Source organism: Saccoglossus kowalevskii, chromosome 7 (genome assembly GCF_978046115.1).
Source record: "Saccoglossus kowalevskii chromosome 7, keSacKowa6.1, whole genome shotgun sequence".
NCBI classification, from domain to species: Eukaryota; Metazoa; Hemichordata; class Enteropneusta; family Harrimaniidae; genus Saccoglossus; species Saccoglossus kowalevskii.
This window is the reverse complement of record NC_140647.1, coordinates 34889560-34950507: the sequence shown is the minus strand read 5'-3', so window position 1 is coordinate 34950507 and position 60948 is coordinate 34889560. Positions and strand designations below refer to the sequence as shown.

Here is a 60948-nt window from a genome sequence, read left to right as displayed (position 1 = left end):
TAGTGACGGAGCTGGGCCAATATTGCAATTTGTGTGGGATTTAGTGCCGGGGCTGGGCCAATATTGCAATTTGTGCGGGATTTAGTGCCGGGGCTGGGCCAATATTGCAATTTGTGTGGGATTTAGTGCCGGGGCTTGGCCAATATTGCAATTTGTGCGGGATTTAGTGCCGGGGCTGGACCAATATTGCAATTTGTGCGGGATTTAGTGCCGGGGCTGGGCCAATATTGCAATTTGTGCAGGATTTAGTGCCGGGCTGGGCCTATATTGCAATTTGTGCGGGATGTAGTGCTGGGGCTGGGCCAATATTACAATTTGTGCGGGATTTAGTGACGGAGCTGGGCCAATATTGCAATTTGTGCGGGATTTAGTGCTGGGGCTGGGCCAATATTGCAATTTGTGCGGGATTTAGTGACGGAGCTGGGCCAATATTGCAATTTGTGTGGGATTTAGTGCCGGGGCTGGGCCAATATTGCAATTTGTGCGGGATTTAGTGCCGGGGCTGGGCCAATATTGCAATTTGTGCGGGATTTAGTGCCAGGGCTGGGCCAATATTGCAATTTGTGCGGGATTTAGTGCCGGGGCTGGGCCAATATTGATAATGGATGGTACTCTTGCAAGCATATAGGCTTGCTCTGGTATACGCCACCTACTGACGTATAACTCAAAGTACTTTGCCCTTCCTTCTTCCCTTAGCCCGGATATGTCATACTCATCGGTACCACTTTTTTTCCTGTTCTGGTTAAGAAATACATTTGATACGTTATATTACTAAAAAATAAATTTTCACCCATTATGTAGCATTACATTTACCGAGAAATTTGTTTTAATCTATTCACCCGCTCAGAAGCTGTTCACAAACTTCACAAACATTATGTGTTGTGATACCTAATATCTCATTTTTTGAATAATAAACACTTAATTAATAAACACATATACTAATGTATGAATTAGTATGTTTTACCTTTTTCATCTCGTTGTATACTGGATCACAATATACCTGGTCACCTGCCAGTAACATCAGATGAAATGGTTTCGACATATGTTCTTCTATCATATGTATCCACATAATGTATGAATTGATATCGTTGCGTTCTTCTTCAAGGTTCTCAAATCCAGAACATGAAGCAAACGTGATTCTTGGGTAAGATTTGAATGATGGAATCAGGCAAGTAAAACGCCGGTTATCTGGTAACACATACTCACAGATGTAATCCTGAATTTAAAAGGAAAGACATTTGTTTACACGTTATTAAACTGCGTGCGGTTGGTAAATTGGGAGAGCCACTGTCGCCATCTTACATGTGTTCGTTGCTCTTAATGAATCCATACAGATACTTATATTATAAACTCAGTTTAATCAGCAGTAAACAAACTACATAAGTATATACCGTATCTAAGTGACGTGAAAACTCACAGTCATACCGCCACAGTTTGTAATATTCCGACTCTGCCAATGGAGATATCACCTTGGCACTCTCAGCTGATTCAAGGACTGTAATTAAAACAAATTACTCAAACAAATCAAACATTGGCTCAAATATGTATTTTTACTTTGAATATGCATTTTTTATTCTTAGTTACATTTGGGCTATATTGTTACATCGCCTTACCATTGCTAGGCAAATACACAAAATACTCATTTCCACCAATGACCAAACAGCATTTAAATGTGTGTCACGGTGTTCATAACCTGATTACCTGAGTGCAAACAATGCCAGTACATAGAATGGGCAGCCAGTATGGTTTCTTAAAACTAACGAATATATAGTTACAGTAATGTGTTTCGAGTAGTAGTAACATTGTTTCTCTATAAATTCGAATAACTGATGAGATATCCATAAATAGTAAATTGCTTAGCGAGAGAGGAAACACAAGTTATAGTTTAATTAAGATTAGGACTTTCCTCACCAGTTACTAAGCTGCAGTTATGGCAATGTATATGTTTTCAGGAAGCTGAGATATAGCAAAATACGATCATATATGATCCGTGTTAATATTTGAAACTCCTAAACATTGAGTTTTTTTGCGGGATTGGCCGTTTCTCGGTGTTCCTTTTTTCTATGTTTTTGGTCTTTTCACTGCTGCTTTATAAGATTTTTGAAAATGCGTCTCGAAATTTGTATGTGTCTCATAGTTCTAGAGATACAGTCCGTTGAATTTTATGGTCTAAATTTTATGAACGTCTCCGTGTTCTCGTGGCCGTAACTCAATGTCAACGGCTCACATAAACGTCCATGAGACATAATATTTTAGCCTATTTTGTGGCGAATAGATTGTGTAATTTATACATCCTTAGCGTAAAGAAAAGTGTTAAAAGATGACATCTTCAATAGTAATGATAGTCAAAAATAAGTTTCCGTAAAAACTCAATAAAACGTTTCTTCGAATTTGGCCACATACAAACAGCTAATTAATTACCAAATGTCTACCATTTTGATCATACTTTATAAATATACAACTATCTGATCTACGAGGACTGTTATATTGTGAAAAATGGTTGGTTGTTTTTTAAAAGTGACAAAACTTAACAGTTTCATCGAAAGTGGGTGCTAACTTGAACAAGGTGGCGTACCGCGCAATTAATTTATTCAAGTCCCTTTGTTATGTTAATCAGTGTCAACAGTACAATTTGTTCTCTAAACACAGGGCGGGCCTTCATGACAGCATATATTTACTCACGGGATATACATGCCTTCAAGTACAGATATGTTTGAATTACTCTCAGCCTATGAAGAGAGAACCGTTATCAGATTAGTTATAATCAATTAGCTCCAAGTCAGCACTGTTTTTTTCCTCCCGATGAAAAACGAATTGTAGCGTTGGCCATGCTCACAGAGAACAACGAGCGGGATGGTGTTGAAAAGTGGTTCCAGATAGAGGAGGCGGTAATCCCATGTACTAAATGTACACATTGTGCGACGACCGTTTGCAACTTAAATGCCACGAGCTTCGATCACCAACTTACGGTTTACATAGAAGGAATGTCCACTCTTTTTCGACGCCGGAAATATGTCAGTCGCGGAGTTTCATTTTGAATTCATACAATCATGTACTAGTAGTGAAGAGGAATCACCCAGCCATGGCGGATGTTCCTGTTTTCTGCCAAAACGACATTCCCTTTTTACAACAACGACACATCAATGAATATATCACTGCCAATTTTATTTACTGGCTGTAATTCTACCATAAACCAGCGTTGACTGAACTGTCGGTGACAATCACTCAGGACAATTTTTTGTGCAGAACTTTTGTTATAACTGTTGATAGGCTCGTCTTCAAACCACTCTGCGGCCAAATTATAATATGCGCCCAGGTCACTTTCATTTAGATTTTTTTTAACGGCGAAATTTTTCGGCGGCCAGGTTTTTTCATTTTTAGAACTCCTTCCCGTGATTATATTATGTTATTAAAACACAGAGAAAAGTTTAAAATACCATAGCGTAATGTTTGTTTGTGCCTGGTCGCGTAACGGACACTATTTATAGATTACACAAGATATAATAAGCTGGATGGTCAACAAATCAGAATGCAAATTAAATTCTTTGTCTTCAGTTTGCCACTCAACATGACATGTAAATGTATGTATTTTTTGGGGAAAAAAACTGAAATTACGCACCAAATGCATCGCGCACAGTAAATTTGGACCAAAGATAAAGAAAGTACACAATATAATGTTTCATAATCCGAAATATTTTGAACATTTTTTTTCTAATTTTTCCCCTCTCGCTACCTTAAAAAGTGTTATCTCACAAACACTAAAACGTAGATTTTCATATGACACAGCATGGTGAGGGCCGGTGCTTAGCAACGGGTCAGTGTGTTGATATTCCAAGAAAATAACGTAAAGTAACTGATATTGATGGGAATTATTGCCGCTAATGAGCACCGTTGGCGGCGGCGTAACTCAATTACTCGGATAATACAAATTATTAAATTTCCCTGAGTTCATTTTTGTTATGAACCCTTTACCTTCGTCTGGAGCCTCCACAGACATAACTTTGTACTGTAAAGGTTGCAACACTGTGGATTTGTCTTCAGTTACGACAAGACAGCATAGCTGATACTTATCTTCGTCACTAGTTCCACGATATCCCAATATAGGGCCCATGACAAAATGGTGGATCAAGGGCTGCAATTACAACGAAGGCAATAATAATGTGACATAAATTATAAGTGAAAAGTACAGAACCCTGGCTGTGTGAATGAAAAGCACAAATGTTTGGATACTTTGCAATAACCCTTATGTTTATTTTTAGACTGCTGATACAGTCACTGGTTCGTGTTGTCAGCAGAATTTGAGATAATACACCTTGTCTCTCCCTGTGGCATAATGGTATGTCTCAGACGTGGCATGGTGATTGTGAAATACCTTGGAATGTGTTGAGCCCAGAATTGTTGGCAATGAAAATAGATATGTATATCATTGACCCGAGTCTCCTAATTTAAATTGGTAGAGCCTGGATAAAGAGTGGTTTATTCCACTACCAAAATTGGCATCCTCTAGACACTGATTTGTCGGCTATTTCGAGATAATCAATCATTTTGTTGGATACATTTTATTGTTTGCATGGCCATAATTAAGTTGTAGTATTTAAGTTGAGACAGGTGTGAAAATCTTCAGTCAGGAAGGTGGCCCGACTTGATCTTGTAACATCTTGTGATGCTGATTCCTGACTCCAGTGAGCTGTACCCTATACAGGGGTACATATGCAGACGTGCTGTGCAATAATCCCTGCTGATCAACAGGAACCACTGACGCTCATTGCCCGAATGGTCCCCGTTGTGCCGGTGCTACTTGCAGCAGATAGCAGTGCAGTTGCCGACACACCCTGGACACAGAGCACGAGTTTAAATTGTAGTGCAGCTGCTTCAACAGTGTGCCTGATACGAAGGAACGCAACATTGTACATTGCTGTTCACCAGCGAGATGAGTGTTCTCTGCAACATCGATCAGGTTCTAAGTTTATTTGTTTACTGTGTATCCCCATCCCTTGCTGGTTTCAGTGACCAACACCCCGTCTGCTCAGTACTTTTGTATTAAAGTGAAGGAAACCTTATATATTGTGTTGATTTGATTTATTGTATTAGTTACCGGTATATTTCCTTCCATGCATTGCCTCAGTTGTGGTGATATACTTTTACCAAACGATCCCCACCCTGTAACCACGCTACCAGAGATGTATATTATTAGACCTTTATTGAAGATAAGCTCCTAGCTTCTGAATGCGGAGTAGCCCCACAAAGGCCCCACCCCGCATTTTACGTCACAATAATTATAACATTGATTTTTGAAACGTATTAGAAACAAATAGAATGATTAGAAAATGTTTATGGCTAGTGATTGGACCAAAGATTTATAAGATGATGCTATGCATGTCGTGTGATGTGCCATGAAACACTCGCGTGAGGTGAAGGAATCACGCGAATTGCGAGATGATTTATAAATAGAAAGTCTGTGAAAAAACTGGTTAGCGTTTGCCTATGGCTGTTTTGCTAGTGTATATGCTGTGTCGCAAAAGCGTGTATTGCATGCATGTTGCTTTTTTTATTATAGAGATAAAATCGTTAATTTATGTTAACACACATTTGAACGTGACGTTCGCGGGAAATTGTTTTTGAAAACTTTATAAAGAAAGCAAAAATAATTATTTATTCACGCATAGAAACTCACAATTTCTTCAGACTTGGGTTTATCGTCAGCATACAATACAAGTGTGTCCTCATGTCCGTATTTATTTGGGCCGTGAAAGTGTAGTTCACGCCCAATGTCATCTGCGAGTGTGATGTCACCAATCAACCAGCCGTCAACGAACCGTGAATAATCGTGTCCTGTGCAATAATAAACAAAACACCATTACTCTTATGGTAGTAATCAATGAAATATGTAGGTTGTGGTTTTGGTTGTAAGTAAGTAAGTGATAGACTTTATTGAAGTCGTATCCTAAAAATGGACATAGATCTAAGTGCAATAAAGCATGGTTGTCATTCCATGTTAGAAACATGATACACTAGAAGATACACTAGTATAAAAAAAACTAAACTAAACACAACTAAAACAACAAACTTTTCCGAAAGTGGGTTAGAAATGCAAATTAATGAGGTAAATGTTGGGATTACTTATTTCGATATCTGTGAAGCAGCTGTTTTCTTTAATTGCTTTCTCTTAGGTTGAAACATTCGTATGTGTATTTTGCTAGACATTTTAGCATGACAGTATTCTTTGTGCCTAGTATGTTGATAAAGCTTGTATCAGTGTTGCCCTCAGAACACTGTCTAATTGTGTTGAGAAGGATCACGTTTGTATATGATATGTTATGGTATTTGCCCATTTCAATTTGTAAAACATGTGCGCTTAATCTTAGTTTGTTCATTGATGATATGTGTAGTGGGTTATTTACTGTCAGCAGATAATTTTCAAGTCCAAAGTACGTAGTTTATTTTTGTGTTTATTGTCATTGTTTAGAGAATCTCCACTGTTTATTGTCATTGTTTAGTGAATCTCCACTGTTTATTGTCATTGTTTAGAGAATCTCCACTGTTTATTGTCATTGTTTAGAGAATCTCCACTGTTTATTGTCATTGTTTAGAGAATCTCCACTGTTTATTGTCATTGTTTAGAGAATCTCCACTGTTTATTGTCATTGTTTAGTGAATCTCCACTGTTTATTGTCATTGTTTAGAGAATCTCCACTGTTTATTGTCATTGTTTAGAGAATCTCCACTGTTTATTGTCATTGTTTAGAGAATCTCCACTGTTTATTGTCATTGTTTAGAGAATCTCCACTGTTTATTGTCATTGTTTAGAGAATCTCCACTGTTTATTGTCATTGTTTAGAGAATCTCCACTGTTTATTGTCATTGTTTAGAGAATCTCCACTGTTTATTGTCATTGTTTAGAGAATCTCCACTGTTTATTGTCATTGTTTAGAGAATCTCCACTGTTTATTGTCATTGTTTAGAGAATCTCCACTGTTTATTGTCATTGTTTAGAGAATCTCCACTGTTTATTGTCATTGTTTAGAGAATCTCCACTGTTTATTGTCATTGTTTAGAGAATCTCCACTGTTTATTTTGAAGGTTGTTTCAGTGCTGTAGTAATATTATTTATTAGGTATTAGGTATAAATATATTAATAATGATAATTGCGTGGACCTTCTACCATACATTTGGCTACGAGATGGATGTATTATTATGAACTGTGCAATTTGAGGACATGTTTTACTTCATATTTGTCATTGCAATGTATAGTAATACATATTTTAGTTAGTAAAACAATAATTAGAGATTTAGCATATATTTCTACCTATTTCAAGTTTACGGATATTTGATATCATGAATTCTTCGCCAACTTGGACTTCAAACGTCTGTGTACCATCGTCATCTCCCCACATAGACTTTCCGAAATTGTGTACAGGGTCCTTCTCCCACTTTCGGAACAATGGAGATTTGTGCCAACCTTCGCTGTGCTGCAAAGTATGTATATGTTAAGTTAGTTAACCGACAGTACAGCCCCCCCCCCCCCCACGAACAAATGTAGTAATACTATCAGAGGGAAATTCGTCTGGAAAACGCTCTGTATCAAATGCCCAGTGACGTCACTCGAATAGTTAAACGATCCTTTACATTGGTCATGCATATACTTTTGATATGCTATTGTTCTTTGCTACAGAATTGTTTGTACATGTGTGAGCGGCCGAGGGAGTCACGTAATATGCGTGGACTACCGGAATCTTTTATAAAAAAATTAAAATGTGATTTTGAATTCGTAGAGCACGTTAGGGGATGTCAACATTTATTCCAAGTATCGGAAACACAATGGGGGAGAGTGGTGTTGTGAGGGCGTAGCCAGACTCGGACCCAATTCCCAAATGTTCCATAGTGTTAGCTACTCACATACACAGGCAGCAGAAATTTAATTTAAAGCCAGACTTTTTTTTTATTCCTTGTTTCTCGAGTTTTTATAAGGCAATTTTTTTGAGGAGGGCGGAAAAAAAATAATTCTTTTTTTCCATTAGATTTGTGTGATTGTCAAAGAATTGTAAGTGATCGGAGAGAAGAAATGAAATAAAATTGTATTCCATGTATAACTTTGTTTCTCATCTGCTCGAGACTTTGGTACTTTGATCATGATACCCCCATGAAAATGCAACTTGGATTTGTTATGCGGTGGGCGGTAACAAAATGAAGATAAAAATAATATTTTTTAGCATTTGTTTGCGCTTACAAGTCGGCGGGCGCGTGAAATTACGCTGAAATAAAATTTTATTTTTATTTCATTTTCGGCTCCTGTTCATTAGGCGGGTTCGCGAAACAAGGGATAATAAAAGTCTGGCCTAAAATACAGATCACAGTCCCTCTATCTAGAGGGACTGTGTACAAATATACTACCAAAGCGGGAGGGTCGTTACCTGCGCACGCGCGGAATTTGAGTCCCAAGCGACGGTAACAACACACGCTAAAAACGCACAGGCTTGTGGGTAGACGCTTGTTTGTAAACAATGGCCATCTGACGCATGCGCAGGTGACGACTCCACCGCTTTAATATAGTTTTCCTACCAAGAAATCATTCTCTAATTTCCACCATTTGTTGACACTCGCCACTAAGAAGCCAGGACCGTACTCGTGCTTTTCTTTGGCACTAAAGCATGTGCAAATTGCCGATGACGCAGGAATTTTAGTCTTCAAAATCAACTAAAAAATTTCCGCTAGCCAACTTGTTTTTTTTATTGGGAAATTCGTCTTCAAGCAGAAACCCACGACCAAGTACACAACGCAACAATCAATCTTAACTATTTCCTCCTGTGATCAAACTATCAACTTTTATGTAAAGCTAGCTGTGATTAGCTGTAGCTTAAACGAGATATGAACGGGGTTTGTAACTTAAATTTCTAGTATGTGCGTTGGGTCAGGCCCCTGTAGGGTTTCGCGATTACCAGTTTTTTTAAAAATGCTATAAAACATATAATTAAATACATATAAAAATAAATGATTGAATACATTTTTTTAAAATAACTATGGAAAAAGATGAGCAACGCCCAGACTAGAATCTATTTTAATCAGATTTTAGGAATGAGTCACTAACTTCTAACATGCGATATAGCTGGAGTGAACATGCTGCTTGGTTCAACGAACTATTTTCTAAACCAGTATTAACAGTATATTTATTTTCATCATTTTTTGTTTTCCTTTGTTTTTTGTTATTTTTGTTTTGTTTCTTAGAATAGTATTTGATTATGTTATATTCAAAATGAATAATGTAATAAAGTTACAGTATTATAGTATAAACATTGTGCTCTGATGTAGGAGTAAACGCCCAGTGTCGCACATGTCTGTCATGGGGGGGGGGGGGGGTTCTCGTCTGGTCTCTATCTCGTCTGCTTGAGATACCGGACCGGGAAAGTCACTTAAGCTTTACAGTCAAATAGACGCACAAAACGAAATAGGTTTCAATAGTTATTCTTTAGCCACATCGAGAACGCCTCGAGGCAAACTGCCTCACTCTCCAAGACTCTCTCGCCTCGTGGAGTTCTCTCTCTCTCCCCGTGACCAAAGACTTAGACTGTTTATTACCTATCAAAACTTAACCAATTACAAAGCAGTTTAAATACATGGGGCGTAACCTTCACACATTCAAGTTCAATTTGCACATAGCCAATCACACTAAGCACTGAACACGTCATATCTTTTGATTAATCGTTCACTATATTACTAACTGCAAATACCAACTGTCAGAAATAGCGGTCCGGTTGGCGACGGTTACTAGTATATCGTTATTAGTTCCAAATCACTAAAGTCAAGTTCCGTCCAGGACCTCGCATGAGCCTAAATGATGACAGATATAACACAGCCATTCACTAGTAATCAGCTAAATAAGTCGGTCAACAGATACGCGAAAACTAATTCATGACATGTCACCAGAGTTCATTAACTGGGACAGACAGCTACAATGAATCACGTGATAGACGGTAATATTTTAAAACCAAATGGTTGGCAATTACATTACGTGTATTGACATCAAGTTACGTTAACACCCCAACTACTTTTTAGTGACTTATATTTCTGTGTTGCATAGTACGGTGCGCGTTTTGCCGTTGTCGTTATTTCGAATCTCTTCCATTGTCTCTTTATATGGCTGTAGTTTTCTATAACTACATGTTACTGTTACTTTTGTTTCTGAGACCGGCTGACTACAAATAAAATCAATACAAAACACTGACAGCGTAAGTAAGAATTTCAACGTCATTTGTAAATAATTGTCTCTCCTTCAAGTTTCAAGAATCTGTGTCGCATACTGTCCACCACACCGTGTGTTACGGAAAAATATTCAATTTTCGATACTCAGCGATGGAATATATTATTATTCGCTTGTCATCAAATAATACAAGCAAACGTTAGATGTCTACTAATAAATGAAAACCAACGTATACGTGTACAAGCCGTGTACTATCAGGGGTAAATCTTCTTTCTCTCGGGTTCTCCACACTTTCAGGGGGGAAACTCGTCTCGTCTCTCTATCTCGTCCCCCTGAGGTACGGGATCGGGAAAGTCACTTTAACTTTACAGTCAAATAAGACACACACAACGAAATACGTTTCAACTCTCGTCTTAGTCGATCTTTTGGAGCACTCTATAAGACACAGCGCCCTGGGGAAAAGTCTCCAAGACTCCCTTAGACTGAACCAAGACTCGCCCAAGACTGGACTGCTTCAAGGCTCGCCCCTGGACTCTCTCGGACTCTCAGACTGGACTCGACTGCCCAAGGCTGCGTCTGTCGTGGAGTATTCGCCAAGACCAACTCAAACTCTCTTTATTCATTTTCAAAACTCTAACCAATTACAAAGCAGTAAAAAGACTCTAAGGCGTAAACTTCAATCATAAAGCCAATCAAACTAAGTACTGAATACGTCATATCTTTTGATTAATCGTTCACTACATTAATAACTACGGATGTCAGAATAGCGACGGTATCTTGTAATTAGTTCCAAATCACTGAGCCAAGTTCCGTCCAAAACTTCAAATAGGCCTACACGATGACAGACATAACACAGCAATTCGCTAATAATCAGTTAATTAAGTCGGTCAACAGATACGCAAAAACAAATTCATGACAGTACTATTTGCTTGAATTTCGAAACACACTACACGTCGATCGTGACGCTGAGCTGGTTTCGAAACGTAGAACGAAAAAGCTCTGATATTCAAGCTATAAGCGAAAATTTGAAAAAATACTAGTAATCACTCTTAGAAATTTATCTGATATACATAGCAGACAGTTTCCAAACCGTTTCTATGTACGTACTGAAAATGATTCACAACGGCTGTACTTGAGCGAGCCGAGTACCTCGTCGGCTGTCCTTTATTGTCTAGGCGACACCAATTTCATAAGTATCACGAAATACGAATACAAATGTTTTTAAGTTTGTTTTTTATATATATCCATGCACTTTTACCTCCAGTTTAATGACTTCTGTTCCTCCAGTCCCGCTGATCAATTTGACGAATATATCGACATCTCGGCTCGAATATGCACAATGTCTGGTCCGGATGGTTAGTTTGATCTTTCCCATTTCAACGTGTTTCCGGTCGTCTCAGGTATTGCTTACCATGGACACAATTAACTCTGTCAAGTAGTTCTGGGACGTGGCCAAAATGTGCGTAGTGTAGGAAATACCGCTCTTAATACATACCTACAAACCAGTAAAATGTGTTTCGATTCTCAAATAGCCAGACAATTTAAATCCTGTCAAAACAGTGACAGCTATTTATATATCCAACCAAACAATTTCAAATCCGATAAAATATGGACAGATATTCAGCACAAAGAAAAGTGCATTGAAATCATCACGCCATTTACGACCGTTTGTGAAAGAAATTCGCCGTTCTCCAAATTTCGAAAACCGTTGCTTCTTCTTTTACATTTCTTTGCATGGCAAATACTCAAGTATTTGTTTCACCTTTTAATGTAAACTTTGTCACTGTTGTTCATGTATATGAGTTGTATGTTATTGATATCGAAAAGTACACAATATATTTATAGAATTTCAATGAAAAAGCCTACCCGGTTGATTTAGTAACACATCTATGCACTGTATGCTGAACTATCGTCACCTCAGTCAGTATATATGTTTTGACATATGTAGACATTTAAACTAGATAACAATAATTTAGGCTTGCAGAACCGCGGTTTGAAGACATGCCTATTCTTTCTGACAATTTAAAATTTTCGCCATTTTTGTATCTAACTATAAATAAAATAATAATAAAAAAACAGAATGGCCTAGCCAGGACTTACTATTTCTAAATCTGTCATGTATTTATGTACGATGGTATGGAACTGTACATCCCACAAGTTCTGGCTGTTCAATTACATCCTTTGGCCTTTAATTTTGAAAAAATAAGTAAATAATGCAATTTTTTAATTGGTTTTCTTTTTAAAGTTATTTTAACCAACTCGAGCAGTAACTCTTCTCCAAAAACGGTTATAAATTGGATCAGATCGTAATACAGTCACGGTCCGTATACTAGTATCTCTCGCAATATGCTGTACAACTGTATGCTTTAAATGGTGGTGGACGTCGCGCAGCATGTGATCGAATTTCATTTAAACAATGTATTTTACACGCGTTGTGTACGTCGCTACAAGTCCCATATCGAACAGGACGCGGAATTTTACAACTTAGGATCAAATCAGAGAATAACCGCCCAATACAAAAATATGCATGATGATACAAAGTTTAAATGAAATCACCCTGTATCAACAGAACAAACAATACGACAGTCCCATTCTTTTTGACCTTGGAACACATTTACCAAGCCGATGAGCATAATCAAGGCAATGTTTCCAGATTAATACAGAGAAAACAGGAAATCAACCAGGTTCTGGGCTGGCGGACGGATTTCAAAAACTGTTCCCTGATGTATAGATTTGATTGTGTTTTTTGTTTTCGACGCGAGGGGGCGCTATGCAATGGACACAACTCAAGGAAATGATACACTAATAGGAGAAACGCAATTATTTTCTGATTCATTCATTTTCAAATGTCAAAATGACTTCACAGAATCCATATCATAAGGAACACGCACGACTTAATTACAAACACTTTTCACACGGGAATTTTCCAAAACTTGACAAGTTATTTTCTTGGAACTAATTGAAAGTCTGAAGAAAAAATGTTGGTAACTAGTTTTTGAGTTATGAACTTCAGTTACATGTATCTTGACCAAATTTCAATTCAAAATGGCCACCAAAATGAGAGTTTATTGCTACATGCAAAATCATAAAGTATTAATTTCCATGGAAATCAGTTAAGGGTTCCAAACTTTATTTTTACAATATTTTTAATTTAATGTAATCGTTCACTCACCAAAATATCAAAAACTTGTATTGGTATAAAAAAATGTTTTATTTATTTGGATTTCAGTTCTAAAATGCCTGCTTTTGGAAGTGTTTTTGCAATTTTCACACAAATCTGACTAGAATTAATATAAAAACAAGCTTCATTTACCGTAGATATTTTAATTTCAAATGTTGAAAAATACAAGTCTCAAATAGAATAATTATTACTCTGAGTAAGAAATTTATCGGAGATTCACATGTAAAATTGAAACAAACAAAAAAATAATGTTAAAACCTTCTAATCAGACAAATACAACACAGACTTTGAGTTATCTATGATACCGGAAAGCACGGCTAACTCAGGGCATAAAATGGTGTACACAAGTTTCTCTGGCTAAAAAATTCACACAAAATATACAAGTGATAAAGTGGCCAAAGATTCGTTGGTGTATTCTTAACATAGCACAATAACAGTTTACAAAGTCAGTTTCTTGTTTGGTTGGATTTTTAGTTTGGGAGAGTTGATGCATACAACCAATACAATATAAACACTAATTATGATTGAAAAGAAGTATTTTCACTGTAAATTACACTCCACTTGTTGCCATTGACAACTTGGCAACATTTGTGCCATTAGCAAGCAATTGCACCCTCACAAGGCCAAACATAATGTATTTTGATTGCAGGCACGCCAACAAAATCAGAATTATTTTTTTCCTGGGTTTATGAGTCCCATTGATAAAGACGGCAAATGTACCTAATTGAGTCAAGATCCGAGCCCACCATCGACTTGTGACCAATTTTATCATTTGCGTTTTTTTGTTCTGCAGGATTTGGGACTTTTCACCATTTTTGTGACAATCCTGGGTAAATTGAATTGACAAACCTTGCAGAAGAAAAAAACACAAAGTACTAAAACAAGCACAAATTGTTGATTTAAAACTTTCTGAGGGTTTATTTGAAAACAGTGAACAAATTTTATATTTATCTGGCCTGTTGAACCCAAAAAGCAACAATGCTCAACTCTGCATTTGTAGCACCAAGTTCATTGTTCCAAATTGAGTAACATCAATCTCAGCTAAAAACTTTTAGACAGAATATGTTAAAATTCCTTGTTTAATTACAAGGTGAATTGATTGCTTGCATCTTGGAATCACTGAAACTTCAAAGCAGCATTGTCTGTTAACTTCTCCCTTCATTTTTGGAATAAAAACACCGCCAATTTTTCTCTCATGGAATCCTAAATGAAAGCAACAAATTATCGGTAAAAAGTAGCAGCAGGGACCTAATTTGATGAATGCTCCTGAGTTTTGAAAAGATTACAACTATTTAAAAAGCAAAACAAAGAAACACTATAGATAAAATAATATAATATTGTTATAATGTAAAAAAATTGTGTACACGTCAACATTACATGGTAAATACACATATTAAAACATACAAGACAACACTACTGTAATAATTATGGGGTCTTTTGAGAAACAACTAAACCCACTAACTCTTTTCTTTCACCTCTAGGATGTAGACAAGCAGATTGCCTTGTCAAACTCTGGAGGGGGAATGGTTTGATATTGATTATTCATTATGTAAGTTTTTTGTTAAAAATTTGACAATTCAAAGTCAGTGAGAACTTTTTATTCCTCAACACTCCGACCAACCACACCCTCCCACTCACTCATGTTGCACTCCAAGATCATTCATACAGATTCATTGGGACATTGCAACTTGAGTGAAACGAGACATAAATAGGTTTGAATTGTGGGAGCAATCTAAAGATACACCTCTGAGATGCATAAATCCATGCACATAGTAACACTATTATAAATTTTAAACCAATAAACTCTTAAAATCAATTCGTAAGTCAGTCTCTCAAAAATCTTTAGGAATGATTTCTGAGTGCAGCTTTATTTATAATGGCGCAGTCCTAAGAGTTTGTTCATGTGGTGTCACAATGGCAAAAATGGGAACATCAGATCAATTAATCAATCAATCAATTGATTAAGGTCATCGGATACCAGACTGTCATGACTGAGACTACAAAGTGAAAAGATGAGTAGAATCTAGTACAAAATAGGTTGAAACATTAGAATGTGATAAATAAACATTCACTTAATATTAAATTCAAAATGATAACTTAAGTCTATGTCAGTCAATGTATTGTAATACATCTAGTACATTGTTTTAACGCCCAATAAACTTTGGCAGCTAGTTTGAATATTTTCCTTTCTCTAAAGTTTTTACACATTTCATTATCTATTTAAACAATCACAAACATATTATACAGAAAAACGTACAAGCTACAGAAAAAAAATCCATATTTACGTAAACTTATTTATAAAATACAAATTTTATGCAGGTTTAAATACCCTAGCAAAAAATGTCTTAGCTTAATGAATGAATGTATATTATAACAATACAACCTTTGAAGATTATTAGGCACTTAAAAAACAAAACAAATCTTAGACTACTTTACCATATACAATGTGACCAGTTTTAAAAATTGAAGGCAAAATTCATAGAAAGAAAATTGGAATATTAATCAACAGCAAATAATTGTATTGTTGACTAAACCATCACATTCTTTCTCTTTGGGCAGCGGTTGTGCGAAAATGCAAATAGATGCAACAATTTTAACCTTAAATACCTTTTAATGGATATTACAGTTTTCGCAACAGCTAATCAAAGGCAGTCTAGTCATGAATGAGTTATATTTCAGTCAAACTGACACAGACATTTCTGTGAATGGCTGGTGGTATGTCATCAAACAAAATATTTTAATTAATTTTGCTTGCAATTTTTTTGAAAGGTTTTACCAAAATTTAAAGCGCTGCATTTGATTCAACATGAAGGTTACAATGTACAATACAATTATTTGCAGAGGCAGTCTGCAGTAATTATGAAAATAAATGTGACATAGGAAACATTTTTCCCAAAAATAAATTTATCTATATTAAGGCAGCAATATAGTATAAAGTACCATTATTTTTTTTTTTTTAATAATGTGTAGAATTAACGATTCACTGAAGTATATATACATATGTATTTAAAACATTACTGAGTGGCTGATCACAGTTATCATAAACTTTGGAAAATAAAGAAACGGTATGTTAAAGCACAATTCGTCATGCCTGTTGCATGGGACACTTACTGTGGTGTTTTAACAAACCATGCCCAAAATGTGGACACTGTTGCTAAACAAAACGCAAGATAAAATCTATTTGTTGTAACCACATATTTTCTACTGTGTAGTTTTTCAAAACGACAGCATCACTGGGTTGACTGTCGTGTTTTGCTGAATCATCCAAATGATGGAATGCCAGTGATTATTCACCCTGCCCAGCACACATTTAAATTTTACATGTGTTGTACATGCCATATGGCACCCATATCAACAGCGATGTAGAGCATTGACCATGTCCATTTATCCCAATTATTACCAGAATACTCTTGTCAAAACTCAAGAAATTGATAACAAATTTAAGGATAGTGTAAACAAATATTTCGGGCAAAAAAATTGAGATAAGATCACAATAGGAAACAGTACTTCATGTCATACACGACTTGTTCCAATGTTTGCAAAAAAACAACAACATTGTTTAGACGACTATTCTGCTTTTAATACAGTTAGAGTAAGTTAGGGAGTCCTAATAATATTTTCAAAAACAAAACAAAATTCTTAATTAAATATACAAAACAGTAATAATTGTGAATCGTGAAGTAAACAAACATTAAAGCTAGTAAACAATGGCTGAATACCAATATTCTCAATACAATGACCATATAAAGACAGACGTGCAGACATACTGGCATTATAGAACTATACTTCAAAAACAATTAGTAAGTTAATGATATGCAAATACAGTTTCTTTTAAAAGTTCAAATGCACCACAGAATCCTTTTAACTATTGCTGGTTAGTTTAATAATCATACCCCCACTGAAATCCTAGACTACTTAAATATATATACCAACAAAGAAGTATGACTTGGGGGAGGGGGGGGGGGAATAGTCTGTAAAACTACAAGGCTACAAACTTTGGGGAGGAAATCTGTAAAACTCCTAATTATAATCTAAATCTTATCAAGATATGTAATATGAAGGAAAATCACAAGACGAAACAAGATAAACATACCAAGTCTTGATTGCAATGAAAATAACACACCCTGAAACTGATTTAAACACATTTCATTTTGACCAAAAAGTTAATGTCTTCTTATATACTAAGTAAAAACCTGCAGCCTTTTTGTAATTTCTGTTTTGTCCCATTACTAATGATATTAAAATGCCCAACTTGACCAGTGTGGTGACCAAACCACATTACAATATCCCCAACAATAGAAGTCTATAGTTTTTTTTGGCACACAAATATTGCCAATCGACGATAACACCAGTGAGATAACGCAACCCGGTCAAAGTGACAGTATTCAAAACTCGTCTTACTATCCACCGTCTCACTCACAAAAACCAAATCCAACTTAGGTCAGACTGATGACAGGAGCACAACTGTAATGCGCAAGACCATCGAGGATGCAGGGATAAGTGAAGAAATTCACTGTAACTATTACTTAGACACTAATAAGGATTCGCTGGTTATTACTGTATTCTACTTGGTAATAATTAAACTGAGTGTCAACATTGTATTATATTAACAATTGATGTCATGATGGCCACCATTCCCACTATAGAAGGAGAATGCTGCAATTGTTACGTTAGATCCATTGTCATTGAAGACGTTTTCCTACTAGACATATATACGATACAGGTTAATTAAAAATGTTGACCAACTTTCACAACAAACTGCCCAAGGAAATAAACGCATAATTTTCCCCTTCTCACAAGGAAGCTGAAAAGCACCAATCTCATTAACAGAAGCGTGTTTTATTTTCCCTAAATACAAATCCATTTTTGAAAGAGGAGAGGGTTGTGTAGCTTCTTAATATGCAAAGAGTAATTACCAGCCTCTGCCACATTGTCCCTAATTATATTAAAACAAAAGTAAACAAATCTAACAAAGGCAACATAGTATGTCAATTTCCGTAAAAATCCACTACGCATTTCTGTAATTTAAATAAAAAGGAAACTCAACTACACATGGAGCTTTAATGCTGAAACATGTGGGAATCATTACAAGTATTATTTTTTTCCATCGAGGTGGCAGTTAAAATAATTTATTTCTGCATTTAAAAAAATATTTACAGTTGGAGGCTCCTGGAATACAGAAATTTGGAGGAAAGAAATGCAGACATGATTAGCTAATGTTCTTGTACCATTGCACACAGGGAGGTCCTGTTAACAGCTAATGCAAACGATACACCCAACATGGTGAGTTACGCATGTTAAACTTGTCTAACCACGGAAGAAATTGTATATTAAAAGGAAGAATCAGAGGCGGTCCTTGAGAACAATATATTTTCTTTGTCTATTTTTGTTTATACTCTGAGAATTTCAAGGCAATTATTGTAACAAATGGCGATCCAGTCTGGTTGCGTTGATGACCACTGTATTTGATTGATTTCTCCTTCAGCGGTGTACGCTAGAATTGGGTCTTCTATGGCACGTGGCATTTGTTGAATGTCCCATATCAATGCTTGGTGGTCATCAGCTGAAAGTTAAATGAAAAGTAGATAAATTTCCCACTGTATCCAAGATGACAGTATATGTTAACAGGTAAGCATGCAATGAGGAATTACAAATTAGTTGTATAGAAATTGACATATCTGTTAAATCGGTTCAAAAATTGTTCATTATTTACTGAACACCAATTAGAAACACTGAAAACTAAAAAATAATGATCATATCCGCTCGTCTTTTATGCAAATGATTCAGAATCATTGGAAGACGCTGTAGTCGTGCGAAAACTTTCAAGTTGTAATGCATCTGTAAAAATTCTCTAACATAATGTATGACTGCATTTAATAAATTTAAGAATTTTTTCAAAACTTAGCATGACTTGCAGCCTTCGAGACATACAAAATGAACTGCTACAAACATTTTATGTTATCCCTGCGAATTAATGAACGTAAATTCTCTCTTGAACTTAAAGTGGTTTTCATAATTTGATAATGAGAAGAGTTGGCCTCACCTGCTGTACAAATGTGACACGATGAATGCGGTGCCCATGCAATGCCGTTAACACATGCTCTGTGATTGTTAAGTCTTGCTACTGGTGTGCAAGGTACCCGCACATCAAGGATAATAACCTGTAAGTCAAAATAAATACATACATCTGATAAGTGTTCTAGACACCTTTCTAGTTTACACAGGCATGTATGTTGTAGTGCAGAGGATTCAAAGATAAAAGATACCTCCTTCCCCCAATATGGGAGGGGGGGGGGGGCAATGAAGAATGAAGAATAGTTTGAAGAGAAAATAATGCCCTTCATTCTCAGGGTTTGGTTTACACTGTTTCAGTACATCTTAATTTCGATGAATATGTAAAGATGTGAATAAATTGTAGTGTTATCGTTTGGTTTACACTGTTTCAGTACATCTTAATGTCGATGAATACGTAAAGATGTGAATAAATTGTAGTGTTATCGTTTGGTTTACACTGTTTCAGTACATCTTAATGTCGATGAATACGTAAAGATGTGAATAAATTGTAGTGTTATCGTTTGGTTTACACTGTTTCAGTACATCTTAATGTCGATGAATACGTAAAGATGTGAATAAATTGTAGTGTTATCGTTTGGTTTACACTGTTTCAGTACATCTTAATGTCGATGAATACGTAAAGATGTGAATAAATTGTAGTGTTATCGTTTGGTTTACACTGTTTCAGTACATCTTAATGTCGATGAATATGTAAAGATGTGAATAAATTGTAGTGTTATCGTTTGGTTTACACTGTTTCAGTACATCTTAATGTCGATGAATACGTAAAGATGTGAATAAATTGTAGTGTTATCGTTTGGTTTACACTGTTTCAGTACATCTTAATGTCGATGAATACGTAAAGATGTGAATAAATTGTAGTGTTATCGTTTGGTTTACACTGTTTCAGTACATCTTAATGTCGATGAATACGTAAAGATGTGAATAAATTGTAGTGTTATCGTTTGGTTTACACTGTTTCAGTACATCTTAATGTCGATGAATACGTAAAGATGTGAATAAATTGTAGTGTTATCGTTTGGTTTACACTGTTTCAGTACATCTTAATGTCGATGAATACGTAAAGATGTGAATAAATTGTAGTGTTATCGTTTGGTTTACACTGTTTCAGTACATCTTAATGTCGATGAATACGTAAAGATGTGAATAAATTGTAGTGTTATCGTTTGGTTTACACTGTTTCAGTACATCTTAATGTCGATGAATACGTAAAGATGTGAATAAATTGTAGTGTTATCGTTTGGTTTACACTGTTTCAGTACATCTTAATGTCGATGAATACGTAAAGATGTGAATAAATTGTAGTGTTATCGTTTGGTTTACACTGTTTCAGTACATCTTAATGTCGATGAATACGTAAAGATGTGAATAAATTGTAGTGTTATCGTTTGGTTTACACTGTTTCAGTACATCTTAATGTCGATGAATACGTAAAGATGTGAATAAATTGTAGTGTTATCGTTTGGTTTACACTGTTTCAGTACATCTTAATGTCGATGAATACGTAAAGATGTGAATAAATTGTAGTGTTATCGTTTGGTTTACACTGTTTCAGTACATCTTAATGTCGATGAATACGTAAAGATGTGAATAAATTGTAGTGTTATCGTTTGGTTTACACTGTTTCAGTACATCTTAATGTCGATGAATACGTAAAGATGTGAATAAATTGTAGTGTTATCGTTTGGTTTACACTGTTTCAGTACATCTTAATGTCGATGAATACGTAAAGATGTGAATAAATTGTAGTGTTATCGTTTGGTTTACACTGTTTCAGTACATCTTAATGTCGATGAATACGTAAAGATGTGAATAAATTGTAGTGTTATCGTTTGGTTTACACTGTTTCAGTACATCTTAATGTCGATGAATACGTAAAGATGTGAATAAATTGTAGGGTTATCGTTTGGTTTACACTGTTTCAGTACATCTTAATGTCGATGAATATGTAAAGATGTGAATAAATTGTAGTGTTATCGTTTGGTTTACACTGTTTCAGTACATCTTAATGTCGATGAATACGTAAAGATGTGAATAAATTGTAGGGTTATCGTTTGGTTTACACTGTTTCAGTACATCTTAATGTCGATGAATATGTAAAGATGTGAATAAATTGTAGTGTTATCGTTTGGTTTACACTGTTTCAGTACATCTTAATGTCGATGAATACGTAAAGATGTGAATAAATTGTAGTGTTATCGTTTGGTTTACACTGTTTCAGTACATCTTAATGTCGATGAATACGTAAAGATGTGAATAAATTGTAGTGTTATCGTTTGGTTTACACTGTTTCAGTACATCTTAATGTCGATGAATACGTAAAGATGTGAATAAATTGTAGTGTTATCGTTTGGTTTACACTGTTTCAGTACATCTTAATGTCGATGAATATGTAAAGATGTGAATAAATTGTAGTGTTATCGTTTGGTTTACACTGTTTCAGTACATCTTAATGTCGATGAATACGTAAAGATGTGAATAAATTGTAGTGTTATCGTTTGGTTTACACTGTTTCAGTACATCTTAATGTCGATGAATATGTAAAGATGTGAATAAATTGTAGGGTTATCGTTTGGTTTACACTGTTTCAGTACATCTTAATGTCGATGAATATGTAAAGATGTGAATAAATTGTAGTGTTATCGTTTGGTTTACACTGTTTCAGTACATCTTAATGTCGATGAATATGTAAAGATGTGAATAAATTGTAGGGTTATCGTTTGGTTTACACTGTTTCAGTACATCTTAATGTCGATGAATATGTAAAGATGTGAATAAATTGTAGTGTTATCGTTTGGTTTACACTGTTTCAGTACATCTTAATGTCGATGAATACGTAAAGATGTGAATAAATTGTAGGGTTATCGTTTGGTTTACACTGTTTCAGTACATCTTAATGTCGATGAATATGTAAAGATGTGAATAAATTGTAGTGTTATCGTTTGGTTTACACTGTTTCAGTACATCTTAATGTCGATGAATACGTAAAGATGTGAATAAATTGTAGTGTTATCGTTTGGTTTACACTGTTTCAGTACATCTTAATGTCGATGAATACGTAAAGATGTGAATAAATTGTAGTGTTATCGTTTGGTTTACACTGTTTCAGTACATCTTAATGTCGATGAATACGTAAAGATGTGAATAAATTGTAGTGTTATCGTTTGGTTTACACTGTTTCAGTACATCTTAATGTCGATGAATATGTAAAGATGTGAATAAATTGTAGTGTTATCGTTTGGTTTACACTGTTTCAGTACATCTTAATGTCGATGAATACGTAAAGATGTGAATAAATTGTAGTGTTATCGTTTGGTTTACACTGTTTCAGTACATCTTAATGTCGATGAATACGTAAAGATGTGAATAAATTGTAGTGTTATCGTTTGGTTTACACTGTTTCAGTACATCTTAATGTCGATGAATACGTAAAGATGTGAATAAATTGTAGTGATATCGTTTGGTTTACACTGTTTCAGTACATCTTAATGTCGATGAATACGTAAAGATGTGAATAAATTGTAGTGTTATCGTTTGGTTTACACTGTTTCAGTACATCTTAATGTCGATGAATACGTAAAGATGTGAATAAATTGTAGTGTTATCGTTTGGTTTACACTGTTTCAGTACATCTTAATGTCGATGAATACGTAAAGATGTGAATAAATTGTAGTGTTATCGTTTGGTTTACACTGTTTCAGTACATCTTAATGTCGATGAATACGTAAAGATGTGAATAAATTGTAGTGTTATCGTTTGGTTTACACTGTTTCAGTACATCTTAATGTCGATGAATACGTAAAGATGTGAATAAATTGTAGTGTTATCGTTTGGTTTACACTGTTTCAGTACATCTTAATGTCGATGAATATGTAAAGATGTGAATAAATTGTAGTGTTATCGTTTGGTTTACACTGTTTCAGTACATCTTAATGTCGATGAATACGTAAAGATGTGAATAAATTGTAGTGTTATCGTTTGGTTTACACTGTTTCAGTACATCTTAATGTCGATGAATACGTAAAGATGTGAATAAATTGTAGTGTTATCGTTTGGTTTACACTGTTTCAGTACATCTTAATGTCGATGAATACGTAAAGATGTGAATAAATTGTAGTGTTATCGTTTGGTTTACACTGTTTCAGTACATCTTAATGTCGATGAATATGTAAAGATGTGAATAAATTGTAGTGTTATCGTTTGGTTTACACTGTTTCAGTACATCTTAATGTCGATGAATATGTAAAGATGTGAATAAATTGTAGTGTTATCGTTTGGTTTACACTGTTTCAGTACATCTTAATGTCGATGAATATGTAAAGATGTGAATAAATTGTAGTGTTATCGTTTGGTTTACACTGTTTCAGTACATCTTAATGTCGATGAATACGTAAAGATGTGAATAAATTGTAGTGTTATCGTTTGGTTTACACTGTTTCAGTACATCTTAATGTCGATGAATACGTAAAGATGTGAATAAATTGTAGTGTTATCGTTTGGTTTACACTGTTTCAGTACATATTAATGTCGATGAATATGTAAAGATGTGAATAAATTGTAGTGTTATCGTTTGGTTTACACTGTTTCAGTACATCTTAATGTCGATGAATATGTAAAGATGTGAATAAATTGTAGTGTTATCGTTTGGTTTACACTGTTTCAGTACATCTTAATGTCGATGAATATGTAAAGATGTGAATAAATTGTAGTGTTATCGTTTGGTTTACACTGTTTCAGTACATCTTAATGTCGATGAATATGTAAAGATGTGAATAAATTGTAGTGTTATCGTTTGGTTTACACTGTTTCAGTACATCTTAATGTCGATGAATATGTAAAGATGTGAATAAATTGTAGTGTTATCGTTTGGTTTACACTGTTTCAGTACATCTTAATGTCGATGAATATGTAAAGATGTGAATAAATTGTAGTGTTATCGTTTGGTTTACACTGTTTCAGTACATCTTAATGTCGATGAATATGTAAAGATGTGAATAAATTGTAGTGTTATCGTTTGGTTTACACTGTTTCAGTACATCTTAATGTCGATGAATATGTAAAGATGTGAATAAATTGTAGTGTTATCGTTTGGTTTACACTGTTTCAGTACATCTTAATGTCGATGAATACGTAAAGATGTGAATAAATTGTAGTGTTATCGTTTGGTTTACACTGTTTCAGTACATCTTAATGTCGATGAATACGTAAAGATGTGAATAAATTGTAGTGTTATCGTTTGGTTTACACTGTTTCAGTACATCTTAATGTCGATGAATACGTAAAGATGTGAATAAATTGTAGGGTTATCGTTTGGTTTACACTGTTTCAGTACATCTTAATGTCGATGAATACGTAAAGATGTGAATAAATTGTAGTGTTATCGTTTGGTTTACACTGTTTCAGTACATCTTAATGTCGATGAATACGTAAAGATGTGAATAAATTGTAGTGTTATCGTTTGGTTTACACTGTTTCAGTACATCTTAATGTCGATGAATACGTAAAGATGTGAATAAATTGTAGTGTTATCGTTTGGTTTACACTGTTTCAGTACATCTTAATGTCGATGAATACGTAAAGATGTGAATAAATTGTAGGGTTATCGTTTGGTTTACACTGTTTCAGTACATCTTAATGTCGATGAATACGTAAAGATGTGAATAAATTGTAGTGTTATCGTTTGGTTTACACTGTTTCAGTACATCTTAATGTCGATGAATACGTAAAGATGTGAATAAATTGTAGTGTTATCGTTTGGTTTACACTGTTTCAGTACATCTTAATGTCGATGAATACGTAAAGATGTGAATAAATTGTAGTGTTATCGTTTGGTTTACACTGTTTCAGTACATCTTAATGTCGATGAATACGTAAAGATGTGAATAAATTGTAGTGTTATCGTTTGGTTTACACTGTTTCAGTACATCTTAATGTCGATGAATACGTAAAGATGTGAATAAATTGTAGTGTTATCGTTTGGTTTACACTGTTTCAGTACATCTTAATGTCGATGAATACGTAAAGATGTGAATAAATTGTAGTGTTATCGTTTGGTTTACACTGTTTCAGTACATCTTAATGTCGATGAATACGTAAAGATGTGAATAAATTGTAGTGTTATCGTTTGGTTTACACTGTTTCAGTACATCTTAATGTCGATGAATATGTAAAGATGTGAATAAATTGTAGTGTTATCGTTTGGTTTACACTGTTTCAGTACATCTTAATGTCGATGAATACGTAAAGATGTGAATAAATTGTAGTGTTATCGTTTGGTTTACACTGTTTCAGTACATCTTAATGTCGATGAATACGTAAAGATGTGAATAAATTGTAGTGTTATCGTTTGGTTTACACTGTTTCAGTACATCTTAATGTCGATGAATACGTAAAGATGTGAATAAATTGTAGTGTTATCGTTTGGTTTACACTGTTTCAGTACATCTTAATGTCGATGAATACGTAAAGATGTGAATAAATTGTAGTGTTATCGTTTGGTTTACACTGTTTCAGTACATCTTAATGTCGATGAATACGTAAAGATGTGAATAAATTGTAGGGTTATCGTTTGGTTTACACTGTTTCAGTACATCTTAATGTCGATGAATACGTAAAGATGTGAATAAATTGTAGTGTTATCGTTTGGTTTACACTGTTTCAGTACATCTTAATGTCGATGAATACGTAAAGATGTGAATAAATTGTAGTGTTATCGTTTGGTTTACACTGTTTCAGTACATCTTAATGTCGATGAATACGTAAAGATGTGAATAAATTGTAGTGTTATCGTTTGGTTTACACTGTTTCAGTACATCTTAATGTCGATGAATACGTAAAGATGTGAATAAATTGTAGTGTTATCGTTTGGTTTACACTGTTTCAGTACATCTTAATGTCGATGAATACGTAAAGATGTGAATAAATTGTAGTGTTATCGTTTGGTTTACACTGTTTCAGTACATCTTAATGTCGATGAATACGTAAAGATGTGAATAAATTGTAGTGTTATCGTTTGGTTTACACTGTTTCAGTACATCTTAATGTCGATGAATACGTAAAGATGTGAATAAATTGTAGTGTTATCGTTTGGTTTACACTGTTTCAGTACATCTTAATGTCGATGAATACGTAAAGATGTGAATAAATTGTAGTGTTATCGTTTGGTTTACACTGTTTCAGTACATCTTAATGTCGATGAATACGTAAAGATGTGAATAAATTGTAGTGTTATCGTTTGGTTTACACTGTTTCAGTACATCTTAATGTCGATGAATACGTAAAGATGTGAATAAATTGTAGTGTTATCGTTTGGTTTACACTGTTTCAGTACATCTTAATGTCGATGAATACGTAAAGATGTGAATAAATTGTAGGGTTATCGTTTGGTTTACACTGTTTCAGTACATCTTAATGTCGATGAATACGTAAAGATGTGAATAAATTGTAGTGTTATCGTTTGGTTTACACTGTTTCAGTACATCTTAATGTCGATGAATACGTAAAGATGTGAATAAATTGTAGGGTTATCGTTTGGTTTACACTGTTTCAGTACATCTTAATGTCGATGAATACGTAAAGATGTGAATAAATTGTAGGGTTATCGTTTGGTTTACACTGTTTCAGTACATCTTAATGTCGATGAATACGTAAAGATGTGAATAAATTGTAGTGTTATCGTTTGGTTTACACTGTTTCAGTACATCTTAATGTCGATGAATACGTAAAGATGTGAATAAATTGTAGGGTTATCGTTTGGTTTACACTGTTTCAGTACATCTTAATGTCGATGAATACGTAAAGATGTGAATAAATTGTAGTGTTATCGTTTGGTTTACACTGTTTCAGTACATCTTAATGTCGATGAATACGTAAAGATGTGAATAAATTGTAGTGTTATCGTTTGGTTTACACTGTTTCAGTACATCTTAATGTCGATGAATACGTAAAGATGTGAATAAATTGTAGTGTTATCGTTTGGTTTACACTGTTTCAGTACATCTTAATGTCGATGAATACGTAAAGATGTGAATAAATTGTAGTGTTATCGTTTGGTTTACACTGTTTCAGTACATCTTAATGTCGATGAATACGTAAAGATGTGAATAAATTGTAGTGTTATCGTTTGGTTTACACTGTTTCAGTACATCTTAATGTCGATGAATACGTAAAGATGTGAATAAATTGTAGTGTTATCGTTTGGTTTACACTGTTTCAGTACATCTTAATGTCGATGAATACGTAAAGATGTGAATAAATTGTAGTGTTATCGTTTGGTTTACACTGTTTCAGTACATCTTAATGTCGATGAATACGTAAAGATGTGAATAAATTGTAGTGTTATCGTTTGGTTTACACTGTTTCAGTACATCTTAATGTCGATGAATATGTAAAGATGTGAATAAATTGTAGTGTTATCGTTTGGTTCAAGGCTAATATATTGTAATTCCTGTTTTAAATTTTTAAACTTAGATTTCATCATCTGTGAGAACAGTTTGTGCTCAATTTATGAGAAGGCGTTTGGATACTGTACAAGGATGATAAAAGCAGACATAGCGGTATATTTAATATCACAAAATAAATGATGGTGTTTAGTATCATCACCGATGGCTGATTCACTTACCTCAAACCCATCCATGGCCATTGTCGCTAGGTAGTTAGGGTCTTGTTTATTCCATGCAAGTCTTAGCAGTGGATGATGTTGTGGATCTTCATAAATAATAGTGGAATGTTCTAAATGGCGTAAATCAAACATTCGAACAGAGCCATCTGCTCCGACCGATGCAAACATGTCACGCCCACCTCCTGCCCTACTAAACGCTATATCATAAACCTGTAGACAAAGACAGACATGTCAAAGGTCATACTAATATCTATTTTTATATAAACAAGTTAGGGACAGAACAGCAGATCTATATACATAGCTCTATCCATATAAGAAACTGAAGTGAGTGAAAATTAAGATGAATACAGTTGATCGCATGACACAAAATGTACTTTAGACACTGATTCCCTCACACACCCTGTGGCGAGTCATGTTTTGTATACACTGGTGTTATGTAATGGGCATACCAGTGCTGATAACCCCACATCCAAGGGTGCTCAACGCCACTATTTTTGAGTTCCCTATTTATGCAAACTAAGTGATATGCATCATATAATCTTAAATGCATATACCAAGTTTGAGCAAAATCTGTCCAGAACTCCAGACCGGCTCCAGAATGGCATAAGGGTTAAATGACCAAGATTTGGAAATGCACAAAAATTTCCAAATCTTAAATCAGATAGTGGACGCGAGTATGTATGCCAAGATGCATGATGTGTGTACGAGATCTGACTTGTCCAGGCACATCCGGGTACGTCCAGATACTAATGGCACTCAATGAAGGTCAATTCACAAGATTGTTTATGTTTTAATTGAAGCGCAAGATCATTATGAATATTCCTATTCAGGGCCGAAATTAGAATGACCAAATCATGAAGAATCACAACAAAATATTCCCTGGTCAGTTAAAAATCATATATCAAATATGAAGACCATATATTACCATATAGATCACATTGCACTATTCTCTCTACTAACCTCCTTATCATGTGCAATGAGTTGTGTTTTGACATGTCCCGATACAAGATTCACTCTTCCTAATACTTGTCCCGTTTCTAGACCCCATATTGTACATGTTGTGTCAATGCTTGAGGTTCCTAGTAAATTGGGATCCACCTCATTCCAGTCAAACGATGTCAGCGGCGCACAGAAATCTGAATTTTTGTTCTGCAGAAAAAAAAAAAAAGAAGAAGAAATTGAAAGTCAATAAACCTAACAATGGGTCACTATGTGACTATAAAAAGAACTGCTGCTGAATAAACCATCAATTTAACAATCAGTACATGGAACAGTGTGCACTGGGCTGGGATGCTGTGATACAGTGCCCTCATACGGTCATAGTTAATTTTCTTTCCTTTTTATCAATATAACCTCAATATATAGTCAGACAAATGGTAAACGTATCCTCTACAATGATGTATGTGTGAAGTTTAAACTTGATTGGTCCTTGCATGTCAGATATACAGATCCAAAACTGTACTCTTTAAAACAGCCTACCATTTTGAACTTGATCTGAATAAATAAAATAGTGTGCATCAAGGTTTTGTATTCAAAGAATGTACCAAGTTTAAACCAAATCTGTCAACATACGACTGATATTAATTCTGAATGGTGATTGGTGGCATTAAAATGGCTGCCATTCAGCCATCATGAATTGGAATATGAAACAAATGCATGTGCGCATATAATGTCTCGTGCATATGCAAAGTTTGAACTTGATTGGCACAAATACTTAGAAAGAATGGAATTTCTGTGAAGACAGCAACAGTGTTTACATCGCCATCTTAAAAAGTGACCTGACTCGTAAAAATTGTGCAATATCAAGAGACCATGTACATTGCACCTTCCTTCAAGAAAGAAAAATATTCACTAAGCGTTTAATTTATTGGTTTGTGAAAAAAATGGATAGGTCCTATAATTAAATTGAATTATTATGACCCAGACATTAGACTGTATGCATTATAGTTGGCTGGCGAAACACTGGGAATGTGCTTTTTTTAATCTTTATGTGTTATTTTAGTTAGAATCAGGCATCCATGTGGAATTGTACATTTTGTATCATAGTAATGATAGATGCATTCTTTGATTATAGCATTTTAATCTCACAATTGGTGTTTAAAAATAGCAAAAATAATTTGTAACTTTATGCATAATTTCTACAGAAATATATCTTGTTGGATTCCAAATTTGTATTTTAGAGAAAATGATGAAATAAAATTTTTGTCAAATGTGTCTGGACATTGTTTGTCAAAATTTACAAAAAAAAATACATTTGCATTTATATTTAGATAGCATTTGTTGTTAGGTACATGTACAGGCATCCATACAAAATTATATAAAGGTATTTTCGAGGGTAAGAGTGGATGCCATCTGTGGTTTTGCATTTTGATATAAAAATGATGAAATTGATCAAAATCCACAATATTTAAAAATATTTATTTATCAAGTTTGAGTTTCGAGATTTTACTTGCCAAAATATGTGATGTACCTATTCAGGATGATTTTTGACAAAACAATGTAACCAATCCAGTCATGAATACAGTAAGCATTCAATTAAGTATTTAACTTTTGAAAAACCTCTACTACATCCATATATATATATATATATTCCAGTAACCGCACTATTGTGTTGACCTGAGCACTGCAACCGACTGTTAGTTGGACATCATACAAAACACAAATTCTAATTATGGTTTGCACAATATGTAACAAAAACTTGCAATTATTGATACATTTGCTTAGACAAAATATAAACCTGATATAAACTTATTGTCTATCCAATTATAATTGGGATTATTGTGGTTTAGGAGTGGTTACTCTGGCGCTAATACAGTGAATTTCATCGCATCAGCAATCACGGCAGAGACGTATTTTATAGAGGGATTATTCATACACTGCATACCTTAATGTGTGCATAATTGGCAAAGGAATACCAGCTCACAATTTAGATGCAAGAATGAATGAAAAATAGTTAGATAAAGTGCAATCAATAAATGCAATGTACAAAAATGAAATCTACATTTAATTAAATTAGAGGCCGATACGAAACAATTAAATAATTTGCAATCCATGTTTGCTCTAAACAAGTAATCTTCCACCATGCTGAATAACTGGTCTGTCAATTTTCAATTGTCAAAAAAATAGATAATAGATAATATAGATAACGGGATCAGTACAAGTGCATGATTAATTGAACCACTGGTGGGAAGTTACAAACATTCCCAATATGATAGGATAGTTGGCATTGTTTAGTGAAGGAGATCTTCCAATTCAGTCTGTTTGAAAAAAAAATGTTTTTATTCAGCATAATATTATGAATGTCAACAGTTTACATACCATTTTGTTGGTTGAGGTGCAAGGCTTTATAGAAGTTGACAAAAACTATAAACTGACCTTGGCTGGGGTCAACAATTTAATACAATTTCCCATGATTGTATCTCAATACCGTACATGTATAATAATATGAAATAATCAAAGCCAATAATGTATGACGTACAATGTATATCCATTTCACTTATGTTGTAAACTACGTGTATATTCAGTCTAGTCATGTAACAACACAAATTGCTTACAGGCATATTAGACGAAGCAATTACGCTACATCTCACATTTGAGGAAGCAAGACCGTTACTGCGTCATACTGTGCACCACCGCGAAGCAAAACAAAGTTTTTAATCAAATCAGCGTACAATCTTCCATAACTGCAATAATAATGTCAACCAATTTGGACAAACTGGCATTTTTTTCAATAAATGGCACGGTTCAGTTTTTTTGTGCAAGTACCAAATCATATAAAGTGTGTCTAGACATTATCAAATTGCAATCAGTCAATTGCGAAAATGTCTACTATAACTGATGTACCGGTAAATCTGTAGTAATACAGTGTGTGTAAACTGACATCAAGATTGAATTTGTTTTTTTAGACTATAATACCGATAGCATGAAACAAGACGAGTAAACAAAACAGTCAACTATAGCAGACATTTTTAAAGATATTATAACTAAATGTAAAAACCATTTCTCGCTTTTTTTTTTATCTTGTCCGTTTCAATTGATTACCGATAACATAACGAAAGGTGTTTACAACTTTGGAAGGACAATTGGAATCTACCAGGTGTGCTGTTATTTGAATAACTGAACTGAATTGCCTACATAACACACGTGCTAGCAAGATTACATTCTGATTGGCTCATGTGGAAACCCAGGTGGTGTCCCTGAATCTGGGCCATTTATGCCTATATTGGACTGACTAAGGACAGTTGGGGTCCATCATTTCTACTGTGTACTGTGTGTAGCTACTGTGATATTGTGAGACAAGTGATACAGGCTTCAATCATCATTCTGTCGTCCATTTCTACATCCTGGAACTGTGAGTTATCACCAATGCACACTTCCCCAAGCAATCCCCCATTTTAGTGAATTTATCCATTGTATTTTTCTGAGCTTTGTTTCTTGTAATTATTCGAGAGGTATTAAAGCCAGGAGCTCAATATTTTGCTGTATGTGTATTTCATTTCCAGTACTATTGTCTTGTCTACCCCCATTCTAGCAGTGAAAGAACGCCCTGTCCAGTGCGAGTTCTCTGGATGGCTCTCTCAATTGCAATAAGCAGGCATTACACTGTGACATAGATAAATGATAAAAAATGCCTTTTATCAAAGACCACAGGTGTCTCAAACGCCCTTGCGTTTGTACATGTTTGCATTGACGTCAGACGTCTGTTTCACCAAACATGGTGACCTTTAATTTTGTCAAAAGCAAATGTCAGTAAAATTACTAAACATAAAAGTTAATAATAATCAAGTTACGCCCCTATAGATATTGTGAACCTCAAACATTCTAAATTTCACAATCTAGTAGATAATTTATTCAAAACTGAACAGAGGTCATGCGCTATATTTGGTCCTACATTCGTTTTTGGGGAACATGAATATGTATAGAGGGGTGGGAATAACCATGGCAACATCCTGTTTGAATCTTGAATTTTGCATATTCATAAACTTTTGATCTGCACTGGTCGATTGGAGCCTGAAATCAAATCATTTTCTTGCCTTAAAACACTCCTGAATGTTCAAATTGTTGCGTTTCAATGACACAATTCTTGTATTGACAATCAGGGCATCTAATAATTGTTTTTGAGTGAATTCTATGTGAAATGTGCAATGATTTTGACACATTGGATGTATACATGTGTCGTACTGAGCTGAACAAACGTAAGCTTGTCTCTAAATTCATACTGATGAAAAAAAATGTATACAAGTTAAAGAAGCTTCAAGCATATATGTTATTGCTAGTATAATTTATTATAAATTAATTATTATTGAATGTTATGCTAGGACTTAGTATTTAAACAGCATTAATAAATGCACTTTTGTTTATTTACTTATGGAAATTTCTATTTAAAGTTTCCTATTATTTTCTCACTCAAAAAAAAATGAAAATATACAGCAATTTTGGTTAATAGTAAATTTAGTACAAAAAATTAATAGTAAACTTATCCCACTAAACATTGTAAATAAAACAATACATTTTTGAAATGTTGTTACTAGCTGCAGTTTTGGGTCGAATGGATGGTACATAGTGGGCGGCAATGTTCAGCCGCATTGGGCTCTTGCAGAGTGTAGACCCAGTCATTTTTTGTTGCATTGTAGACACATGGCCATTTATGACCCCATTTGGTGGCAAAGGGTTAAATATACATGTACATTGCTCGTATTTATCGCCTTTTTCGATCACTGAATACTGTACAAACCGAATATTCCATTTCTACATACATTTTGAAAATGTTCAAGTTGCTTTAAATTGAGTGATGCAGTGTTATAGTGTTTCACAATATTTAGCTTGTTTTAACGCATTGAATTCACGCACGTCATTATAGCTATACACTCATAGTGGTCCTGTTCTAAAACAGTTTTACAGTTAGTCCTCATCAAAATTTCCTGGTTATATTTCTAAATCACAGAAAGGATCCATGAGCTAATGTTAAGAAACCATAACAAAATGTATCTGCACATGCTACACGTATGCAACTCAGATACTTCTGGAATGTGGTAAGTTCAGCTTAAAAAGATAAACAATGAGACGTGCATCTGGACAATAGAAATCCATCATTTCGTAACCATGTATTGAGGGATTGTGATGTAGAATAAGAAAGTTTACCTACATTATTTAGAAGACATTCCAATCTGGTTTCAGTGTCTCCGACTCTCCACACTCTCAAGTAATCTCCACTGGTTGACACAAGATCTGGAAACACCCCTTTCTATGGAACACAAAGAAAACAAAGTATATAGTCAAAGGACGGTGGTTGTCGTGCCAAACATACGTGAAATATGGGTCTTGTATAAGAGCAAGGATGGTGACTTTGACTGTTGCCCAGACCAACGAGTATAAACTGATATGTTACCAAGCTTTAACTACGTAATTTATTCGGTGATTGGAAGGCATCGAAGGGTCATTGATGGTAATTAGTTTACGTAGCACCCAGGCGCTATTATTTACAGCAAAAATGGTAAAAAGAAATTTGTCAAATAGAGAGGTTAGATTACAAATTATTGTCAACACATACAGCAAGGCTAGAAACATAGCATTTACCAGGATTCCAAGATCTTATGAAAACATTATGCCATCAGCAATCAGCATGAACTGAATTTTCAAATGATACGCTACTGAGAGTTTACACTTCTATATAGAAGGTTTAATGTGAAAATGGCTATGAAGGCTCACTAAAACTCAGATACATAAACTGTGGTTACACAAATGACATACCTGTAACTAAGATTTGGCTAAAACCAAAATAAATAAACAAAGAGTGTACAATATTTTTTTTACAAACATTTCTCTTGTCAAAATATGTTTGTGAAATTAACTAGATCTTTAAATTTCTTTTTTTTTTTAAATAAAGCAGAATTCACAATGAAAAATAAAAAACAAATGACATATAGAAGATTAGACCAACAAATTTCTAATAATTTTGTCGTGGTTGATTTCATATTGGAAATTAATATAGCTTGTGGGGATGAGAGCGGCATGCTTTGTACTTTGCAACATCCTGCTCAACAATATATAAGACATACATGTACAATGTTTGAAAATAAATTAATATATAGGCTTATTTAAGTAGAACAGAAGTCACTGTAAATGACCCTGGCATATAAACATTGTATAATTCTGAAACCATATAAAGTCATTGAGATCTCAGACGAAAATATATTTGTACCATATTTTATTGGAATCAACACAGTTTTGTCGGACAAACGATTATGGACAGCAGTCAAATTGTATTAGATCACAAAACCTGTTTGATGAACTTTTAACAAAAATGGTCATGACATGCCTTAGAAACAAATAGGAACATATTTACTAGACAGGTATTAGGAGGGGTTCATAATTTTATGCATGCACTGTAGGAGATTTTATATAAATACCCAAAAAAAAACCATTTTCACTTTTTCAAACAGAACAACTCATACATATATAGGTATAAGGCCTAGGTATACAAACAATAACATAATATAAACAGTTTTATTGTGGGAATTACACAAGTAAGTATGAACTGGTGAACTGGGATTACCAGTAATTTCCCTTGGGTTTTACAGCTGTCAAAATCATAACTGAAATGATTTGCAATTTAATTAGATTATTAAAGGCAAACTTGGATAAGAGTGGATTACCACAGAGGACATACTGATATGGAAGACTTTCCCAGTCAGGAAATATACATGATTTTGTAACATCAGGTGCAACTTCCTGGACACATGACAATGAATGTTCGTGAATAGAAAGAAATTTGAATCAAATCATGGAACAAACTAACGTGGATCCAGAAGCTCATTATTATTAATGGTACATTTAATTTTTTGGGGGGTAGCAGAAACAGACTACATTTTTTGGCACCACCCTCTTCACCTCTCCCACTTTCTATGTAGAACCCTCCTTGCAATGGTTTGCACTTCCCTGTTCTTCATCTAACACATGGAAATTAAAACACTAGTCATTGTAATCCATATGGTCAAACATGAAGTAAAAATCCATTATTTTACATTATAGTAGAAACGTGTGAGGGGGTAACTTTTAATTAGTGCCTTGAACCTAATGAACCAATATCACATATCATTTTAATTCTAGAAATTGAATCACATAAGGTATAAAAATGATAAATCATAGTGTTAGCAAACCTAGACAAAACAATAAAATGTTTTCTTTTATATATCTTTACAATAAGGCATTTAATCATAGTGACTTTTTACTGAGAAACAGCAAGGCATTACATAATTCATTACAACACAAGTCTCATTATATGTACAAAGTTTTTAATTATCTCTCTACCAAGTGAAGGCATTAGAGCAATAAGAAGATGTTGATCCGTTCCCTCGTCAGATTTGAGTAAATTGACGATGAGATTGCTACTTGCTCTCCAGGGAGTACTTTAGCAAGCTATCAAACAGCGAGTGTCTGACGCGGTTAAACCAAGAGTTGTTACAAACAGTGAATCGCTCGTATCTGTCTCCCAGCTGAGCCCCCCCTGCAGGTAATTTCGGAGTCTAGACATAACAGCAGCAGCATGTAAATTCACCTTGATCTGAATTTGGAATAGTAGAATGGGCTATTGTGGTCCATTTTTTTAAACCCACTAGCTGGCCACTGTGATTTCAGAACAAGATGGCAAATGTGTGCATTGCTAAGATTTGTAATTTTCTACCCAATTTTAGTATGTCACAATCATTGCTAAAAAGATCAGCCAAGCATCAGCCTTTTCGGGTTGTGAAACCAGTGACCTACGAGGTCAAAAGATAAATTGGCAATGGTCATAGATGGCCAGCGCCCTCAGACGATGTTTTAGAAAAACAATCATGGCTGCCACGCATAGACCAACATAAAGCTTGATCCATGTGATAGTTGTTAGAAAAGATAATCCCAGAATAATTTGACAATGATTTCTTCAACAAATTTATTTTTAGTCAGTTACATACGAGTTGCCTCATGAGTGAATAATCTCAGTATTTTCAGACTAATTTTCACATGGAAATTTCAGTTAGAACTCACTTTAAAATTCTCATTACCACTACACACTGATAACAATATTCAAAGCTGCAATTTTATCACGACTGTTTATACAAGGATTGTAACAAGTCATATTTGCATGCAACATTTATGATTGACAACGAGAACTAAAGTTGAAATCAACTTACACTGTCTGGAATCCACATGATCTTTGTAGTTGGGTATGGATGATCAAATGTGTTCCTGGCAACAAAATCTGACGTTTCTTCATCAAGAGAAACAATTTGCACCTAAAATAGAAATAGACAAAATAATGAACACATAGAAATTAGAATATGTATTTATTCACTACGTTCAATTACCCACCATAGACTCCAGTCAGTCAAAATGACTGCAAATGTATAAATCAGAGGGAGAAATTGTGGACTGCCCACCTATCCCAGACGGACAGTTTGTACATGTAGTTGGGAAGGGTAAAATATAGAAATGACCTGTTGCTGTGAACAAGTTAATAAAACTAGCTACCCATTCATACACATTCATATCTATGACCATGTCCGTGAAAAAACAGTAACAGAGCGAATGACACGGATACAACAAAACAATTGATACTTCACAGCGGCTTCCCTATGTTTAATGACTTCTCAGGTATAAAGTATCAAGTTTTTACTAACTACTGTAAAATACTTTATTTTTGCTAGAATCAATTTTCACTGAAAAAGCTTTTTTGGTGTTTTGTATGGAATTTATTTTCACTGATTTTTGATGAGTTGAATGTGAAATATAAAAAACAAGCCATGCATGGCACAGTCCCTGTTAGTTATCAAATTTAAGATATATAGTTTTGTTTATAGTAATATAGCTGGAATATAACCATGTCAGGAATATGATTTTTTAGCATTAAAATGATTGACATTTGTATCTGATCGTCAAAAAAGTACTTGTCCATATTGAGAGATATTGCTCTGGAACAGCATTCAAAATCAGCCATTTTGAATACATGTATATATATAACATGATGTATAACGAATATATAAAATTTAAATATGACAAGTCAAAGCATTTAAGAGATATGGCTCTAGAAGCCCAATCATTAAAACAATATGGCCGCCAGACAGCCATTTTGAATCCGATCTGAAAAATAAATGATGTGCATCAGGAACCTGTAATGTCTAACATATGTACCAAGTTTGAACGAAATCCATCCATAAATGCTTGATATTTGATGATTTTTTAGCACAAAAATGGCCACCATTTGGCCATTTTGAATAGGATCGTCAAACCAATATATCTGTCTATCTATGATATGATGTATAATAAATATTTAAAATTTGAACATAATCAGTGAAAGCAAGTCAGAGATATGGCACGAGAACCACATTCATTAAAACAAAATGGCCGCCAGTCGGCCATTTTGAATCTTATCTAAAAAACAAAATTATTTGCATCAAGGTCCCATAATGCCTAATGTATATACCAAGTTTGAACAAAATCCATCTGTTAACAGCTGAGAAATGCTTGTTTTTGATGATTTTTAGCACAAAAATGGCCGCCATTCGGCCATCTTGAATCAGATCGTGAAACAAATTGACGTGCATATGTATACTATCATGTATGATGTATGTGTGAAGATTGATTGTGATTGGTCCAGGCATTTCTAAGATACAGGTCCGGACGCACGCACAGACGCACGCACAGAGGTCAAAACATAAGTCCCCGTTTTCGGACTGCATCCGAACGGGGACTAAAAAGGTATATTTGCTGGATTTTATTTTCACTGAATCAGCCCTTCAGTGAAAATAGCGAAAATAAATTCCAAGTGGAAATAAAGTATTTTACAGTAACCACACGAAGTGACTAATGTTTAACCCCCAAATTGACCTATATCCATGAAATAAACACAATGAACCATAAATGAAAATTTACAGTGAAATAAGGTAAATCAAGACAAGATGACTGAATGTTCTAAAAATCGACCCGCATATAAGGGCCATGAATTATAAACAAATGCTAAAGCACGTCATACAACCACATTGTTGCAATAAATTTATAAATAAATTACAATTATGAGAAGACAGTTATTCATACATACTGGCTATTTATTACAAAAAGACTTAATAAGCCTGTATATATATGATAATGGTTATACATGTACATTATTATTAATACCCTAAATTCCATTAACTAAACTAATGGAAACAATTTACAAATATGTTTTCCCACACCTAGGTAGTGATTTTTACCCTGCAGGCTATTCCAGACTAAAGCAAAGTCATTCCACCATCAATCAATCAGTTTCTTGTTAAAGGCACTTTAATAGCAACAACTAACTCAAAGGGTTCATTTCCGTAATTAATGGTTTCATTTTTACGGCCGTTATATTAGTTTACACAGAGAATGGTAATGTGCTAAAGAAGCTATTCAAGAGAGGCTGCCTCGTTTATACATTGTAACCACGTCATATGAGTACAAGTAAACATACAAGTAAGCGTACATGCATATCATGTAACATACACAGTAATCAATAGATGAAATTACTGCTCTACATTATCAATAACAGCAACATACATACATGGTATTTGCACTATTTGAGTCTCTAATAGAGCACATTTAACTTTTTTACCACCAGAATTTTTCTGCCGTTTTTTTTTTCTCATATTCTTCAATATTTCTGGAGAGAAACCCTAATTTTTGGAGCCAACAGACAAAATTTCAGTCAATTTCCAGTTTTTACTCAAAAAATTTGGCTATTTTTGTCTCAATCTTCCCAAGGAAAGCGGAGACTATTAAAAAGGACTATTTTGTGATGAAACGAGTAACTGGTGATGAAAAGGTTAAAGCAATAATTGCAATATCCACCTTGGTTTAAATTTTGAATCATTATCTTCCTTGAGCAAAATATCTAATACTTGTATGGTTTCAGTAGACAATGTAAGTTATCATTATTAATAAATGCTGTATCATTAGAGTACCACTTATTTTGATCAACGATATATGTACATCAGCTTTTGTCATTTACATTTATAAGCACATGTTTTACTAATAGAGCAATTGTAGTAAGAAATGCTATACATATTCTGTGTATCTTGAACCAATTGGGTGTGCACAATGAAGTGGAACATGTATGTTATGATTTATTTTGATATAAAAAGTCAGACCACAATGTGAATATATTTAAATCACTACGATATGTGCCTTAAGCCTCCATTTTGGGTTTAGTATATGAACAAAATATACACTGTGTTACACTAACAGGTCCAGTAGACATTGTAACAAATTTGTTTGAAAAGTGAATACCACTTGTTTGAAAAGCAGAGCAGACAGTACTGTTGTACTGTAATCAATCGCATCTGGGAACCAAACCCACAATCCCCCTGGAGAGAGGCGAACATGCTAATTACTGTACCATGGCTAAGGTCTAAGCTGGCAACAGGTACAGTTCAAGTTTAAGCTGGCTCAGCTTGCTTTCAAAACTATAATCTATCAAAATTATACACAGCAATTTGCCTGAATGTATTTTATTAGTAATATGTTAAAATGCTTTAGAACCTCAGTTGAAGTGACTGACATCCTAGGACTCCAATGAAAGTCACTATGACACCCTTTGTGTGTATTCCTACTACACAACCCTACTATGCTGTTCAACAGTAACATGTTCTTTCTGACTACCAAGAAAATTCTGATTCGGTTCTGAGACTGATAGATATTTTCCCAATTGTCCAATAATGCATAGTGAGTGCCAGGGTTTGATCGCTCACAAATACAACGACAGTATGATGTAAAAACTGGTAGCATGTTGCATGTGTTCATGTTAATAAGGCAATCAGAGAGATTAATGGTCAACAAAGTAGATTTCTAGAAAAAAAATCCATTCATTTAATACTCAACCTAAATAATCAATCAGAATGTATTGTAGTAGGGAAACATGTGTACAAATTACAAATGAGAGCTGGAGAGCACCTAATTTTAAAACTAAAATTAATAACATTTGCTGCATTAAAAAAATAACTGCATGTTCAATACATCCAAACAAAATACACGTGTCTTGATCTTATGTGAGTAAAGAGTGGAGGTCATCATATAGTGTGTGTTCAATGTTCTTGTGAAGAAACAATGTATTTTGACATGTGTTGTACAAACCCATAATACTGGTAAACATCGCATGTCACGACTACCACTACCTGTTAATTTTTTACATATTTGTTGACTGTGTTGACAGCACATTTACATAAAGCACATATGCTATGCTACCTGTACACAATAAACACAGTATAATTCTATATTAATAGATACGAATAATACAAATATTATGCTATGTGTATTAGAAACTGAGCCACTAGTACTAATGATTGAGATCGTCTAGAGTACAAGATTAATTCAAAATAGCGCTTAACCATTGCATGTACGAAGAGTGTGACCAAGTTAATGAGAAGTTAATTATTCACATAGTAAATGAAAATTTGATTTTTGGTATGGCCAAAACATATCACGACTTGAGCAGCATGTGTCAGTTGCACACACACCTGTGTAAAGCACAAGCTGTGGTAATAATGCAGTGTCGTGACACAATACTGAAGCACCTATATTAAAATAAATGAATAAAATAAAATAAAAATAAATAAATTTAACAAATACATACAAGACAATACAGATTTGAGATGATGATACAAAAAAGAAAAAACACAGTATACTACGCAATAGCTAGAAAACATTCGCTCAGTAAATATATTAATTTTCAAATCCATATATTAGCATTTATAACATACATGATGACGACCTCAGATATCAACTATCGGATCAATATTTAATTAGCTTTAAAAGCATGCTGAGATGCGTGTAGGAAATTGTATCCTCTGTATCACTAATGAATTTCATTATCAGTGGAAAGCAAGTCATAATTCAAAGCCAATTTCCTGCAAATCAATTCACACTGTCAATCTTTTTTTTTAATATCAGTAGATAACTGCCAACAAATCTAAATTGCAGCAGATCTTTACAAATTAACAACTAATCATTTTTAAAAATCATTTACGAGTATTTTCAAATGCCAATTCAAATCAACAAATCCTAAAAGCTCAAAAAGAATAAAGATTAAAAGCAGATTCAGGTCTGCAGATTATCTAAGACATTTATTCAAGTTTCATTGAAATACATGGTTCTTGAGATCAGTGGAACTGATAAAAATGTAATGCAAATTAAAAATTATTATGCAAATCGGGTGATTTCCTATGCACATATTTTCACACACAAAAATAATCATGTCAGCGGATTACACCATATCAAATAGTACATGTATGTTGCAAATTTCAATATAATCTGAGGGGGAGTAGTTCAAAAGATAACTGAAAAACAATTACACACAAGATAAAAATGTATTAGACTATTAATATGCATAGATTACAGCCAAAATCTCAGAAGGTTTGCAGATAATCCAAGAGAACATACATGTATGTACCAACTTACATCACATGTGTACTACGTTTGAATGAAATCAGTTCATGCATGTTATGGCTCAGAAGGAATGCAATCATGGGCAGAACTAAGGGGCTAATAACATCATAAACAAACACTTGGTTTAAACAATCCTGACGGTGGCATTGTTAAAATAACAGTGATGGTACACTGTAAAACATTTTTTTTCACCGTGTTTAATATTATAGAAACACTAATATTCATGAAACTGTTTGATAATAAAAAATGGCAGACACAAAAATGGCCGCCATTTGGCCATCTTGAATCAGATGGTGAAACAAATTGATGTGCATATGTATACTATTATGTATGATGTATGTGTGAAGTTTGATTGTGATTGGTCCAGGCATGTCTAAGATACAGGTCGGACGCACTAATAAATTCCATATAAAACACCCCAAAAGTCTTTTCAGCAAAAATTAATTCTAGCTAAAATAAAGTATTTTACAGTACATGAAAGTTCAAACTACTGTAAAATGACTAATTTTCACTGGGTTTAAATTTCACTGATTTACCATTTCAGGCATATTCAGTGGGTTTTAAATTCACGGTTTTATCATTTAGATAATGTGTTCTATGCTAAATTTTACATATTCACTGTGTTTTAATTTAGCGCATTTTTCCAGTCAGCGAAATAAGCTAAATTAAAACCCAGTGAATAATTACCCCCTTTACAGTACTTGAATATTTCAAGCCATCAGGTAATGCTAGTCAAAATATACATGTAAAAATGTGCCTGTAATAAAACTAGAACAAGACAAAATTATGTTAAAATATTCATATAACAAATGAGAATCAAGATCTAATTTCAAGCCTGAGCGTTTTCTTCTAGAAGGGATCTGAATACAAGAGTCAACATAGTCTGTGTAGAATCAGTATAGACAGAAATCAAACAACGCTAAAATGAACTTTTCAAGAGCATGTTTTAGAATTCAAACTGTGACTACGGGAAGACAGTAATTTATATCTATCTCTGTAATCATGTGAATTCATCTATTACGCTAATGAATGGGGCATATCTAGAGACTTTTAATAACTTGCTCCATTAATCTTGATAAACAATACATCATTACCTACTTGTGGAAGGAGCCATGCATGTCTGTGCAGTGAACACAGTACCCGGTAATACGTGCAGTAATAAACAGAAGAATCTAGGAGACAGCCACACACCGACGATCACACATTGAATACACAATAAAAATGACAAGCTATCCATACACGCATGTGTGATTATAGGTCACAGTAAGAACTTATTTCCAAACCTTTATTTCTCAATGAAAATGATGTTCAACCCTCAGCATATTTTGTTCAATATTTGAATTTAACAGGGGGGAAAAATTGTTCTCTAAATTTCAGAATTTTAAATTAATGAACAATTACTGAACATGACATTTATTGAAGTTATCTTGTCTCAGATTTGTGTTATTCATCCTTGATATTTTTCCTTAACGTCAACAAACATGGTCCCATCAAAAGTAGTCTACAAGACAGATGAGGGGAATGAAAATGAAAATGTTTACGATGTTGCAAATGTAAAGTAAAAGATAGTTCAATCATAAACTTGGTAAAAACTGAGTACATTATCAAGCCCTTCTTTCACAGTTCCATTGGTACCGGGTATGTGATTTAGACAGGCTCCAGTGTACTACTGACATACATGTAGATTCTAGTCAAATGATGACTTAGAGCTAGGGGACTAGTGTATCTTGGTATGTTAAGGCACTAAATTTATCCATCAATATACAACAATCTACAAAATGTGTGTAAATTCCATGAAAGCAACTTCTTAGACCCCAGCACATGGTATATTGACATATAAACTATTTATGTTGCAATCAATTTTCATGACGTGTGTGGATCCCCAGTCACTATGAATGGTCGTCTATGAGATTTCGCGCAAAAGAAAAAGCAGATTATGATAGCCAGCAATGTAAGAATGTCTGAGGTGAGATATAATCTACAAATAAACGTAGAGGTTAGAAAAATTTATTTCAATATAGTGTTATTCAATGACACTAGCAGAGTTACAACAGACACATAGCTCATAGTGTGCGTCACAACGAAATAGGAGAATGAACAGCTGAAGCTAGCCTTCCTGTTAATGATCTTATTTCAACATCAAACATACAGATACTGATACAACTCCTTGTCCATAATTAATCTTGCAGCAATGCGTCAATAATTATGTATTCTCTAGGGAGGACAACACAGACCTCAACATGTGCTTCAAAGAGTTTAATAATCAACCAAAATTAACTAATTACAGTGCAACAGATTAGTTTATACAACTATAATTGAATTAGATAGAAGGGTCCTATACTTATTTCCATACTAGAATACCCTTCAGAATTTTGTCTAAAACAATCTATTCTACAATTTTTTTTGAAAAAAAAACAAAAGTTCAATATCATAACTATGGTACAATAGAGGAAATTATAATGCAAATGTTTAGTTATTCATCTCCCAACTCAGGATTACATCAGATCATTGGAATTCTTTTTTTTTTATTCACACAAAACCTGGCCTGACCTTACTTTCTAAATCTGATTAACTAACCACCTAATGTACAAAAAGACATTACATATACCATGGAGGTAAATGCATATACAAAGTTTACAAGTCAGCATCTCATTAGCTCCTCTTATCAATTAACAGGAGATTATCTCTTGTGTGTTTATACAGTTGGGCGGATCAAAAGCTGAGTTCGCTCAATCACTTGAGAACATAATCTGTTTTGAATCCAGATTGCAACACCTTTGAGGTATTGATGTTACCTGATGACCATCCAAATTCTTGGGTTCCTGTCAAAACAGGACCTACACTTCTCAAGAAATAGGTAGGCTTGAAGAAGACAAGTATGAATGTTTTGAGTCAATGTACTAAGTCAGTTTAATTAGTCTCTTCATACATGCAACCAACTCCCATCTTCATTCCCTTTATCAGACAACCCCCCCTCCTTCCCAAGAAAAACAACGCATCATGGAAACTGCAGATTTAATATTAAAATTAATATTATCAAAACATAATGTCCTAATGATAAAACTGTAATAATCCCAATGCTATTAGTGTTCACATAATAATACCCAGAAAAAAACAAAACAATCTGATTGAATTTAAAAAACATCAATAGGTCTTTCATTTTGATATTTATTATTTTCATCTGGGTTTATCTACTTATTGATTAAAATTTGTTTCCACGGTAAAAAAAATATATAGAACTGATCAAACAATATAGCAACACAAGCTGGGATCCATTAATTTCAAGTACTTGCAGCGAGTGACACAAAACGAAGCCATATGAGATGGTTCTACAGTCTCCCTAATATATTAAAATTTACTTTTTCAACGAATAAATCAGTGCACATCTTATGAAACCACTGTGACTCAGAGCAAGCATTAATTATAATGGTCTTTTATTTGATAAGGATGCTGGCAAGCAACCCTGGATCTAATAATAGTCTGACAGCAAGAATATAAAATATGATGGTATGAAAGAAAAGTACATTTTCCCAAAATGTACTGTATTGTAGGAAACAAAAAATGGACATTACTGAAATTTGAAATGTTATTTTTCAACCATTAATTACTATTAAAGGCACTAGGCATTATGTTGCATAATCCTGTTTGATACCAATCCTATGTAATGTTTGAAAATACATGTAAAATACTTTAATCACACAAAATCTGACAACCGTGTACTATTTAAAAAACATAATTTTTTTTCTCCAAAAAGGTTTCGTCTAACATTCTGCAAATTTGTCATTGTTTTAACAATTTCCCATTGCATGGGATCAACTTTATTGAAAAAGAAATATTGTAATTTTTATTTGTCATTCAATCATTCATTTTGTGAAAGATGATACAACACACCTCTTAAATAAATATTAGGGGTCACCAATCTTTGATTTCAAACTTACATTAGCCCCAAAAAACAAAATTTGATTTGTTTTTTCTATTTCAGAGACATAAACTGAGAGCGAAAAAAATGAAATAACTAGTTTCCACACAAGGTTCGTTCAGTAGCACAAGCCTAGAATAAAGTTTTAAGAATTACAAGTTCAGAACAAATTTTGTAAACTTGTTCACAACCTTTTTTTGAATGCTATGATTTTTTGCACATTTTATGCATTTCTTTATAGTTTGTTGATTTTGAACTACATTGTACACATTTCCCATTGGCTTCAGATCTTGATCAAAATTGGTCGAGAATAAAAATATGGAAAATATTCATTGGTTTATTTTGATAAACAAGCAACAGATAGATGTCACAACAAGCAACAGACTTTGGAGTACAAAGGATTACAAAATTTATATAACCCCGATAAACAATCACTTAAAATTAGTTTTTTTTTTTCTCCATAATACAATTATGAATAGTATTTAAATGCTAATAAATAAATAGTTAATATATACTACCGATACATTGTTCACTGGACCACATGCTGAGTAAAAACAGTGACTCCAAAAGTGAATTAATGTGCAAATACAATCAAAATTGAACGTCTCACTACAATTTTCTAGAGGAAATATGACAAAAATTGTCCATTTATGGAATGATGCAGACAAGATAAAAGCAATATGGTACAAAGAAGAAAGTATTTGGTATAATTTAAAGCCACCACCTCCCACAGAGATTAACAGAGTCCAAAGGCTTTTACGATGATTTGACTGCAGGGCAGTATCCGAGATAGGAAACCTAACTAAGGTACAGTACCTGCAGTAGCGTGATAATTTAAAATCTGAAGACAAAATAGGTGAAAACAGAAAACTGCAAGCATGTTAAAGGAATCCAAGAGACAAATATCAGCACTGCAGAATACAGTGTCAAAAAATAAGCCATTTAAGGAGAAAATGGCGTCTTTGCAAAATATTTGAAATCAGAAATAACAATAACTGACATTTTACTTTAGAATTACTATTTTTTGTTTTGTACTTTATTACTAACATTTAAGGATGCAATAAATTCATTATTATTATAATTATTATTATACACTTTTTGGCTCTGTTATTGGGGCATGTAAACAAGAAATTCAATTGTTTGTTTATGTGAGCTTTTATCAGAGCTGAACTTATATATGGAATTCCCAACTGTAAATAGTGATTAATAAATTCAGTGTTAAACCAGGTCCTTAGTAATTGACTTGACTAAAAGGGGTCAAAACAAATGTGGGACTTGACATACGAATATATGTAAATGTATCAAGATATTTATCAATAATAACCATATTATACATGTGTAAATAACCTGACCTGAAGAGTGAACTCAAGGCTGTGATGGTTTTTATTTATTTGTATCTGTATAGGTGACTGTACACTAATATCTAATCATGTTAGGCGTTTCATTTTTGTCTTTCGACAGGAAGTTTGGTCTGCACATAAGTAGTGCATGATGGGAGTACAACCATGCTAGACTTTAATAACATTGTTAGTTTTAATTTGAGCTTGGTTAATAATTCTTCATTATTATTCGTTATATTTGATATATTCTCAAAGTACAATACAAATGAATTATAACCACTGAACTTTTCGTTTTCTGTTCTAGTCAATCATTATAACTGACACACAGTAAGCATCAATCTTTTTTAGGGTGAATGGGGTCATAGTACATACTGCATATACTAAAATCAGCATAAATATATATATGTGTTGATAATACCACAATTGTACAAGATTAAATACTTTTAAAACTTTACTACATGACCAACATTATGTTGAAATAAAAAACAAAGTCGTCAGATAATAGAACCAGACAATGTACTAGTGTTTAGTAAAAAAATGAGAAAAATGGACTGGGAATATACATGAAGGACGTACAGTAGTAACACCAAGTTGTACTTTTGGAACGAACTGAACCATCCCTGATTTCTGCACACTATCACTTTTGCATAATAATGCAATAAACATGATGGCTACCCTATTTGAGCTTACAAAAATGATTATGCTTATCGGTTGAAGCAAATCTGAAGATCGCTAACAGCAATCGTGAAATCCGATGACAAGCTTTGCCCTCATGAGTTTTGTCCTCATTAAAAGATGGAACGCTGATCTCAATACATGTAGGAAGACACCTGGGCCATGATGCTTACTAGGACTCCATCTACAGCTGTATCTAGTTACAACATCAAGCAATATTATCGCCATGTTTACGTGTATTCATACTATGTCGTCACCATTCAACTTTCATATTTCTCAGATAATATGCTAATGCCCTCTGAATTTAAAAGTCAAATTCACGCACCTTTCACAATATAAAATCCTACATATTTTTACCTATATTTTTTAAAAAAATTATTAAAAACTAAGCAATGAAAAATTAATAATGATCATAGACAAGATCAAAAAATACAATTCACAGACAATTCTTCTTTCATAGCTTGATTTTAAAGTACTTTTTTCTTTTAAAGAATAAAAACCAATCAAAGCGAGAAGACACTATATCGTGTACATCCAGAGAAGCAACATAAAAAACACATGAAGTACAGGTACTATAATTACAATGTACATACCGTAAAAACTCTATTAATACTTGGTGTAGTCGCAATCGCGGATGATCTCTGTCATCACAGCCTTTCAGTTAGCAAACAGTTTAGGTTCGGTAAAGATTTGACCTGAAAAAAATCATTCCCCCACGACACAACAGATGTTGGGCAAGATTATTACTTAGTCGATAAAAATCCAATGGTCAGCACATCGATTACGAATTTCCGTGATGGAAAGCTTAGTACAGGGCTTTTTTGTCGCTAGTCCACTGGGTTGCATCGACCAAGTGTCCACCATTATTCTATTATGTCATTTAAGTGAACCGCCCTATGGTGCGTAAATGGACGTTTTTGATCGGTCGGGCGATTGACCTCGTGTCACATTTTCATTATACCGGATTCGGTAAAAAACACAGAGTTAAGCGGTCATGTACGTTCTACATGTATAAATCTAACCTTGCACACATAATCTTGTACTGACGTATTTGTTGTCCAAGAAAGACGTTCTTTTTCATTTAACCCCCAGTTAACTCTTCGCGTCCATGGTATTTGTGAGAGTTGAAAGATTTTTTGAACAAATGACAAGTAACTATATTGATTTGCATTAAGCTGGGTGGCCCGAATTATAATATCAGTGCATGAACTCTGGAGGTCATTGCCCAATGCCGCACGTAATTCAAACGCGTGGTTAAAAAAATTATCATGAAAGCAATACATTACGAAGTTGAAATATTCAGAGCCGGTACAATATTGTAAACAAATTTGTGTAATTAGAAAAGCAGTGAACTAAGTAAACGACGTTGATATATTCAAAGCCAGTACAGAGTTGCATACAAGTTGCGTAATTACAGTACCTTCGGATATAATAACAATTATACTAGATTGACGCGCGGGGCATGAAAGAAAAAGGTTGCTAAGGTAACGCGCCAGTTCAGTGCCTGGCTTGGGGTCAAACTTCGGTCAACACACACTTGATGTCAGCATCGCCGCGCAGCAAGTTTCGCAAAGTATTTGAAGTTCAATTGCATCCCAAAATGATGTTGCTGACCATTCAGTTGTCGCAGCATGTGTTGTGTCATGTCCATGATGCATCCTGTTTTGACTTTGGCTTGCTTTTCCTTCTTAGTGCATGTTCTTGTTCACATAAAATGCGACCTCTCACCAATGTATTGAAACACTTTGAATTTATACTTTGCATGATTATATTTGGTCAATGCGAAACATTATTTTTTCTAAACATTTTCTGAGATCATTTTTATCAGCACAGGGTTATTTTTCCAGACAAGATGGGCTTCGTAATATCTGCCATAACATCGCCCGGGCGATGCCTAGAAAAATAAAAAAAAGGCAGTGCAGAGCCAGACAGCTACTTTGTAGCCACGTGTTCATTGTTTGTTTATGTAAAGAGTGAGCTTTGCCATTTCACTGTTTCATTTCAAGTGTAACATGGTGCGTGGTCCTTGGCGCAGTGCGTGTTCTCTGCCCGACTATACGCCATGAATGTCGCTAGCCACGAGTCTCAGAGGCACTAAAAAAACGTCCTGTAATCGTGTTCATTGGAAAACAGAACAAACCACTAATAAATTTATGAAAACAGCTCCTTTTTTAATCGATCTAAAAGTACTCTTAATTCGCGCACCAAAAACCAATAATTTCCGTTTTTATGCTATTAATTCGTGCACTTGAAAAAATAATTATTTTTACTACCGCGAATTAATCGAGTTTTTACGGTAGGTATTCAAACATTTTCTTTTTATGTTTGAAAATGCAATGTGTCCACTTTTTCATTCATACATGTAACATGGCTCACTCCTATAAATACACAACGCTTTATAACGCACATGTATATGTACATTGAGTGACATATTTCTTTCCACCAAATATTGGTGTAATATTTTGCACATTTTTATTCATTTCTCTTCAATATCATTAATTTTTGACCAAATGGACATTTTTTTTGGATGTTTTGATCAAATTTAAAAAAAAAATGGACAAAATTATGCAGATTTATTTTGTGTGAGGGTCAATGGGTTAATACAACAGCATCTTATATTACAAATAAATAAAATATCCCATAATTTCACAACAGTCAAAAACATGGGTAATGTGAATGTATAAATAAACCTATTCTGCAGACAGATTAAAAGCAATTAACACCCTGGTGAAAAGCCAATTACCGATCACTTTGCATCAATTTTCTCAGTCTCTGCTGTGCAGCCTATTGATTTCCCACAACTTTAAATCAAATGCTAAAAAAGCAGACATTTTATATAAACATGGCAATTATTAAAGTGCACTGACAGTGAGTAATTCAATAGGGGATGTAGGAACAATCAAAAGTCACATACAAATTGTTATTAAAATATTTAATATCCTTTTCAACATCATAATTTTCCTGCTAAAATTTTGCCTTTTTTGTGTATTTTCTTTCATTTCTCACGATAGACATAATTTCGTATTGGCTACAAACATGACTCAATCAAAATTTTCGAGGAAAAATTGAAAAAAACACAAATATGCAGGTTTTTATTTTGGGAAGGTGATAAAGGACGATTTTGGCTTCCAGAGTTGAATTTATTGGAGGTGTGTGGAATTAATGAGCTGTAAAACATACTTCTATACCCACAAGCTGATATATCAGCACAACATTGATTGAGTGGTTTACATGACAACCTCCTTACATACAGAGGTCCACTTTTGCCTTCAACAAAAAAAAAAACGTATTTTAAATTTGGATACAGATCTGTTTCCAACAGGAAATTATGTTCAATTGGCTTAAATCACACAATTTTTTTAAGCAAAATAGATAAAAATAAGCAATATTATGGAGAGAATAATGGCTGTGCTCGAAGGGTTAAAGCAATTATTATTCACCAAACCCGGATAAGAAAGTACAAACAAATCAATAAGCAAGAAATGATCTGGATATATATTAACCCTTTAATGGCATAATTTTTCCATCCTTTTTACAGTATTTTTCAACAAAATGCACATAATTTTTCATTTTTTAAATCAAGGAAAGCTTAGAAAAAGAAATTCTGTGCGCTGAGAGTATTGCAGACATATTAAAGTTAACTCAAAATTTAAAGTGGGAGAGTCGTCACCTGCGCATGCCTCAGATGGCCATAGCGTGTTATTGTTTACAAACAAGGGTCTACCCATGAACCTTTGCATTTTTAGCATGTGTTGTTATTGTCACTTGGGACTCAACTCCTGCGCGTGTGTGCAGGTGACGACACTCTCGCTTTAAGATTAGCCTTGCAAACAAGAATATTTGTCTGCTATTTGAGATGCACAATATGAAAACAATGTGATTCACATTATCAGAATTTATAATACTTACAAAAAATACATTTGATTCTACATCTGTGGTTTTTTCAGTCTCCAGAGCACTTCTGTGACAAATTCAACTTAAATGTGATTTTTTGATACATCAGAAATGGGCTAATAGTAATTAGATAATCAATATGCATGTTTTTCAAAATTAAACTAATCATGTCCGGGGATTACCCTATTGAACCAAATAAGTTATTATGCAAATTAAAGAATTATTATGCATAGATTTAGGTCAAATGATCTATTGTCCCTATTGTGAGATGTTTTAAACAAGAAGCCTCTCGGCTGAGATAGTTCCGCTGTTAACAATGCACATTTCCATTAAACAACTGAAGATATCCATGGAAAATGAAAATCTGGGAGAGGTCTACTACCTGAGGTACCTATATGTATAGAATCAAAGCAATAAAAGGTAGAAAATATCACTTTTACCAAAAATTACAAAAATAATCATCAAAACTAGAGAATTGAAGATATCACAAAATGAACAAATCTCGGGGAGGTCAACCTGAGATACTATATGTATAGCATCAAAGCAATAAGAGTCGCAAAAAGTTGACACGAACGATGACAGACAATGATATGATAAGTTCTGCTTGATAAAGTCGACAGCAGAGCTAAAAATACAAGGTATATTTTTGAGTGCATACTTAGTTAGTAGTCACCATCATGAAAAAAGATATTCTCACTAAACAAGTAAAAAAAAAGATAAACATAATACTTTCTGTTTGATGAACATCAATACAGGGCTTTGAAGTTCTGATTTACAGGATACCCTCGCTAAAAAGGTTGAATCGGTGAAAATAAAATCCACCTTTCTTCTTGTATTATACATTCTCGTCAAGAACCAGGGAAAATTAACTCCATACAAGACAACCCAAAAAGTCCTTTCAGTGAAAATTAATTCCTGCTACAATAAAGTACTTTAGAGTAGGACATCATATGAAACCTGTGCACAGAGCGAGGTCACCACTATCAACAAACCATTTTGCGGTGTGTGCTTTGTACATTAATTCAAATCACTGTGTTGTATGCAACACTCGCACTTACTAAGTGACAGCTTTAAAAAGCTTGCAAACAAGCAATAAAGGCAAATAAAGAGCAGAAGCCAAGTTATTAGACAACCAGTTTATAATAATTGTAGCATAATTGCACACAAACTGATTCACACAGAGGCTAATTAATTGTCGTTTTTCACTCCATTAAAAAAGTAATTTTCTATTGCACACCGCATTGCCAATTTATGATTTGCATATGAAAATGTTATAAAAAACACGGTATTAATTTGTAAACTCAAAAGAAGTTGTATATTGATACAAACAATCATTCTGATGGGGAATATTTTACATAATGCTTACTGATCAATTTGCATGTAAATTACAAGACATTTGCGTTGAAATGATTGATTATATCCATAATGCTGTAAATGAAGCCAGATTTCAAATGGCATCTTTTTCATTAAAAGGAATTTAGTCACTGCGTTTACAACTATCGCCTCATTATATCCAGTATTAGTTTAGATAAAACGACGCTAGATTACTTTAGGTTGAATGAATATACATGTACTTACTTCTCTTTCTAAAATAAATGTGTACATGTTTACACTGGTAATTTAATCACATGTAGTCCAAAAAAGGTGTTATTTGGATCATACACAGAACGAGAAAATAAAAAGACAAACTAGTGTACCGTAAAAACTCGTTTAATTTGCGGTCTCTATTAGTTCGCGCACCCATTTTATTTTCGAACGCTAATTTTTAAATGTATCCTTTTAATTCGCGGCGTTCAAAAACATTAAAAATTGTATCCTATTAATTCGCGGGCCAGAATAAAGTGGATAACTCAGAATATATTGCATGAAGACATTAAAAATACACATAATTTTATGTTATCAGAACTTGGTGTCGCCGCATTCGCAGATGATCTCCGTCATCACAGCCTTTCAGTTAGCAAGCAGTTTAGGTTCGGTAAAGATTTGACGTGAAAAAAAATCATTCCCCCACGACACTACAGATGTTGGGCAGGATTATTACTTAGTCGATAAATATCCATCGGTCAGCACATCGATTACGAATTTCCGTGATGGAAAGCTTAGTACAGGGCTTTTTTGTGGCTGGTCCACAGGGTTGCATCGACCATGTGCCCGCCATTATTCTATTACGTCATTTAAGTGAACCGCCCTATGGTGCGTAAATTGACATTTTTGATTGGTCGGGCGATTGACCTCGTGTTACATTTTCATTATCCCAGTGCCGCACGTAATTCAAACGCGTGGTTATTAGAGTTCAGTCGAAATGTACGTGAAAAATAACGCGATCGAAGTCCGCTGCCCAGAGTTTATTATAGTAAAATTTAATTTGACGTATGGTATGTTTATGTTTGCGTAATTATTATGAATGCAACGCATTATCAAGTCGGTGATATTGAAATATTCACAGACCCAATACCCCGGGTCAGTGCCATAACAATAGTTAAAAAAAACTAATTATCATGAAAGCAATACATAACAGAGTACAGAGCCGGTACAATATTGTAAACAAATTTGCGTAATTAGAAAAGCAGTGCACTAAGTAAACGACGTTCAAGTTGATATATTCAAGCCAGTACAGAGTTGCATACAAGTTGCGTAATTACAGTACCTTCGGATATAATAACAATTTTACTAGTTTGACGCGCGGGGCACGAAAGAAAAATGGTTGCTAAGGTAACGCACCAGTTCAGTGCGTGACTTGGGGTCAAACTTCGGTCAACACACATTGCACAACAAGTTTCGCAAAAAAGTACTTTAAGTTCAATTGTGTTCCAAAATGATGTCGCTGATCACTCAGTTGTCGCAGTGTGTGTGTTGTGTCATGTCCATGATGCACCCCGTTTCGAGTTTGGCTTGCTTTTCCTTCTTAGTGATGCGACCTCTCACCAATGTATTAAAACACTTTGAATATATACTTTGCATGATTATATTTGGTCAACGCGAAACATTTTTTCTAAACACTTTCTGAGACCATTTTTATCAACGCAGGGTTATTTTTCCAGACAAGATGGGCTTCGTAATATCTGCCATAACATCGCTCGGGCGATGTCTAGAAAAATAAAAAAGGCAGTGCAGCCAGACGGATACTTTGTAGCCACGTGTTCATTGTTTGTTTGTGTACAGAGTGACCTTTGCCATTTCACTGTTTCATTTCAAGTGTAACATGGTGCGTGGTCCTTGGCGCAGTGCGTGTTCTCTGCCCGACTATACGCCATGAATCGATCAAAAAGTACTCTTTTAATTCGCGCACCAAAAACCAATAATTTCCGTTTTTAAGCTATTAATACGTGCACTTGAAAAAATAATTATTTTTACTACTGCGAATTAATCGAGTTTTTACGGTATTATGTAAAGTGTCCTCTCTAGATCAGTGCATGTATATTTAACAACTCTTGTGGTACATACAAAAAAGCTCAGTTCAGCTAAAATTCACTCGCCTGACAGACTTGTCTGTCGCGTGCCAAAACAAATGCGCAGTTATCACCTCTGTAAAAACAAAGAAAAACTGTCAAGTGTAATTTGATTCTGTTCGCAATGATAAAAAACTCGTTCAACAGGGATTTGAAAAATCGGCTATCGCTGCTGCGTTACATTCAGAACATTGACCTTTTATATTGGGACTCAAAAATTACAAAGTACTACCAATTTCCGTAATAATATATCAGTATCACTTCATTTATTTATTTTCATTGAAATAATGACCACAATGAATACGTTTATTTTTTATCATGACAGTATGTTTTTTTGTATTGTGTGTGGAGAAAAAAAGATGTTGTTTGGCAGCCACTTCGAATTTATAATAAAGTCATTAGCGTCATCTTTTATTAGCGAATCAGTTCTCTCGCTAAATTCGCTAAAAAGACATGCTCGCGAAAAAAACATTATTTGTCATGATGGAGACACATTAATAGAAATGGAATACATTCAATAATTGTCAGTTATTATGACCTGACACAGTGTTGAAACCTGGTGAAGTAAGACGTTATAAAGCAAAGTGTCACGCATACATGTAACAATGAATTATAAATTGTTATAAATGCAAATACTAGTACGCATTTGAGGATTATTTTACAACTCACAATTTTGTAAACAAGTTACGTATACTACATAATATGTGTCATGTCACTAATTTGCAGCTTTACAATATTGCAACAAGAAAGTGATGAACAACAAGATCATAGTATTTTACATAATCTCTAAAAATGCCAAGTCATTTTTTTAATTTTTATTATTCCTTAAGCAACCCCTGCAAGCATTATCCTCGGTAAACAAAGAAATTTAAAGTCATATTTCATACATAGGAAAGTGAAACCTTTTCCTACATGTGAGTAATCATTATTTTGGCAGTGTAGCCACATTACCAGTTTCCGCAACAATTGCTGGGCCTTTATGATTATAATATAAAGCTATAAAACATATTTCTAGTTCTTTTTTTGCTTACTCACATATATCAACATATCTTATTTATTTAGGACTGTACAAACATTACAAAATATATTAAAATATATATCAAAAGGATGAGTACACAATGCAGGAAGTCAATCTTCTATCACTGATATCACAAACACATGGTGTAGTGGCTAATGGTTACATTACACAGACCATCCATCTAGGATATTACGATCAGCGACAACTTGTAGGATTATATTTCTTGTTATTGACAATTAAAACAGAACCAAAGGAAACGAATCACTATATTTCTTTGAAATCAAAACCCGTCCTGGGGCTAAACCTAGATGAAAGGATAGATCATTGTGGGTGGATGGATAGTGAGAGTGCATGGCTTGTTGTTGAACAGAATAATTCAGTTCTACTGCTAACTGATTCAGTCTGGGATGATACTATTAGATGTTTTATTGCTTTGTGAATGTTCACATTTGTTGTGGATAACCACTGAATCTATCTGGATGTGCAAAGACCTTAAATGTACCTTTCATTGATTTTATGTTTAAAATTTATTTGGCCGGAAAATCTAAGACTAAATTGAGCATTTAATATAAAGCTTTGTATTCAAAAAGTAACCTGATTCAGCGTTTGAGCCTACGAAATAATAATTACATAATGAACTATACTGATTTTTTTATTATTTATTTACTATACTCAGTAAATATTAACTAATATTCCCACCCTTCACCTCGGAATAAGGAGAGAGCCCAAGATCCTAGTCTTATTTGTCAACGAGCCAACAAATTTCCGTACGTCAAGGATATTCACGAAATTGGCAGTGACAATTTCTGTGGTTCTATGTCATGCAGTATCTGTGATTTTAATACGAAATTTTGTCTTCAAGAATGTTATGATGGTGGTTTAGATATTGGAGAAAACAAGAGTTTGTATTTAAAACTGCAATGAGTAGTCAAAAAATTATTGTGTTGAAATCACATTTCTACTGTAATCACCTTATTGTTTCAAACACAAAAAAACGTCAACATAGCCAGGCAAGTTTCTGACTGGTTTGCTATGCACACCTGGAGATCTTAGAACAAATTGGGTCAAACCAACCTCAACAGGAGATGACAAACTAATAGTGGGAACTTGGACATGTTGAATATAAATAGAAGATTTATTTCATTCAATCGTAAAAAATGCTATATAATGAATGGCAAAGTTATCCAAACAAAATATATGTACTGACTTATAGTCTGAAATGTCAGGACACAGTCGCTGGTGTGCCAGTGTCATAGCAGTCGTAAATGCACGTATTTAGCCAAATGGCACTCTTTCATACAAATGGTATGAACTAACAAGTTGTAATTAACGATCATGAGAGTGAATTGAAAACCAGTCAGCAACTTAGCTGGCAATGTTGCTGTTTTGGAGTCAGAACAATATGGAGGTGACAGTGTGTATATGTGTGAAATTTTGAAGCTAATCACTTCCGAAAGACAAATTATTTCACATGAAGAGCATGACGCCAAGTTGCATTAATATACATGCACCGACCTTCAAGCTCAGCGAACGTCTACAAGAAGCCCATTCATTTTTACATACAAATTATATGACATGACTCGATGCCAAATCCGCAACTGTAACTTGCAAAATTATATTTGACAGACACACTACACGCATGAAATAGAAAATGAAATAGAGAAACACGGCGATTTACATTTATGATTGGACACTGTCATGGTCATAGGGAGAAGCATGTCAAAACACGGTTGACCTTACTGATTGTCCCGCGAGAAAGGCATGGACCGAGAACCAGCCTGGCCTAAGTGCGATCAGCTGATATACATGTATCTGTAACCGGTACCAAAACATCGATATACTTTGAACGCAAAACATATATTCAAACAACCGTCAACCACCCAGAGAAAATATAGGAATGGATCGCAGTTGAGCATCGCGGAAAGCACGCTGCTACCAAAAAATATGTCAACAGAACAGGCTTTACCTTGTTATTGTACTCTTCGACGAAACTCCCCACGGCCAGACGAAACCTTTTGTCTGGACGAACGCTCCAATTCATACTGTAAAGCGTCCATGGTGCCTCGTATTTATAGATCTCTTTCCTCTTGTTCGGAACGGCTATACTAGCCGACATCTTGATTAAAAGCCTCCTGGCAAGCGACACAAAGCTGCAACTCACTCAATCCACGTCAATGCAAAAAATGAACTATGCTGACAGTACAACAAAGATGGCGGAAATTATCAAATGGCCTCGTTCTCGATTACCCTCGAACACGGTTCTGAACAAAATTACAATCTTGAAAACAAGCCGATTTTAATTTGCATATTTTCATGATTTTCACTGATTAAATTTATAGAATAATTCTAGATTCGGAAATCCAAACATGGTCTAGTGCAGTGACGTACGCCTCTCCACTGATTACCATTGGTACTAGTACATGGAGTAAGTAAATTATCAAGTGTCGTCGGTGGTGGCGCCCTATAAACAATTCCAGGCGCCAGAAGCAGTGATCAGACCCGGGATATTGGCAGACACAAAATTATATCCTACTAAACAGAGGTCACTAAATATAAGACAGAGAATAATTTGAAAATAAAAAGGCGCAAATTAATGAAATAAAATTATCAGATTCGGACATGTATTGATTCAATCTTGCCACATTATATAAATATTACGGTGCTATTAAATGATAGAAAAAATAAAATGCAAAAGATGCAATAAAAATATTATTAACATAGACTCTAGTGAATGTTTTATGGTCATAATGACTTCAAGCATTTTTAAGGTCGTTTTTGAGTATTATAACGGTTACTCATATTTTCATATTATAATCTTATTCTACATGAAGCTACTTTTTGGGCAAAAATGCCTAAAATATGAAAACGGCAATATTTAATCAATTTGACATTTGTTTCTGCAGGGAAAAATCTCGCAATATCTGAAACATATCATAAAAAAACAGTATACGAATAATTCTGTCACAAATTATTAGGGGATTCTGTGGAATACAATATATTTTCCATGAAATACAGCGTTATAAGGGGTCAACGATATCTCAATATATTTGATTACATTTGTATACAACATTATGTTAAAAGTGACTATGGTGTGATAGTAGTCGTCGTGCATTGGCATTCAAATTTTGTATAAAACAAATAATATGAGGTTGTTGAGAGAACACCGCAAAGTATGCATAAAGGCAGTACAGCGATTGTATCAACTGCCATATAACAGACAGTACTGCCTGAATGCAAATGTTGCGTTATTCTTGTGATAAGCTTATTATTATACAATATCTTATACATATTCGAAACAAAAGTGAGCAGACTAATTTGTAGCCCTGTCTACGAAAGGGTGATTTTGTTTGGTGGATGATGACTTTTCTTGGCCTAGATTGGCTCTCGCATTTGACCTTGCTTCAGTCCTTCAATAGTTAATTAGTATGCAAATTAACAACGTGAAGATTATTTCCAAAGTGCCAGTAATGTACAACTACCCAGATAATATGCAAGTGTACCACATTTGAGCAAACGTTGGTATCAACAAAACATGCTGAAAGTAGTTAATAGTATGCAAATTGCTAATCAACATATTCAGGTTAATTCCAAAGTACTGATGGAATATGTTCGCACACAATCTACATTAAAAATGTTCGCATAATGTGTTCATAGAACAAAAAAGCAATATAAAATGAAGCAGGGCATCATGGGAATTCTCTAGTTAACTGAGCATAAACCACGAAATGACGAGTGGCAAAGCCACATAGTCTGTTAAGTGACAAGTTCAAATAAGTGACAAAGAAGAAATAAAAATGAAAGGGACCTAAAATTGAGGGGGGGGCATCAATGCACTGAATATCGTAAATTTTATTGTATTTCCAGGGCGGTCTTCTAACGACTTTACACTGTATCATCATATATTTTGTTGAGGTTTAGATGACCAGGGATCATTATAAATTGCAGTAATACTACAAAATGGCATCTGAAATGTGAAGGGATAGGGTCTAGGACAATGAACTGTTGCCAGTATCACGTAATTAACTTGTGTGAGGTTCCCTTTCCAATAGGCCAAATCAAATTAATTTTGTGTTTCCGGTAACTCTAGCTACCCATATTTAAGATGAAAGTGACTTGTTTATTACTCACATTATTTAGCATATTATT

The 60948-nt window shown here is 34.2% G+C and overlaps 2 protein-coding genes across 2 annotated transcripts; both read right to left on the bottom strand.

Moving 5' to 3' along the window:
- Nucleotides 1-531: 531 nt before the first annotated feature.
- On the bottom strand, nucleotides 532-11570 carry LOC144344619 (uncharacterized). Its single transcript, XM_078006493.2, has 7 exons — nucleotides 11454-11570; nucleotides 7307-7469; nucleotides 5675-5832; nucleotides 3973-4132; nucleotides 1392-1495; nucleotides 965-1216; nucleotides 532-738 (listed from the first exon to the last, which is right to left on the bottom strand). The coding sequence occupies exons 1-7, from the start codon at nucleotides 11568-11570 to the stop codon at nucleotides 532-534; spliced, it is 1161 nt and encodes a 386-aa protein (XP_077862619.2).
- Nucleotides 11571-18400: 6830 nt separating this feature from the next.
- LOC100376849 (DDB1- and CUL4-associated factor 7) lies at nucleotides 18401-59018 on the bottom strand. The gene is made up of 7 exons (XM_002742356.3): nucleotides 58769-59018; nucleotides 37245-37346; nucleotides 34217-34315; nucleotides 29032-29220; nucleotides 28072-28281; nucleotides 19420-19537; nucleotides 18401-18939 (listed from the first exon to the last, which is right to left on the bottom strand). The coding sequence occupies exons 1-7, from the start codon at nucleotides 58916-58918 to the stop codon at nucleotides 18767-18769; spliced, it is 1041 nt and encodes a 346-aa protein (XP_002742402.1). The 5' UTR covers nucleotides 58919-59018; the 3' UTR covers nucleotides 18401-18766.
- Nucleotides 59019-60948: the final 1930 nt, after the last annotated feature.

Coding starts and splice junctions, on each gene's coding strand:
- LOC100376849 (XM_002742356.3), bottom strand. CDS start 58,918: ATGTCGGCTAGTATAGCCGTTCCGAACAAGAGGAAAGAGATCTATAAA. Junction 34,316..37,244: donor TCATGTGGATTCCAGACAGT/GTAAGTTGATTT, acceptor TGTGTTCCATAG/AAAGGGGTGTTTCCAGATCT. Junction 18,940..19,419: donor GTGTCACATTTGTACAGCAG/GTGAGGCCAACT, acceptor TTTAACTTTCAG/CTGATGACCACCAAGCATTG.
- LOC144344619 (XM_078006493.2), bottom strand. CDS start 11,570: ATGGGAAAGATCAAACTAACCATCCGGACCAGACATTGTGCATATTCG. Junction 1,496..3,972: donor TGTGGAGGCTCCAGACGAAG/GTAAAGGGTTCA, acceptor TTTTAATTACAG/TCCTTGAATCAGCTGAGAGT. Junction 739..964: donor TATACAACGAGATGAAAAAG/GTAAAACATACT, acceptor TTTCTTAACCAG/AACAGGAAAAAAAGTGGTAC.